This window comes from Cryptomeria japonica, chromosome 10, assembly GCF_030272615.1.
Source record: "Cryptomeria japonica chromosome 10, Sugi_1.0, whole genome shotgun sequence".
NCBI classification, from domain to species: Eukaryota; Viridiplantae; Streptophyta; class Pinopsida; order Cupressales; family Cupressaceae; genus Cryptomeria; species Cryptomeria japonica.
The window spans coordinates 300772762-300844850 of NC_081414.1; the positions used below are offsets into that span (position 1 = coordinate 300772762).

Genomic DNA, 72089 nt, shown 5'->3' on the forward strand with positions numbered 1-72089 from the left:
TTGATAATGAATCAGTCCCATATAAAATTCCTAAAATCCACCCCCAGATCCATCATGTTTTTCATCCACCAAGTAGAGGCTTCCCTAGAAAGTAGTTAAGTTCTCAAAATTGCCTTAAATATTTTGGAGTATTTTTATATTTCAAAATATTCTCCATATCATTGAGCCAAGCCTCTAATCCATCTGCTATTATAGTTCCATCATTTTTTGTTAATTTTATATTTTTCATATCTCAAGAAAGCTCATTAGCTAGTCATTTCCTTTCATCCATTTGTCTCATCACCTCTCATTAATTCACTTGGTTTTCCTATGTATCTATATGTCCTTCAAGACAACTATGTCCTTGGTTCCCTTTCTCACCTCCCTTTTGATCATGATGTCATCTAGATTTTTATTTCAATTCTCCCAATCTTCCCTTAATCTCATTTAAAACTTCAATAATTTGGTCTAATTTAGCTATAGAGTCTCATGTAGCTTGACTTGTTTGATCATAAATTTTTATTAGGTTTATTTGGGTTTGAACCATGATTAGACTAGATAGGTCAGAATATGGAATCATTAACCTATGGTTTTGTGCAAAATTACCAAATTTAAAGAATAAATAATAATTAATATATCTTTAGTGTACATACACAAAGATCTATATTCAAAAATTTATCACAATAGAGAATCACACATTCTTAAATCTAAAGAAAAACATATCTTTTATTCATATAATAATTTATACATAGAGTATCCCTATTTAATTAGGATTCTTTCAAATTTATGATATTAAAATACATACCATTTAGATAAGAAACCTCCCCAAGTTCTTTTCCATTTGAATCAAAGATTAAACTACTTAAGGTAGGAAGTAACCCTCTATTACTAGAATGCACTTAAACCTCCAAGTGTTTCTTTTGTTTGATTACATTGGATTTATCAAGTCACATGTGCTTCTATTTTTTCATCCTTATTTATCACAAATTTAGTGCCAAGATCAATCTCAAAGAGTCATACTTGTTCTCTAGTTAGTTGGTTTCATGATTTTTTCATATGATTTAGACCTCCATCTATATATTTAGAGAATTTAATCAACTAGATTAGATCAACAAACATAAATTTAGTAGTACTAACACCCCACAAAAAAGATTCATAGGCCCTAGTGATTGAACATTAGTCTAATTTTCATGTAACAAACTTACATTCATAGAGTAAAACTTTAGCTAAATAAACTACTTTCTTTTAATACATAAACAAGAGTATTTCATTCTCATAGAAACAAATATAAATATAAAAAAAATCATATAAGAAAACCAATTACATTACTCAAATTAAATTGTTTCACTAAACACTTCAAATCTAAATAATTTTGAGATATGCAAAAGTAATTATTTGCTTCCACTATTCACTGTAATAATATTTTTTCAAGATTCTATTAAATTCATATACTACCTCAAGAAACCAAGAGATGAAGAGAAAAGGAGGCATAGTCTCTACCAAAGACAAATGAAACTGCATTGGAGAATGAATTGGAGATTTAAGAGGTAACTTTAGAGGGAGGTGACCAAGATGAGGATTTAGAGGAGGAAGAACCTTAAAATTCACCTTTAAGAAGTCCTCATGGAAAAGGAAAAAATAGAAAGTTATAAGTCATTTGATTTTTGTTAAAAAAATTATTTGTTAAAAATTACGAGCACAAGACTTGTCAATTGGTTGAGTTGAAGGAGGGAAAATCATAGAAAGGCCGATGATGGGGAGATTACAACCTTGGAGAAGAACATGACTCAAAATTTGATTCAGTTAGAGGGGTAATCATATACTATCCTTGGAATTTTACAAAACAACAATTCTCAAAATGTGATCCATATCGATCTCTATAACATGAATATGACACCTAGAAAAATGATCTAGAAAAATGTGTAGTTCTACAACCTTGGTCACTCCAATATCTATTTTCTATCAATGCTTAAGGATTGACAATTTTTAGAAATACCTTGGAGAGTTGCTGACTTATGGGCAATTGCATTCTCCTCAATTATTCTTTTCAGTGCACTAACTTGAAAATGTTCATAATGCATGCTCCTTGATGTTCTAGGATAGTGACTAATTATTGGATGTGAAATAATGTTAAAATGAATGCCTATAAGAAAGCCATAATGAATCATCACATAAGCATGTACTAAGTCAAATCCTTACAACTATTGCAAAAGGATGGGAGTTGATCTTTTGAATTCTAGGTTAGGTCTACACCATGTGAGATCAGTCCATCGAATCAAGGCTAATAATGTTACAATGTTCGAGAATTGTAGATAAGGTCGAATAAATTAGAATGTATTAAAACAAGAATAAATGAAAATAGAAAAGAATTAAGAAAGAAACCTAAATTAACAAAAATAATAATATAAAATTATAAAATTCATGAATTTTTTAAGGAGAGAGAAATGTTAATTTAAGATATAAATAAAAGACAAACATAACATTTTAGATTGCCATAAAAAGAATCACAAATTTAAAATTTATTCTCAATGACTTCACCGTTTTGGTTTGGCAATTTTCTAATTTGACTGGGAATTTCTTCACATTCGCAGGATTCTGAGATGTGGGAAAGAACAATTTATCGGGTGCAGTAAAAGTGACAAAGGTGGTGGCGGCAGAGTTTCCGGTGCTGAATGGGCTCGGCGTGTCAATGGCGGTGCTGCAATTCTTTAATTTATTTAATATATTATATTATTTTTATTTATTAATTTACTATTATAAATATTAGAACTATATTATTCATTTATTGCATCAGATAACTAAAATAATATTCTTAATTTATTATTTTTTATATTATATTTATGTTTATTTGTTTATATAAAGCTTTAAAAGATTTAAATAAAAAGTCTAAATAATTTGTTAAATAGTTTTTTAGATAATTTGTTAAATATTTGTTTGGTGGATGTGTAAAATAAATGATAAGAAAATTTAAACACTAATACCTAAAAACTTGTCTAAAAATTGTGCATCTTAGCAAAACTAATGGCAATCCATTGCAATAGTACTAGCCTAATGAAGAGTACTAATAATATTTTAATTTTAAGATTATTTGAAACATAATCTTATTATTAAGATAAATTCCCTTCTCTAGCCAACTCATCTTGATGTTGAATCATAGAATACTAGCTTATATATATTTAATAATATATATAGAATAAGCTGAGAGGTATCCTTCTAGAGGCGCCTATTTTTTTATTGATTTATCAACATTAAAGTGCAATAGGCACCTCAAGAAGGATACCTTTCGGCTTATTCTATATATATTATTAAATATATATAAGCTAGTAGCAGTTGCAGCATGAATTGAAAGACATGACATAAATTAATTTCAATATATATATTGTTGTATAGTTTAGGATTCTATTTGGTTCAATTCTAGATTTATAATTATAGTTAGGATTGGAATCAAAATAGTAGGCCTAATTCAATAAGGATTAGGGTTCATTATGGTTTACTATTAGGGTTAGGATTTGATTTGGTTTAAAATAGTAGGCCTAATTCAATAAGGAATAGGGTTCATTTTGTCTTGCTATTAGGGCTAGGGTTATGGTTGTAGTTAGGGTTTACATCATTGTTTAGGTTAGGTTAATGGTCAGGGTTTGGATTTACATCATGTTTAGTGTTACGATTAGCGTTAAGATTGTGATTAGGCTAGTATTTAGGGTTATGGCTAGATTATGTGTAGGGTTATGGTTTATATCGTAGGGCTATGATTAGGGTTAGGATTATAGTTAGGGTTTACATCATTGTTAGGGTTAGGTTAATGATTAGGGTTTGGATTTACTTCATGATTAAGATTAGGGATAAGGTTAAGATCATGGTTAGGCTTTGGATTTATCATTATGGTGAGGATTATGTCTAGGGTTAAGGTTAGAGTTAGGATTATAGTTAGGGTTTACATCATTGTTAGGGTTAGGTTAATGGTTAGGGTTTAGATTTACATCATTGTAAGGGTTAAGGTTCTAGTTAGGCTTAATTTATAGGTATATGGTTAGGATTATCTCTATGATTAGAGTTTATATCATAAGATTAGGGTTATGATTGTGGTTAGGGTTAGGGTTAAGGATTAGGTTTAGGATTATAGTTAGGGTTTACATCATTTTTATGGTTAGGTTAATGGTTAGGGTTTGTATTTACATCATGTTTAGTGTTACAATTAATGTTAAAATTGTGGTTAGGCTTAGGATTTAGGGTTATGGTTAAGATTATATGTAGGATTAGGACCTTTATATCATAGGGCAAGGGTGGTTATGGTTATGGGTTAGGGTTAGGATTATAGGTAGGGTTTACATCATTATTAGGGTGAGTTTAATGGTTAGGGTTTGGATTTACATCATGATTATGGTTAGGGTTAAGATTGTGGTTAGGATTAGGATTTACATTTATGGTTAGTTTTTATGTTTAGGGTTGTTGTTTATACATCACCGTGTTAGGGTGAGGGTGAGCACAGTGGTTAGGGTTATGGTTAAGTTTAAGATTATGGTTAGACTTAACATTTATAATTATGGTTAGGGTTATGTCTAGGGTTAGGATTTATATCATAGGATTAGGGTTAGGGTTAGCATTATAGATAGATTTTACATCATTGTTAGGGTTAGGTTAATGGTTAGAGTAAGGGTTAGGGTTAGGGTTAGGGTTAAGATTGTGTTTAGGCTTAGGATTTATGGTTATGGTTAGGATTATGTGTAGGGTTAGGATGTATATCATAGGGTTATACTAAGGGTTAAAGGTTAGGGTTAGGGTTAGGGTTATAGTTATGGTTTGTATCACTTTTAGGGTTAGGTTAATGGTTAGGGTTATGGTTGTAGTAAGGGTTTCTATCATTGTTAGAGTTAAGTTAATGGTTAGGCTTAGGATTTAGTATTATTGTTATGATTATTTCTAGGTTTAGAGTTTATATCATGGGATTAGGATTAGGGTTAGGATTAGGATTTAAGATTATGGTTAGTTTTACATTTAGGGTTAGGGTTTATATCACAACATTAGGGTTAGGATTAGCATTAGGGTTAGGGTTATGGTTAAGTTTATAATTGTGGTTCAAAGGATTAATATTTAGGATTATGGTAAGGGTTATGTCTATGGTTAGGGTTTATATCATAGGGTTAAGGGTTAGGGTTAGGATCATAGATAGATATTACATCAATCTTAGGTTTACGTTAATGGTTAGGGTTAGGGTTGGGGTCAAGATTATGTTTAGGTTTATGATGTATGGTTATGCTTAGGATTATGTGTAGGGTTAGGGTTATAGTTGTGTTTTGCATCACTTTTAGGATTAGGTTAATGGTTAGGGTTTGCATTTACATCATGGTTAGGGTTAAGGCTAGGGTTAGGGTTAAGATTGTGGTTGTGCTTAGGATTTAGGGTTTATATCATAGGGTTAGGGTTAGGATTAGGATTATGTTTATGGTTTATATCATTGTTAGGGTTAAGTTAATGGGTATAGTTTGGATTTACAACATGGTTAGGGTTTGGCTAATGGTTATGGTTTGCATCACTTTTAGGGTTAGGTTAATGCTTAGCGTTAGGATTGTAGTAATGGTTTACATCATTGTTAGGGTTACGTTAATGGTTAGGTTTTGGATTTAGGGTTTAAGGTTAAAGTTAGGGTTAGGGTTACGATTATTGTTAGGGTCAGGATTTAATGTTATTATTATTATTATTTATAGGGTTAGGGTTTATATCATGGACTTAGGATTAGGGTTGGGATTAGGATTTACAATTATGGTTAATTTTATTTTTAGGGGTACGGTTTATATCACAATGTTAGGGTTAGGGTTTATATTAGAGGGTGAGAGTTAGGGTTAAGGGTTAGGGTTGGGATTATAGTTAGGGTTTACATCATTGTTAAGGTTAGGCTAATGGTTAGGGTTTAGATTTATATCATGGTTAGGATTAAGGTTAGGGAAAGGGTTAAGATTATGGTTAGGCTTAAGATTTAGGGTCACATTTAAGATTTTTTCTAGGGTTATGATTTATATTTATTGTTATGGTTATGGTTTGGATTTATATTTATGGTTTACATCACTTTTAGGGTTAGGTTAATGGTTAAGATTAGGATTGTAGTACGGGTTTACGTCATTGTTAGGGTTAGGCTAATGGTTAGGGTTTATATCATAGGGTTAGGGTTAGGATTAGGATTATGTTTATGGTTTATATCATTGTTAGGGTTAAGTTAATGGGTACAGTTTGGATTTACAACTTGGTTAGGATTAGGGTTTGGCTAATGGTTATGGTTTGCATCTCTTTAAGGGTCAGGTTAATGGTTAGGTTTTGGATTTAGGGTTTAAGGATAGAGTTAGGGTTAGGGGTTAGGATTTAGGGTTTTATATTAGAGGGTTAGAGTTAGGGTTTTGGATTAGAGGGTTAGAGTTAGGGTTAAGGGTTAGGGTTAGAATTGTAGGTAGGGTTTACATCATTTTTAGGGTTAGGCTAATGGTTAAGGTTTGGATTTATATCATGGTTAGGGTTAAGGTTAGGGATAAGGTTAAGATTATGGTTAGGCTTAGGATTAGGGTTACATTTAGGATTATCTCAAGGGTTATGGTTTGTATCATAGGTTAAGTGTTAGTGTTAAGGGTTAGGGTTAGGATTGTAGTAAGGGTGAAGTTAGGGTTATACTTAAGTTTAGGGTCAAGTTATGGTTTAGAGTTCAATCAAGTCTAGATTAGAGATATTGTCAAGGTGAGGGTTTTATTATGGTAAGGTTTTCATTATAGTTAGGGTTTGTATTTTTTTAATGTTATTAAATGAATCAATAATTAGCTTTAGAATAAATTTAAAACTAAAACAATGATTATAGTATTCTTTTAATGTTTATCAAAGCCTAATGGTAATCAAACCAAAATATTAATGAAGGGTTTAACCTTTATGATATAATTTTAAAAATTTAAAAATTATATTGTTAGAGTTAACTTTAAGGTTAGGTTAGGGTTGGCATTAAATTAGAGAGATTAGGTTTAGGGGTTAAGGTTATAGTGAATTAGAGTTTAGTTTGAAGGTAAGGCTAGTAGGTAACTATTGTAGGATAATGCATTCATAACACTTATAATCATTTTTTATAAAATATTAAAAGAATATTTATTATTATGTACTTTTCTTATGAATATTTTGTTTCCTTATTTGTAAATTTTAAAATAAAACTTAAACTAATACTCTATAGGCATTAGTAAAAGTTAATTGATAATAAATTTTTAGATTATGCTTTTAGTTGTCAAATTGAAAAAAGAAAAGAAATTAATCTAAATATATTAACAAAATTTCTATTCTACCCTTTTCGTTTTTGCATGAAAAAAATTCAAATTTTAAAATTCAAATAATGGTAATCAAACCAAAAAATTAATTAAGGGTTTAAACTTTTATGATATAATTTGGAAAATTTAAAAACTATATGATTAGAGTTAACTTTAAGATTAGGTTAGGGTTTGCATTTATTTAGAGAGATTAGGTTTAAGGGTTAAGTTTATAGTTAATTAGACTTTAGTTTTAAGGTAAGGCTATAAATAGGTAACTATTGTAGGATAATGCATTCATAACACTTATTGTCATTTTTTATAAAATATTAAAAAATTCTTTAATATTATGTAATTTTCTTATGAATATTGTTTTTCCTTATTTGAATTTTTTTATGAAATAATTACTGTGAAGCTTTGTTCTAATGAAATAAATACATTTTAAAATAGCTTCAAAGTTTATTATAATTTAAATATAGACATTTTAAAATAGTTCAAAGTTTCTTATAATTAAAATTATCTTACTCATAACCTTTAATTAATTTAGACATATAACATTTTTATTCTACCTTTTCTTTTTGCATGCAAATCATTTTAGATTTTAAAATTGAAATAAATTCATTGTTTTTAATTGTTAAATGAATCAATAATTAGTTGTAAAATAGATTTACAACTCTCACTGGCATCTTGCATTCCTTCTGCAATGCATTGATCTCCTCATTTGCAATTCAAATGAGTTTATTAAAATTGAAAAAAGTTATTCATAAAGATAATGAAAACATACTATGTAACATATACAAAAATATAAAATGCAAAACCCTAAATTAAATACAACAAAATCAAACATTATATAAAAACCCTAAATCTTTTGAAAGTGAATAAATGTCAACCTAGAAAAATTCACAAATGAATAAATGTTAAAGAATCCCTCTACAACCCCAATCCAGATCAACCCTCCTTTACCTGTGACTTAGTTAAAATGACGCATTGAAAATAGGATATCTATTTTTTTGGTTTTTAATTTCTTACTTTTCTTTTTATCATTCTTAAGTAAATTAAAATTCTTTAAAACTACTCATTATTTTCATTCAATCTTTTTGGTAAATTTGGACTCACCTTCATGGATTGAAACAGATATTAAAGTAAAATGATGCATTGAAAATAGATATCTATTTTTTAGTTTTTTTAATTTCTTACTTTTTCTTTTTATCATTCTTAAACAAAGTTTCAATCACAATCTATTGAAAGAATTAATTTTTAAACAAAGTTTCAATCACAATCTATGACAAAAAGACATTGTTGAAGTGCTCCTCGATTTAAAAACTACCATTAAAACTACAAAGATGAACCGGATTCAGCAATTTGTTTTTCAGTGTGTGCACCATAACTTTTTTTTTTCACTATAATTATCAGAACAAGGTTTTTTACAGATACTTTTTTTGCAAATCTATTTATGGTATAAAAATATGTGCTTTTGTCCACAAAGAAACATCATCGTACATGCAGGTAAACACCTTACAAATCTATGGCAAAATAGATAGCGGAGCAAAAACCCTAATCTCTAGGGTTAGGGTTTCAAAATCCACTGCCTTGCAAGTTCGACTGGCTTGGTTGTACATGAAATGCAAGTGGAGGAGTTTGCCCCTCTGAGTTACAATCATTTAGACCATTTTCTTGCCCTTTTGAGTTACAATCATTTAGACTATTTTCTTCACCATTTTCTAGATTTGTAAGCTACGGGGTGGAACAGACAAATATTAGTGTTACAAAGTTTAGCTAGAATTTGTATCCTTTTCATATTATTGATTTTGTACTTCTTCCAAAGATATCATCTGACTGTAAAAATCTAAAGTCTTTAACCAAATGAATGAATTTGTAGGTAATACCCACCCATTCCTTGAGAATAAAACACTTATGTTGTAATCCAATTACCTGTACACAACCAAGATCAAAGTAAACACATAGGAGATGAAGACTCAGTATGTGTAGATTTCTGGATTCAGTTTTGCAACATTTTATAATATCAATATTTTGGATCATATTTTCACGATCCTATAAGATAAAATTGGTTTCATTTATTTTCATCTTCACAATTTTAGATCTTATATTACAATCCATCAGTAACATGAAACTGATTTTATTTTGTTTTCATATCGAAAACATTGATGTTGGTAAATATTAAGAATCAAAACCAGAGATCACTGCATACTGAAATTATAAAGTGTGGAAAATTCATGCTGTTAATAGATAACAACTATTTTAAGAAGAAAATTAAATGCTCGTGTCAATGTTACCTTGTTTTCTGTCTTTGGGCATTCATGTTTTAAGGCTTCTATCTGTTTTGAAACACCAAGTAAAAGAGGTAAACTGATCAGTATATAGTATTTTTTGTTCAATTCATATACACATATTAATATGTTTGCCTTTCTCTCTCAAACTTTCTTTTCTTCAAGCACAAGATTTTCTTCAAGATAACCCAGTTGTTTTGGTGTAAATGTCTCCACATCTTCACCCATCGCACAACTACACAGAAGAATCAATCCAGATAGCTTTCCAAAAGTTGAATATTAATATGTTGATGATTCTGCAAATAAAATAGATTCAACAAACCTACAATATGAAATCTATAAAACAATATTACATACCTCTATCTCACAATGAAACTGCACAATTGATCCCTTCATAGAATGGAGCACTACCATTTTTGCAATTTTTAATTATCAAATGGAGTGAAACTGTCTCATAACCATTTTGAAAACCAAATCTATTAATCTATTAATTATTTTACTTTCTATAATAGTTAATTATATTTTAAACCTTAAATAATTGAAAACCAAATGACCATCAAAATTATTGAAAACCCTCAAATGTTGACGCATAAATTTGCTGCCATTGTAGAAGCCTCTCGACTTAATAATCACAAAAAAATAATGAAATAAATGTTTACATGATCAAATTTAGAAATAATAAACCAATTACCATACATTATATTAATAAGATTTTTATAATTAAATTAAGACAATCTAAAATTGGATCACTAAATTGAAATAAAATAATCAAGAATTTTTTAAGGAATTCAAAACTACTATTTATGATTAAATTTACTATTCTAGGATAAAGCTTGGGGTAAGGATTAGGGTTGATATAATGAAATATTATCTTAATTGAATCCTAATTTTACCTTAATTGTAATAATATTTATAATTAAAAATATATGCCTAATCTTAACTAAACCATAGCCCTGTCTTAACCCTAAAATTATAATAGTAATTTCTTTAGGTTTATTTCACCTTATGCACCTATTTTCACTTAAAGGGTTATTTATCTTTTTATCTCCTTTAAGTTATAATTTTTAATTATTTCTAAGGTTATTTTTTTATAAAGTATACATAAATATAAATATATTATCATACACAAAATTCAATAATAATTCAAATATAGTGGATTAAACTTTTGGATAAAGAATTATTAATCAATTACTATAACTAAATTAACACAATCTGAATTTGGATTACTAAATTGAAATAAAATCATACAAGAACTTTTAAGGAAATCATCACTAATATTGATGATTAAAGTTACTATTCTAAGATAAATTAGGGTTAGTGTTGATATAAGTTTAGTTGAATTCTAACCCTAACTAGATTCTAATTTAACCATTATTGTAATACTAACTATATTTAAAAATATACCTAACATTAATCAAATGCTAAACCTAAGTTAACCCTAAATTATAATCATAATTTTTAAATTATCAAAATTATTAATCAATTATGTATTTTAAGTGTTATATTATTAATATATTATAATTATATTATAATATTATTGTAAAAAATTTCATATATTTATTATTATAATGTATTTTATTAATTTATTATTATTTATATTAGAACTATATTATTAATGTATTGGATCACATAACTAAAATAATATTCTTAATTTATATATTTTTTATATTATATATATGTTTATTTGTTTATATAATTCTTTAAAAGATTTAAATGCAGAGTCTAAATAATTTATTAAATAGTTTTTTAGATAATTTGTTAAAGATTTTTTGGGTGTATATTTAAAATAAATTTGATAAGAAAATTTAAACATGCTAATGCCTAAAAAAATCATTCAAATAGTGGAATGAAATCTGGTAATAAGATGTAAAATTTTCAAGCCAATTAGATTGGAGGAAAATAATTTCTATAATTTAAAAACTTAAAAAATCATGCATCTTAATTTATAAAAATTAAAAAATATATATGAAAACAAAAAAATCATAGTTCTAATTGGTGGAGAAACAATTGAATAATAACAATTAAATAAAAATTGATAGCAATCAATTGCAATAGTACTAGCCTGCAGAAAGTACTAAAAGGATGAAAATGTGGATAATCTTTAAACTGATTTTGTAGGAGTTAGAGAATTTTGCCATCATTTTTGTGGTTATGAATAGAATATTTTATGTATATTCATTCTTTTTCATCATTTATAATTGTCCATTAATTAGCTCTCAAGATAAAAGAGGTTTATCCAATAGTTGTATAGTATTATCTTAAAATGTGAATGTCGTTATTTGTTTCATTTTTCAGTTATAACCGATGGTTAATAGCTCTCAAGATAAAGAGGCTTATTCAATAGTTGTATGGTATTATCTTATAATTATAACATAGTTTATAAATTTGAATGTAGCTTTTATCTATAAATAAATATGTCTAGATTGATAAATATTAATATCAAAATATCAATCATTAATGATCATAAAGATTGTAATATTAATATATATTCTAGATTTGATTGTTATATCTTAAGAATTGGATGTATATATATTCAATCATGTTTATCTATTGTTATTGATATATTCTATGATTATATTTTTCTAATAGTGTATCTATTGTGAATCTATCATTATATATTCATGTTTATTATTGTCATATCTTAAAGGTCTTCAATCAATCAATAATTGAATGGGTATAAAAATAATTGAACAAGTGCATATATGATCATTAAAGTTCTTTTGATTTTAATTGATGAAAAACTAGATCTATGAAGAAAATACTTCCTTTAGAACTTATATGGATCCTTAGGCACTCCCTACCATCTATTGCGTATTCTTGTGGCGAATGAGCTTCAAATTTATGTCTTTTGATAATTGGAATCATCATGTGTTTGTTAAATTATAGAATTAGATTTTATGATGAAGCTTGTTAAATTTAGAAATTCTAGTATGCTCATAAATTTGTGATGAGAAAGCTTGTTAAATTTTAAAATTCTAGTATGCTCATAAATTTGTCACTACACTTTTATGTTTTAGAATCATCAATACAAGTTGATGGTATATGTACAAATTTATCTATACCAGGATCAGTTGATTATGTTTAAAGGAAAGGTAGAATAGGTATATTTTTGTGAATATAATTTTTTTTCTCTTGATAAAAGGTTGAAGCTAGAAAGTCTATTATATATTATAAAAATAGTCATCGTAAAGTTATTTAAAAAATAAATGAAATAGGGGAGGTCATCTAGATGAAACTCGCATAGTAGATCACGATATCATGTGAGAAACACCATAGGTCTATAATACCCAGATTATATCAAAAACAAAAATGGCAAAGGCAAAACATGAAGAATGGAGAAAAAAATTACTTTGGGTGATGGAGCAAATATTTCCTCGCCTCAGCCCACATTGGAGTCCCTTGGATCTTGGATATCAGTGGGTGGTTGTTGTTGAGCACATTCAATAACCTCTAATTGTCACTTCACCTAGTCTAGGCTCAACTCCTCCTCATCTTCACTAAATTTCAAACTCCCCACACCATCCAGCCATTCATCATATTTGTATTTGCACACCCAAGCTTCATCTTCATTCACATCATCACCTATGGCTCTCTCTGTCGAACCCTTCTTAGAGAGCCTCTTTACTCTCTTAAGAAAAGCCAATCCCCTTTAAATCATAATTATCTTGCCTCAAAACTCTATTGATTTAATATAGTGATAATTGGAAGCCTTGGAACCTCCCTTGTTCCAGATTTGACAACAAAATATTGTCCTGGGAACAAGATTGAGTCTTTCGTCTATCGACAACAAAACTCTATCCAAATCACCTAAAAAGGTGTCTTTGAAAATATGATGACACAATTATTTTGCTACCACTTTCCTTTCCCCCATGGTAAACATGAAGAAATTTTGGAACCAAAATAGATTTTACTACATGCAAAATCAACCTATGTGAGTAATTAAGCACCTCCCCTAGACATTTTTGAGTTATCTATCCTAGGAAAACCATTTGTCATTTACTAGCCAATAGTCTGATTGAAAAATCCATGACGACAAAGAGAAAATCTCAAAGAATGGAGAAAATTAAGGAGAATACTTGTAAAAACAAAGGATAAGAATATAAAAGTCAAACTTCCAACAAACTATGTATATTAAAACCCAAATTTTTCTAGCTTCTTGTGAAAATTCTATCATTAATGCTATCACTAAATCTACACACTACAATATCCTTTCAAAACTCTAATTTAATTTACCATATTTATCTTTTCCTTTAAAAAATATCTTGATCCAAACACCATTGTTGAAGGAGAAAAACTGACGCACACCAACAAATCTGCATTTATGGAAGTGTGAGAAATGTCATGAGCTATGCAACTTTGTCCAGTTTGATACATTAGAATTAATATCTCATCACCATCAATTGTCATCCATTTACCTCCTCTAAAATTGATTCAAAAAAAAAAGTAGCAAACATACCACAGTGGATATGACTATATAGCCAATACTCCACATAATTGAATGTCTATACTACATCCCCACCAAAGGGTAGAGTTGTCAACTATAGTTGTGTCAACCTAGAAATCTAACGTCACCCTCGGGAAGTTTTTTCACAACACTCAAATTCAAATTCTCTTGACTTACTATTCATTGGCCAACCTCTCCTTTTAAACATAAATTCATCCTCCTCATATTTTCTATCTCTAGAACCTCATTGACTCAATAAGAGAATAATTTAGATTAGATTATTCACTTTATAGACTTCTTTCAAACCTTCAATTGCTTTGTTGGCTAATATGTCCACTTCTTTATTGTCTTCTTGATAAATGTAATTAACTATATATGCCTCAAAGTGTTTTAGTAGAGATAAAACTATCTCTAACAATGCTTTCAATTTTCAATTGAATATAGAACCTAACCTCATAGTGTTAATCACCAAAGTTGAATCCCCTTAAATCTCTACTTTGTTAATATCCATTTCTTTACACAAAAGAAGCCCAAGTTTTATAGCATTGAATTCTACAATGTTATTAGTATTCTCCTATAGAGGACTAGATAGACAATAGTTTCTCAATTCCAGTTCCTAATAATGTAGCTCGCTCTTGATGGCTCTGGATTTCCCCGAGAAGCCCCATCAAAATTAAGTTTATACCATCCTTCCTTTTAAGGTTGCCATTTAACCTATAATCTATTAGAAAAGGATCCTCCATCTTTACTTCCACTTGAATTGTAAGAAAAATACATGATTTGAAATGTAATAGAGATCTTAATGTCGTCATGATATGTTTTCGAAATAACATCTTAAGATGCACAATCCAACACTTTATCATAAAGAAGACATTTTGAAGTGAATTTTGTTGGTGTGGAATTTTCAAGGTGCATTATTCAAAGGAAGGAGATGGGAAATAAAATAACAAGCCCATAAATAAGACTACGTGAAAGTATTCACCTAATACCTAGAACAAAGATGTCATGAACAAGAATTGGCAAGATATAATAGGAAGAAAATAGGGATGTATCTTTACAATTTACAATTAATCAACCCACTTAAATTAATCAAATAATAAATTATAAAATGTAATAGAAATTTAGATGGAATTTTCTCCATGTTGAAGAGGGATGCATGCTTATATTTTAAGAATATAATTTTTTTGGATTTTTTTATTGCAACTCTCTCTCTCTCTCTCTCTCTCTCTCTCTCTCTCTCTCTCTCTCTCTCTCTAGTCTTCTTAGGTGATTAAATATTTTTATGATATCTCTCTTACTCTCTTCATCTCTTTAGGTCTTTTCAGTCTCTTCCCTTAAGACTCTCTCTCTCTCTCTCTCTCTCTCTCTCTCTCTAGTCTTCTTAGGTGATTAAATATTTTTAGGATATCTCTCTTACTATCTTCATCTCTTTAGATCTTTTCAATCTCTCTCTCTCTCTCTCTCTCTCTCTCTCTCTCTCTCTCTCTCTCTCTCTCTCTCTCTCTCTCTCTCTCTCTCTCTCTCTCCCATTAAGTATTTATAGTCAAATTTATACAATTCTAAATTGTTCTCTTTTCTAAATTTTATTTGGTCTGTAGCTAGCACTCAATAAGCACAAGCTCAAGTAGAAGCTCAAGTTGTAGAAGTCAGAGAAGGGTCAACCCAATCTCAAGAAAATATGCATCTTTACTTTCATATCTCTCTCTAGATATCTCTCTCTCTCCCTCTCTCCCCTTTAGTCTTTATAATTAAATTTATATAATTTTAAATTGATCTCTTTTGTTTTTTTTTGTAGCTTGTTCTCAACAAGAAGAAGCTCTAGTAGAATCTCAAGCAAATGTTGGAGAAAGGTCAGCCCAAGTTCAAGCAATGGATGTCAGAGAAGGGTTGAGATTTCTTCCTTTTACTAGTATGGATGAGAATATGAATCTAGCTCAATGTGTAAAGAGATAAATTAACTTTATAAAGTTACATCATTTACTTGAAATGGATGTGGAGAAATTGAGATATTATGTTGAACAACCTACACATACTAAGTGGAGGAAACTATATAGAAAGTCAAAGGAAATAATTGCTCAATTTGAAAATCTTAATACATTTGAAAAATCCCAACTATTATCGATTCAACTTCTTAATAATGAGTTAAAAGAGCCATTAAAATTGTTGGGTGTAGATACAACATTGAAAAATAAGAAATTTTCTCAGCTACAAAAAGATATTGTTCAAAATGCTAAGGAAGGTTTGGGTTCCATTGGAAAACGGTTTAGATCTGTGGATAGGGCCATTTCAATAAGAGTGCTATTGACATCTATTTTAAATAAAAACATGTCCCAAAAAAGAAAAATCTCTTCACTTTCATCTCAGATTGGGTATAGTCTAGGAACACATTACCACATTGTGTGAAAAGGAGAATCAATTTTGATGATAGTACATTGGAAGATTAATGGGCAATAATGTGTAGAGCTCCTCATTCTAACAATATTGAAGATAGAATTAGGAACCTAATCACAATATTTTGTAATGATCATACTTATCCTTCATCAAATAGTAGAGATGTTATCAAACATGGGACTGCGTCCAATGAATATGTGCTACACACAAAATATTGGTTGGACACAATGCAACATGCATTGTATTTGTCATTTTGAATACAAGCTCCATTTGAGGTAGAGATCTAGACCTTAAATAGTGCATCATTATTACCAAGAAATGTTGCCTTCGAGAGGATATCCATCCTATAAACATACAAAAATCACCACCATGGAAATGAGAACCTACAAAAACCAACAAGTGTCAAAGATAATTAACAAAGAGCTTTAGCTAATGCAATGGGTGCTAGTACCCCATTTGCATGGGTCTGATCTTGATTTAGCTATATCTCCCCTTACTCAATATCACGTCTTTTGTTTTCTAATGCATCTACAAGTCCATTAGCTTCTCTAAGGTAGTGTTTGATGGTGAAATCCTCAAACTTTTGGAGAATTTGGCATGTTTCCTGGAGCACATACTAAACTTTCCAACTTGGGGCTTCAAAAATATTTAAAGTTGATATTACATTCATTGGATCCCCTTTAATAATCATTTTTTTAATCCCTAACTAACAATACAAGCATATACCATGAACTAATGTAGAGGTTTCTGTAATATTATTTGTCCCATCTGGAATTCTAGCCGCTCCTGCATCCAAAATTTCACCTCTAAATTTTTTAATAACAAATGCAATCCTAGAGAGACCTAGGTTCCCTTTAGCTACTCCATTAAAATTAAGTTTCAAATGAATATAATTTAGAGGATCCCATTTGACATCATTAATGCTCCTCTTCCCTACTAATTTTTTAAGGAGGTTTCCCTTAAAAGGGAGTTTGATCCTTTTCCATTCTTTGAGGATTGAGTCATCCCAGGAGGTAAAGAATGATTCCAAGCTCTTATGTTTTATAGTGCAAGCATTAACTACTTCCGAGATGGAACTCTCTATGTTGTTGATCACATGGCTAATTGAGTTACTCTCCTTTTTGAAGATCCCACGGTTCCTTTCCTACCAAATGTTCCAAATGATTATAGTCAAGGATGCTTGCCATAATACAACAAAAAAAGAGTCATTCAACAAATTTGGCCAAGATTCAAAAGTCAAATTGAGGTTAGATTGGAAAAGAACAAACCAATTAAGTTCATTGCATAGCCAAATCCAACATTCATAAGAAAAATCACAATTGAGGAGCAAGTGATTAGTGGATTCTATTTCCTTATCACAAAAAAAAAAAATTATAAACAAAAGAAAAGCCTAGGCAATTGAGTCTTTCACTAGTGATAATTCTCCCTTTGAGTGCTAACCAAGCAAAATCTCTAGCTTTTGGAATACATACATTTATCCAACAAAATGAAAAGAAACACTTTCTAGCGTAAGAATAGACGTGTTTACTGAGAACTTCATATCCTTCCTTTACTAAAGAAAAATCTTATTTGGATTGAGTCCAGAGGAGCTTATCCTAATCTAAGCTAATGTCAATAGTCATGTAGTTAAAAGCCTTAGCTAGTATTTCTTTCTGGTTTTGTGGGGAATCTAGTAGGGAGAAGCCTTTCCATATTATTATGAGAGTATCATTATGATTAGCAATATTGAGGTAATTGAAAAATTTTAGTCCTCACAAATTCTTTAAAAGAATCTTAATCTCTAATAAGTTTTTTGTGTACTCCACGGGGGTTCCCATTCCAAGAGTCCTCCCAAAACAAGTCTTTTTTACCATCATGAATTACCCATGAAAGGTGTGGGAAGTGGAGATTTCAAAACCTAACTAGGAAACCCCACATCTGAGAGCCTTGTGGGATGTCTGAAGTTGTGAAAATCCTTTATGATTCCAAAGAATCAAGGTATTTCGACAAGATGATAAAGGCCCATTTAGATTTGTTATTAGTCTCCAAATCAATTTTACTCCACAAAAAATGTTTCTTAAGTGAAGGTTGTGGATGTCTTCTCCTCCTCCCCCTCTAGGAATATAGCATTTGTCACATGCAAGTAGGTGAGTAGATTATCTTTCTTCTCCATAGGACCCTTCCAAAGAAAATTTTTGATGGTATATTTGATAATTTTTAAGACACTTTTTAAAATAGGAAACACTTATATAATATAATTTGAGATTGTGGCCAACACCGATTTAATCATGAGGATGTGACCAACTAGTGAGAACCAGAAATTTTTCCATGATGAGATTTCATTATGGATAGAGGAGGAGATACCTAAAAAAATTTCTCTTATTCCTCCCCACAAACAAAGGGTTACCTAATATTATTTGCATGGGAGAGAATCAAATTTGAAGCCTAGGAAATTAGTTATCTTGGCCAAAAGAAAAGAGGAGCAGTTTAAGAAAAAAAACTTAGATTGGAAGCATTGATCTTCTGACCTAAGATGGTACAATAATTATCCACAACTTTCTTGATAATTTTAGCTTCCCTTAATGAAGCCTCCCCAAAAATTAATGTATAATCTTTAAATAATATATGTGTAGAAGCAATCTGCATATGAGGCAAGGTACTTCCTTTCCATAAACTCTTTAGATGGTATGTTGATATTGGTCTTCTAAGAACTTCTACAAAAATAATAAACATGAAAGGGGAAAGAGGATCTCCTTGTTGAACACCCTTAGTGGAAGAGAAAAAGACACATGGACTTCCATTTATAATTACTAAAAAAATTGCTCGTGAAATACACAAGAGAATCCGTTTGGTCCAAAGTTTTGAGAACACAAAGCTTAACATCACCTACTCCAAAAATTGCCAGGTAACACTATCATATGCTTTCATCACATCTAATTTAAGAATCATTAATTTAGATTTGACTTGATTCATAAAATGAAGGAGTTCATAGGTAATAAGGGCCCCCTCAAAATTTTCTTTACCTAGGACAAAAGCCCCTTGATCCTTTGATATGAATTTAGGAATTAGATTTACTAGTCTCAGAGAAATAGCCTTCATAAATATTTTATAATTAGTATTACAGAGAGAAATGGGCCTAAAATATGCAAAGGAAACTAGGGAGTGTAATTTGGGAATGAGAGAAATGAGAGTAGTGTTAAATTTCTTTATGATACTCCCATTATTCCTAGACTCCTCCATTGCTTTCCAAATATCCCAACCCACAAAATGCAAACATTTCTGGAAAAAACATTGCTGAAAAGCTATTTGGCCATGTGCATCAGTTGAGGGCATAGAGAAGACTACTATTTTGATTTCCTCTAAAGTGAAGGGCTTGAGAAGTTATTGATTGTCCTGTTATGTAATCAACTTAGGAATGAACTCTAATAATTCTTGATAATTATCTAGTTGATTGTTCAAGGTGAGGCTAAGAAGAGGTTAGAGAAAAAGTGAACAACTTCACTTCTATCTTATCTATATCAAGAAAGGCCTCACCTAAAGAGTTTTTAATTTGGAATATAGTATTACTAGCTCTTCTCATGTTAGCCAAAGAGTGAAAAAAATGTATTCCTATCTCCTTCTTTAAGCCAAAGCTCCCTAGATTTCTACCTCTAATAAATTTCTTCCTTCTCAAGGATTTCCTCAAGCTGCAATTGAAGATTCCTTTGATGGGTATAGGAGGAATCATTAATACCATTATTGATAATTTCCCCATTGACTTCCTTTAGTTGCTCCTCAATGTCATCTTTAGATAGAAAAAAAAAATTGAACACCCTCTTGTTCCACAGTCTTATAGCTAGCTTGACATGCTAAAACTTTTTAATGAGATGAAATATCCTAGATCCTTGAAAAAATGGAACTTTCCCACCATCTTTGAAGAAAGGGGGGGAAGGAAGGGTTTTGAAACCACATTTTCTGAAATTTAAATTATGACTTAGGTTTTCTACAATGATCTAATCAAAGTCCAAATCGAGTTGAATAGAAAAATTATCAGACCCAAAGAGAGGCAAAATGTGAGATGAACAAGGGCCAAATTTGAATAGTCATACTATGTTAGAAAAGAACCTACCTAATCTCTCAGATATACGAAAAAATTTACTCCTATGTTTGTTTCCATTGATAGGTACCCAATCTTTTAAGCCATTGTTTGAGACAAAAGTACTAAAATATTGCATGACTATCAAAGGAGTGACTTTTTTTATCCCTTATCAAGAGAATATCATTGAAATCCTCTTGAAAAATGAATGGCTTCTTAGGGAAGGAGGAAAGGACTGCTAATAATCACTCCCATACCTTCTATTTTCTCATCATAGAGCTTGGACCATAAAAATTTAATAGATAGAAGGAATAGTTGTAGAATGTGACTTTTATGTGAATAAAATTTGTCTTGCCCTACAAATTTAGGAAATTGAATTTTATTTGCATTTCACAAAATAGCTAACCCTCCTGAAGCATCTAAAGAAGGGGAGGCCACATAGCCCCATTGTTTCCATGAATAAAAGGTCTATAATTTCTCATCTTCTAAAAATTTAGTTTCTTGTAGTAGAAGTAGATCTGCCCCACAATTGAGACTTGATGAGGAGATGCTTGTTAAGGAAATTTGAGCCCCTAGCATTCCATGAGATTATATTCATTGGTTTCATGGAGAATGACATGTTCTCTATGGTCTCATATTGTCATCCAAAGTTGTTTGGATGCCCGCTCTTATCTCATTCTCTGTATTTAGCAGATTTATCCTATTACACTTTTTACCTTTTGATTTCTTCATAGAAGATATTTTAGAAACCACTAAGTATGTTTGGTGGATAGAAGGCTTGAAATGGGGGTAATCACAAAATCATCTAGACAAATCTCTAGAAAAATCTCCTCTATATCTTCTATTTCTGCCTCAAGAGGATTACTATTTGCTATGGGGATCCCCAACTTGCATATTAATAGGCTTAAATTCATCATTAAAAATAGCACTATCATCTTGAAAATCAATTGAACCAAAAACCTCTAAGTCCATAGATGAGTCCTCCTCTTAAGCTACTTCATTTACAATTATAGTTTCCTCTTCCATGCATACTTTGAAAATAATTTCTTGAATTAAGGCATCTAAATATCATGCAAAGAAGGGACCTCTAAAGACTTCAAATTCCCAAGCTAAGATATTAGGTCTAGAATAAGCCAACTCAATAGCAAAAATGACTAGCTTACTTCCCAAGAGGGGAGGACCAAATGGCAATTTACTTATTTCCTTGTGAATCCTAGATAGGGACAGTGAGTTCTTATATCTCTTTAATACATATATCTTATCTATAACTTCTAAAACTCCTCTACATGTTATTAAATCTATCTCTTATCTATTGTGGTGAATAGATCTTTCTTATCTACTTATATCTGCCACAATGGATGTGACTAAACAAACTATTTTCTAAAGCTCATATTTCAAAATGTTATTTTTTGTTTACAAAGGTATATTTCATGATCAATGCTCGATATACCATTTTCTGCCAACACACATCATTCCCAAGAAAAGACATAGAGATCATGCACTTGGTCAAACATTAAGCATGTCATGGTCCCTCTCTCTATAAAGGAGAATGTTGAGGTGGAGACTCTAGGGTCCATCAACTCCCTTTCACAAACCTTGTTATATCACACAAATCCTTCAACATAGGGTGTTGATGGTAGGAATAAAATTTATTTGACACAAATATCAATGAGAATGGATATTGTGATATAAAATAAAGTACGTAAAGTCTTGATAAGAGAAATTTGGTATTTTTCCTAACAATTATCCACAACTATATGAATTATCTATTGGAAGGCTATTGAAGTCTATTGGTTGGGAATACTAAACGGGTTCTACGATTGATCTTTCTAATTTTTATATTTTGCATGGATTTTGTGTAATGGTTTCCTCTACATGCAAAAAAACTTCCTAAAGGTCCTTTCTTCTAACTTACTTAATCACACCTAAAATTGTCATGTCTAATTAAATAGATATTTTTATTTATTTAATTATCTAAGCCCAATTCTTCTATTAATTAAATGAATCTTTATTTATTTAATTAATTCATATATCCTCTTCTAGCCTTACTTCTCATTTGAATAAATACCTTTATTTATTTAAATTATCCCTTTTCCTAAATTAAATAAATATCTTATTTATTTAATTGATCCCACTTCATCTATTAATTAAATAAATATTTATTTAATTAATTTATTAGCCTTTTCTACTTATGACACATATCATTCATCTCTTAATTCATACACTACCTACCCTCTCATTATTTTATTATTTCTTTTACCTACCCTCTAATCATAGCCGACCATTTATCTTTTACACCTCTCAATCTTATCCCTCCATTTCATATAGTGTCTTTTATATAAGAGGATACTTCCTTCATTATCAACCCTAATCAATCTATGCATCCTAACTACTTGATTACTCGACTACACTACGCCTTTGCACTTTTACATGCGATCCTACTTGCAACAACATTTCCATTCTTTGTTGAGCTCTTGTGCACATATAAAATCTGAGAGCAAATATATCAAGCAAGATCAATGGAGATAGGAAGAATGGAGATCAAAACCCTATTGGACATATGATGGTATAATCTTTGTGATTTCATTTGATTTGCATTGTCTTAGGTAATCTTCATATGTTATGGTGGATCTTTGTTGTTGTTAGGCTAGGGTTTTGTGGTTGAATTCATTTAGTCTTTCAACATTGTTGTTATCTATTTTCACCATAAACATTTTGGCATGCCTCGTGGAACATGGATTTTTGTTAGATCTGTGTTTTTTGCATATTTTTCTAACCCTGTATTGCTGTTTTGTAAAACAATTTGGAGAATAACCTTGTGCAGCTAGGGTTTTGGACACAAAATCAAGATCTTGGAGAGATTTGATCATATCTCACAAACAACTTGAAAATTTTGCACAAAATGTTTTTTGTAGGTTGAAGACAGTATCAGAAACTCTCAAAAAAAAATCAGATCTATTGGAGCATATTTTAAGTTTCTATGAATTTTTTATGAATTTTCATAAACAATTAATTTTGAGAGAAAATGAGTGAATTTTTTGGATTTTCTTACATTTTTGGAAATATCTCATATTTATACAGAGGATCTGTTCTTTTTGATTTTAAATTTGATGCAAAATATTTCCTAAAAAATTGGATCTTTAAAAGTTAGGGTTTTTCCTTATTTTGATCATATCTCACAAACGGCTTTGAATGTTGGTATCACATTTTTTGTGCAGTTCAAGAAAACTATCAAAAGGATTCGGTAAAAATTTTAGATTTTTTGGATGAAATTTTTATTTTATATGAATTTTTTATGATTTTTCATAAAAAATTAATTTTGAGAGCAAATTAGCGAATTTTTTGGATTTTCTTACATTTTTGGAAATTACTCATAATTATACAGAGGATTTGTTCTTTTTGATTTTAAATTTGATGCAAAATAATTCATCAGAAATTGGATCTTTGAAAATTAGGGTTTTGCATTATTTTACTCATATCTCACAAACTGCTTGGATTTGTTGCCGAAATTTTTTTATTATAGTTTGGAAGACCATTGGGACTCTCCAGTAAAAATTTCAGATTTTTTGGATTGATTTTGCATTTTATATGAATTTTTTATGATTTTTCATAAAAAATTAATTTTTGGAGCAAATTAGCACATTTTTTGGATTTTCTTACATTTCTAGAAATCTCTTGAAATTTTAAAAGTGTTATTTTTTTTATGATGAATCAGATCTTTGAATTGGTCAACAAAATGCATTGTTGAAGGCCCCTATTTCACAAAGTCTTTTGGATCTTAAATTTACCTACCTTGTGTGCTTGCAGGAAGGGGTGATCATTTGAAACAATCCAAACTACTAACAAATATTTGTTGTAGGACCTTGGTAAGGGTTTTTGATCTTTATTGTGTGACTTTTTTTCATAGATTATCAAACACTTCAATTGGTGCACTAAAATTGAACTAGTGTCTTTTGTGTCTTGAGCAATAGGCTCTTTTTGTTTCATCTTTAGAGGGTCTGTCTCCCCATGTGGTCATTAGGACTACTAGTCAGGAGAGAATGACCCAAGTGGTAGTGAGGAAAACCCACCTCTTCTGAACCACTATAAACAACTATATTCATGGTGAAAACTATGGATAACGTGTGTTGATTAGTTCATACCGACACTATGTCTCCCCATAAACCCGTTTGATCAAATTTATTTGATCAATTGTAGGGCATAACCCCTACCGACTGGGAGCCTTCTATATTTATAGAGTTGAAAGTGCCGCATGTATGGCCACTTGAGTGTATGCCCTTACTAGCACCTTTTTGTTTTAGAAGAAGCCAAAATCCTTCTAGTTATTGGGGCAGGAGGTCAGACCTCTAGAGTGGCCCACACACATATGGTTCTTAGTAGAGATACAAAGTTTGCCACGAGGAGTTTTTGTGGGGACTGATGCTTGGCTGCCCCAAGAAGTGAGTGTCAAGGGTGGAGCTAGTGGGGTCAAGCATCTAAGTGTCCGCTCTGAATAGCGTAGCCTCATGTGGGAATCAACAACTATTGTCCTGGCCAACCATAAGAATTGTGCTTGTCTTATTTTGAACAACCAAACATTCAAGACCAAACATTAAAACATTATGTCTTTTATGTCTTCAAGTGTATGCAAAACATTCTTACATCAAACAACACACTTTTCTTGGAGTCATTTTGAGTCTAAACACTTGCAAACATTGAGTCCTCATCATCATTATGTCCTCTTGTCACGAAAAACAGTAAAAAAATTCAGATTTGGTCACAACAACAACTTCACAAATTGGAAAAATTTACAGTCCAAAAAACAAGAGCAATCCGTTTCCAAATTCTTGAGCTTCCTAAGCCATCTCTTCAAGTTTTCATCTAGAATTCAACCTACCTTTGGGTCTCACAAAGTTCAGCATTGCTTTACACATTGCATTACATACATATTTGTCTAAACTTGAGTCAAAAGGTCACTTGCTTATCCTCATCATACTTGGTCAACACATTACATACAACAAAATTTTTCTAAGTGGTCCCTCATCAAGGTCTATCACCTTTGGGTCTCATTTGGTCTTACTTATAGTCAAGGTCAACTTACCTCATCAAGAGAAACTATCATCTCTTTGGAAGCCACACTTACTCTACTACATACATACTTGGTCTTACACTTTGGACATTGCAAGTATACTTCAGATTCATTTACATCCAAACTCTTGGTCTTCCATACTCTTTCCATTTTCATCTAGTCTCACACATCTTGGTCAATACCTAGTTCATGGTTGAAACTTGTTCCCAAAAATCTAGGAGAGAACTAAAGAGGCTCAAGAATCTGCAAACATGAGTTCCTATGAGTATGACAATGATGTCTTTTTCAATTCTGATCATACTACATTACTTGACATGGATGCCTATAGAAACATTCCAAATGTTGAGCACATTGACACTATAAACAACAAGGATACACACAATGACAATATGGACAACATTTCAATACATTCAGCAGAAGTGGAAGACTCCATTATGGATCCTCATTTCAATAGATTGGTTGAGGAAATAATGAGGAGAGATAGACAATATTTCTTACAAGTGATGGCACATAGTGGAGCCAAGATTCCTCATGATTTTGACATGTCTCAAATAATGGAAAATCGGCCTTTGCAACAAACTCACCTCAATATGAATCAAAGGAGGCCTAATGGTGGAGGCAATAGAGGACCACATCTTGTGCCTAAATCACCATCATCTTTGTTTCAAAAACTAGAGGTCCCACATACACATGGTCAAGCATATGATACTCACCTTCATAGACCATTATGGAAGTCTTATGCAGAAAAATATGCTCAATCACATACCAATGCTAAGGATCAACCACCAAGGCAATTGGATATTCAAAGGCATGCTCAAAATTTTAACACAAGGAAACCCCGCATCAAATTTGGGGGCAACACATTAGAACAAACTCATGACATGCCTGTAGAGTATGGTATACACGGACAAAATAGATATTCTATTCCTCACCATGAATCCATACCAAGTGGTCCATATACACAACATCACTATAGACCTCCTCCATATGAACATGTGTATGATCAATATCATCCATATATGCAACATGCTCCTCCTCCACCCTGTGGTTCAGGCATGGGATATGGTCTAAGAAGTCAGTCTCCACCAAAGAACAATTTGGAACAACAAATTAAGGACTTACAAAAGAAAATGGAGGACATAAATACACTGAAGCCAACTTACACAATGAGAGACATATGTCCTTATCCATTTGACAAAAGCATTCCAATGTCTCCATTTCCTACACATTTCGTGATGCCTAAGTTCGATAAGTACAAAGGAAAAGGGGATCATAAGGCACATATAAGACAATTTTTCACAGCTTGCATTGAGGTAGCAGCAGAAGAGACATATTTGATGAGATTATTCCCACAAAGCTTAGGAGATCAAGCTATGGAATGGTTCTCCCAACTTCCACCTAGAATTAAGTCTTGGGGTGATCTAGCAGAGGCATTTATCCAACATTTCTCATACAACATAGAGACAGACATATCAGTCACTACTTTGTACAACACCAAATAAAAGGATGGAGAATCTTTTTCATCATTTTTACAAAGATGGAGGAATCTAGCCAGTAGATGCTCTTGTGAAATTCCACAAAAATAAATGGTAGAGATGTTCACCTAGAATGTCAACAAAGATATTGGTTATGACCTAAGAAAAGCTTGTTTGTCCACCTTCAAGGACGTCATTGAAAAAGGCTTAGCAACAAAAAAGGTCCTAATTGAACAAGGAGTCATTACAATATTCAAGGAAAACAAAGATGACTTTAAAGGAAAAGATAAGCCAATATTTTGGAATAAAAACAAGAACACAGTCAATGATGGTGTTGTTGATGCCAATACGGTACGACCAAAAATTGTTTTTTCTGGAACAAGCTCTACAAACAATCAAGTCAATACTCAAACAACTTCAAAGTCACGAAGGAAGTACACTCCATTGGGAGAACCACTAGAGTCAATTTTCAAGAAGCTAGTGGCAAACAAAATAATAACAATTCCATATTTGCCTCCATATGAGCCAAAGGTCAAACCAAATTGGTGGAATGATGATGAGTATTGTGAACTTCATAAGAGTAAGGGTCATAAGATAGGAAATTGCCATCAGCTGAAGAACATCATACAAGATCTTATTGATAGAGGTGACATTGAGATCGAGGGACACTCATCCAATCAAGAACATGAAATGTTTAAGGAACCATTCCCAAAACATGACAAGGGAAAAGCTAAAGCTATAGATGACCAAACCAACTATACCAGAGCATCCTATAACTATGATTCAACTATCAATCACATTTCGATGGACAATTATGTCTCTACCATTATCATCAAGGATAAAACACCTGAGAATTATACTCAAAGACCCAAGATTGTCCTAAAAGGCATTGGATCTTCTTCCGAACCTACCTTTGAATGTAATATTACAACTCATCGAGGTAAATTCACCTTGCAAGGTGCTCCAGCTAAAAACATTGCTTCTTCATCAACCAAACCTAAGTATGACCTTGTAGAACAGTTAGGGAAGACACCCGCACTCATATCCATCCTTGAGCTCTTACGCATATCCCCCACACATAAAGCCATTCTTGACAAAATATTGAGAGACACCTCTGTCCCTACTGATCTAAACATGGACTATTTTCTAGCCATGGTGGGATACCTTTCCATTCCACACTCCCTTACATTCACAAAAGTTGATGATGCCTCCATGAGCCAACCACATAATGCACCTTTACACATTGAAGCCTTCATACACAAACATTGAATAAAATGAGTCCTGATAGATGGAGGAGCAGGTCTAAACATTTGTACATTGAGCACTATTAAACAATTGGGATATTCTGAAAAATCTATGAATTCTACAAACAAAATCACCATCAAGGCATATGATGATGAAGAGCATTCATCCAAAGGCACAGTCACCTTACCTCTTAGGGTTGGGCCAGTTACAAAGGATGTGGTTTGTCAAGTCCTAGACTTGGATCTCACATACAACATATTGCTAGGACGTCCATGGATTCATGAGATGAGTGTAGTCCCATCTACATATCATCGATGTATCAAGTTTCCACACAATGGAGTTGAAGTGACCATCAAAGCTGATCCAAATCCATTTATATATTGCAATAACCTATGACATAGATCAGAAATAACAATACCAGTCAATCGAGAAGTTGTTCCATCTTCAACATATGTGGATCCAGAATCTTTGAAAGCTTCTACATCAAAACAAATAGAGCTCAAAGAAAAGTTCAAGATTAAAGATATGGGATGTGGTGAGTATATTTTTCATGTTGATCAACTCCCACTATCTCCTAAGGTATTCAGTCAACAAGAACAATATATAAATAATTTGCAAGGAATTGGGTGTGAACCACCTAGTGTTGTGGCTACTAAGTCTGAATGCAAATCTCCTTTAGTGGTGCAAGAAACTCTTGATATCAATAGTCCTAAGAGTGGTTCCAACGAATAATCTATTGAGTGTATCGCCAGCCCTCTTGAGAACTCACATAGCTTTACCATTTCATCCACTCATTCCATTTCCACTCCACTTCCAAACTTGGATCAACAAGAATTACAAAAGCCCTTACTCATTGGGGATCAAAAATCAAGCTTTGAAAAGAAAAATATAGAAGTCAAAAATAAAGAAAAGTCTTTTAGTCCAAATCAAAATCAAAAGCTATTGGACTCTACAAGAATCAAAGTCAAGGATAAAAATCCTATGAAGCAAAAAGAGAAAGAGTTGATCTCCCCTAATATCAAAATAACTAGAGGCAAAAGTTCTAAAATTTCAAGTCAAAAAACATACTTGTTGATCCTGAGTCTCCATCATGCTATCCTACTTTCACTTCTTTTCACAATCATAAACCTTCATAACTCATCCACTTGTTCCACACATCCTTTCCCTTTTGGCGATACATCATGGACCTTTAATGGAGCTTCCTCAAAGGACTTTGTTATCAAGGATGCCCAAACTTCTTTAGGTGACACACATATGGGCCTGTGTAGTCCACACACTAGTAATTCTATCTCAATTTCTTCTCAAGGAAGACAGTCACTTGAGCTACATATCATTCAATCAAGGAATGTTGCAGCTATAATCATAAGGTCAAGCCTCGCACATTTGAGGTGGGTGACTTAGTTCTCAGAGAAAATCCTAAAAATCAACAAGACAGAGAGAAGAAGGGCAAGTTCAAACCAAACTGGATTGGTCCTTACATCATCACAGCAGCATATGCATCTGGTGCATATCAGCTCTCAACCATAGAGGGTGAACCTTTGGAGGATCCTATCAACAGCATGCATCTTCACAGGTTTTACACATAGCTCTTAAGAGTATTCTAATATCAAAACTACAAAAAAAATCATAAAATTAAAAAATATCGTTACTTGGTGAAAACTTGGCAAACAGGTGCCTTGTGACACAAAAAAATTGAAAAATCAAAAAAGTAAAAAAAAATCGTCCAACGGTGAAAATTGGGTCACCAGCGCCATGTGTAGAGACATTGCTCCTCCCTCCTTTAGGATTCCATTTCATCCTTTCACTTTACACACACTCACATCCTATCCATTCATAATAAACTTACCCATTCCCATCATGGCTTGTTATTGATCTACCTAAGATTGGTTAGCCATTCATAATAAACATTCCTTTTCACCCATTTCCGTCCATAATAAATCAGCTCCTATCTGTGGCTAGGGCAAATCCTACATCTAGTGATGGGTCTGGAACTGAGAGCATCACCTGTTCTGAGGAGTATAGTTTCCTCCAGTTTTCTTCAGTCTATCTGCACACAATCCACAATAAAGCAACACTTCCATCGCCAATCTACAATAAATTATCATTTTCATGGATTCAGTCAGGTTCAGATGAGACACAACAGCAATAATGGACTTCAACAAATCAAATCTTTCAACAGACTCAAACAATATTATGGATCAGTGCTATCTATCCTTTTTGTGAAAGTAAACATTGTGACCACAATCAAATAGACTTATACAAGTGACAAAAGACACTAAACTTGAGGACTACAGTGAATGTTGGTGTCGAGTCTTGGTGTTATTTTGATTTTATCTTTTGGTGAGATGTCTTTTAGATTTTCCGGGATGTCTCTGACTAGAGATTTTATCTCTAGGATGTCTTTGACTAGAAAGGTGAGGATGGGCTATCATCGCCTATTTTTCTTTGTTGTCTGTAGATTGTCTCTTAGTAAGGCTATGACTTGTCCAAGGATATGAGGACACTGTGAGTCTAGTATGAACTAGGGCATTCATTGTTTGTGACTGTCTCATCTCCATGCAAATGGGTACAATGACTTTCTAGGTCAAACATATGCCTCGATTGTCATAACCTACTTGCCATAATAAAGTTCAATGATGATAATGCACAAAAAGCTCTTTCATTTTCATATCTTCTATCTTCCATCCCCCTTTCTTGATTGACCTCCATCATCCTTCCTGAGTTCGTGTAGCCTACTATCACATGACTGAGTATAATGACACGCCAAAAATATTTACATTTCATGTAGTTGCACCTGCATTATCACATGTTAACATTTCATACATACATATAGATATCACAATTGCATCACATCCTACACAACACATGTTAGTACATCTTACATTCTCATCATATAAATAGTTATTTGCCTTATCATATCCATTTGCATTTCATACATTCACATTCACATTGGCATAACATATTAAAATATAAAAGAACAAAAATATTGCATTTCATCATGTACATATTTGCATCCATATCATAATCATCATCATAAAACATATCATAAGCATCACATAGAAACATCACATAGGTACACATGCATATAGCTGCCACAAAATCATAAGTGTCATGATACAATGATGTCAAAATACATATGGCTACATAACCAACCCTCATGTCACCCTATCTAGACATAGGAACCCACTGATCACTCCTGCCAACACTGCTGGTAGTGCTAATCCTGTCTATGTCATGGTATCCCAAGCCACATGTTTAGCCCTCATCTCCAGTCCTGAATCTTGAAACACTCATCTCAGTGCATCCCTATCTTCATCTCGATCGTAAGGAACTAACTCCCCATCGATTGGTATTCTCAAAATCCTATATACATCCTCCAAGGTGACTGTCATCTCACCCATCAGCAAATCGAAAGTACAAGTCTCTGAGTGCCATCTCTCAGCCAATGCAGTTAGCAAACCCATGTTCACCTGAAACTCAAGCACATACATAATATATCTTAGTCCCATAACCTCAATGGCAGCCCTGTCCTCGAATGTCAGCTCTGGTCGTAACCTCTAAGTCGATGGGAATCTCTCCTGTGACTCTAGCATAGGCAAGTACTCCTGCAGTCAAGCAAATCAACTGTGTCAGTCAAAGTGGCATTCCCTATTCATCACAAAATGTTGCTTTTTATCTTAAGTGCTTATGATACTATATCCTAGTGACACTCATTGTTCATCACAAAGTGTTACTTCTATCCTAGTGACACTCACTGTTCATCACAAAGTGTTTCTTCTATCCTAGTGACACTCACTGTTCATCACAAAGTGTTGCTTCTATCCTAGTGACACTCACTGTTCATCACAAAGTGTTACTTCTAGCCTAGTGGTACTCCCTGTTCATCACAAAGTACTACATGTTTTGCACTCCCTGTTCATCACAAAGTACTGCTCATATATTAGTACTCCCTGTTCATCACAAAGTACTGTGTCTTGGTACTCACTGTTCATCACAAAGTGCCTCGATCTATCCTAGTCTTCCCTAGAGGACCTGCTTGAGTGTATCCTCTCGGCAGTTTATCCAATCGACAGTGTATGATCATCACAGAACTGTTGATTTGGCCTTGAAGATATAAATGTGCTTTCATTACATAAACGCGCTTACATATTGCATAGATACGCCTGGCACCAGCACAGATGCATCTCAGCATTTTTTGACCTTGTTTGACATACCTAACATTCATTAAATGTGCTACCTAACATGCATTTATGACAACATTTATTGTGACAAAGTACAAGGAGGTTTTTGCGATACTTACCGACTCTCCTGCCTCTGTTGGCCTTTGAAATCAGCAAACACGATCGAATCTGTGAACCAATGCCATCGCTGCTAACTGTTGTTGCTCTATTCTCTCTCTGTAGTCTAATCTCTTGGATGTGTGGATGACAATGAGGATGTTTTTCCCTCATAATCTATCTTATAGACTACCCTAGCCCTAGTCTCCCATGTCAATCTTCATTATCCCGTGACTCTGTCACTCTATCCAATCAGTTCATTCTAGCCTTTCTTTCTTATCGAGAGATTGTCTGTGATCTTTTCAGACATTTTCATCCAATCTCTCGAGGGGGCATATCATTCCCATCTTGGGGCAACTTTGTATCAGTTTATATTATCTTCTTTGAAACAACGTGACAAGCTGCATTGTCTCAAAGAGGGGCAAAATGTAGACACCTAAAATTGTCATGTCTAATTAAATAGATATTTTTATTTATTTAATTATCTAAGCCCAATTCTTCTATTAATTAAATGAATCTTTATTTATTTAATTAATTCATTTATCCTCTTCTAGCCTTATTTCTCATTTGAATAAATACCTTTATTTATTTAAATTATCCCTTTTCCTAAATTAAATAAATATCTTATTTATTTAATTGATCCCACTTCATCTATTAATTAAATAAATATTTATTTAATTAATTTATTATCCTTTTCTACTTATGACACATCATTCATCTCTTAATTCATACACTACCTACCCTCTCATTATTTTATTATTTCTTTTACCTACCCTCTAATCATAGCCAACCATTTATCTTTTACACCTCTCAATCTTATCCCTCCATTTCATATAGTGTCTTTTAATAAGAGGATACTTCCTTCATTATCAACCCTAATCAATCTATGCATACTAACTACTTGATTACTCGACTACACTATGTCTTTGCACTTTTACATGTGATCTTACTTGCAACCACATTTTCATTCTTTGTTGAGCTCTTGTGCACATATAAAATCTGAGAGCAAATATATCAAGCAAGATCAATGGAGATAGGAAGAATGGAGATCAAAACCCTATTGGACATGTGATGGTATAATCTTTGTGATTTCATTTGATTTGCATTGTCTTAGGTAATCTTCATATGTTACATGGTGGATCTTTGTTGTTGTTAGGCTAGGGTTTTGTGGTTGAATTCATTTAGTCTTTCAACATTGTTGTTATCCATTTTCACCATAAACATTACCATATCATTTTTGTAAAATTTTTGCCACTTTACCCATATCGGAATTCAACTTTACTATTCTTGATATTTGTTTCATATTTTTCTTTTAACTCTTCCTTTTGAAAGTGAATGTACATATTGACCAACAAAATATTTTATAAAACTTTTCTTTGAAAGTTGATATGACTCTAAGATTCTACTCTATTTGATAGATTTTTAAAACACCTAGTCTTTTGATGGGCCATGGAGATTTACCTCACTACCAACCTAAGGATTCAATTCCATATAGAACTTTTATATATTGATTTTTTCACTCTTTTTTTTTCTTCTAATCTAAATATAATTGGGTAGCCACCTTTACTTAAAAAGGGCTATGAATTGGGTTGGAGGCTTGGCTCGATTGGTGTGAGCTTCCTATGGTAGCCATGAGGTCATGAGGTCAAGTCTACCCTTAGCCCATGTGGTATCCAAGGGCATATCATGCCAATATCACTTATCATATTAAAAATCTTGCCTAGTGAACTAAAGTTTATAGTAGGGCTACCTAATTCTTGAGTCTGAAAAATTGATGATGAATTAGTGCCATATCAAATTCCTAGAATCCATCCCCAGCAATCCTATTTTTCATCCACCAAGTGGATGCTTCGCATCATTAAGCCATGCTTTCTAGGGAAGACTCCACATCTTTGAGCCATGCATCTAATCTATCTCTTCTTACAATGCCATTAAATTTTGGTAATTTGATCTTTTTCATATCTAAAGAAATCTTATTAGCTAGTTGTTTTCTTGCATTCATTTGTTTCATCATCTCTCAATGATTCACTTGATTTTCTGAGGACTCCATGTATCCTTCATGCTCACTATGTCCTTGATTTCGTTTCTCACCTCCTTTTTTATCATGAGATCATGTGACTTCTTGTTCTAAAAACCCCATATTCCATTAGTCTCATTTATGACTAAAATAATTTAGTCTAATTTAGCTATAGAGTCTCATGTAGCTTGATTAGATCCATCCTGACTAATTCTTTGTTTTATTTGGGTTTGAACCATGATTAAACCTCATAAGTCAAAACGTAGACTAATTAACCTATGGTTTGGTGTAAAATTAATAAATTTAAAGAATTAATAATAATTAATATATCTTTATCTTACATACACAATGATCTATATTCAATGTTTTTATTACAATAGAAAACCACGCATTGCTAAATGTAAGTGAATGCATAGTTTTTATTCATATAATAATGGATAGAGTATTTTTATTTAATTAGGATTGTTTCAAATTTATAATATGTTGATACATAATATTCAAAAGAAGGAACCTCCTCAAGTTATTTTCCATTTGAATCAAATATTAAACTACTTAAGGTGGGGTGTACAGAAAAGTAATCCTTGTATAATTAAAATGCACCACAACTAAAATGCACTTAGATTTTCAAGTGTTCCTTTTTCTTTATTACATTGGGGGTATCAAGTCCCATGCTTCTATTTTTTATCCTTATTTATCCCAAATTCATTGCCAAGGAAAATGTAAAAGAGCCAGGCTTGTTCTCTAGAGTTGGTTGGTTTCGTGGTTTTTCCTTATTATTTAGACCCCCATCTCTATATTTAGATGATAGAATCAATTAGGTTAGATCAACAAACATAAATCTAGTGAGGCCCTCTCCTGCTTTATCTAATTAGAACAACAAAAAATCTAGTACTATTTACTTCCTACAAAGTATGTTCATAGGCCCTAATGTTTGAACCTCGGTCTACTTTTCATGTAACAAACTTACATTCATAGAATAAAACTTCAACTAAATAAACTACATTTTTTTACATATATATAAACAATACTATGTCATTCTCATAAATATAAATATTTTCAACAACATTTTATGAATATTTAAACACTTAAACAAAGATCATATAAGAGAACCAATCACATTACTCAAGTTAAGTAACTTCACTAAATATTTTAAATCAAAATAATTTTGAGACATGAAAAAGTACTTATTCGCTTCAACTATTCATAGTAGCAATACTTTTTGAAGATTCTATTCAATTCCTATACTAACTCAAGCAACCAAGAGATGAATAGAAAAAGGAGGCATAGTCTCTACCAAAGACAAACAAAACTGCATTTGAGAATGAACTAGAATTTCAAGAGGTACCTTTAGAGGGAAGGGAGGTAATCTAGATGAGGATTTAGATGCAGGAGAACGACCTTAAAATTCACCGAGTTAAGAAATCCTCTTGGCAAAAGGAATAAACAGAATGTTATAAGTCACTTGATTTTTGTTAAAAAAAAATATTTGTTAACAATTATGAGCCCAACACTATTGAAGTAGTTGAGTTGAAGGAGGGAAATTCATAGCAAGGTTAATGATGAGAAGATTGCAACCTTCGTGAAGAACATAAATCAAACTTTGATTTAGTTACAGGTGTAATCGTAGGCTATCCTTGGACTTTTATAAAAAGACAATTCTCAAAATGGTGACCTTGTTCTCTAGATAAATCTTGTACAACATGAATATGGCACATGACCTACAAAAAATATGTAGTTCTACAGCCTTGGTCACTCCAATCTCTATTTTCTTTTGGTGCTTAAGGATTGATACTTTTTAGAAATACCTTGGAAAGATTGTTAACTTATGAGGAATGACATTCTCCTCAATTGGATCCCTTTACAATTAAATTTGTAGATATCAAACAAGCATGGAATCATTTAGGATACAAAATCTAATGAAATAATTATTCCTTTCAATGCAACAAGTTAAAATATTCATAGTGAATTCTCCTTGATGTTCTAGGATGGTGACTAATTATTGGATGTGAATTATTGCTTAAATGAATAGCAATAAGCAAAACACAATGAATCATCACATAAACATGTACTAAGTCAACTCCTTAGATCTATTGTAAAAGGATGGGATTAGATCTTTTAAATGTTAGATTAGGTCTACACCATGTGACATCACTCCTTTGCATTATGAAATTGACTTAGGATGGGGGAATGTAGATTTCAAGTATGGATAAGACACACTGAGATCAAGACTAATAATGTTACAATGTTCATGAATTGTAGATAAGGTCCAATATATTAGAATATGTTAAAATAAGAATAAATGAAAATGCACAAGAATTGAGAGAAGCCTAACTTAACAAAAAAAATAATATAAAATTATAAAACTAAAGAGTTATTAAGAAGAGAGAAATGTCAATTTAAGATATAAATAAAATACAAACATAACATGTTAAAATGTCATAAAAGACAATCACAAATTAACAATTTAATGTTAAAAATATTTTAAAAAATCGATTTAAATGTAAATAAAAGACAAACATAACATGTTAGATTGCCATGAGAGAAGACAATCACAAAATTACAATTTAATGTTAAAAATATATATACAACATCAGAAGACGTCAAATTGCTTAAATTAACGATGAATTTGACAACTGACATCATTTATTTCCTCTTAAAATGATCTACTCAAAACGTGTCTGTCGAGTCACACAAAACCTCAATCTTGCAGGAGACGGATTGTAAAAATAATTTGCAAAATATCTTGATTTGTAACTTTGCAAGGCGGTATAAATCAGAAAAATTATCTAACTACGATTGAGCGAAAGAAAATAGTAATCAAGAAATTAAAATTAAAATTAATCGACACAATCAAGAATTTTTTTGTGTAGATCGCTCTAACATAATCGAGATTGAGGTGGCCAATTTTCGTGGGAAAATCCGATATACATTTCCAAACTTTTTGAAGTTTAGCTTGGGCTCAGGAGAGGAGATAGAAAACAAAGCCGGCTTCACCATTGAACTCCACGCAATCTTCTGCAACGTAACCTCTGATCGTCCTATAAATAAACTCCTCGCAACTTCCCCTCACACCCAAACATTCAGAATTCCCCCTTTCTGCAGTTTTTGCATTCGGAAAGAGATGGAATTCAATGGAGCATGCTTGATGGCAATTTTAGTGGTATTCAGTAGTGTTGGCGTAATCTACGCATCCGATCCTGATATTCTCACTGACTTCACCATTCCGGTTTGGCAGTTTTCTAATTTGACTGGGAGTTTCTTCACATTCACAGGATTCTGAGATGTGGGAGAGAACAATTTAACTGGGCCAGTAAAAGTGACAAAGGCGGTGGCGGCAGAGTTTCCGGCGCTGAATGGGCTGGGTGTATCAATGGCGGTACTGCAGTTCCTGGTGGGCGGAGTAAACCCTCATCACACTCACCCCTGCGCTTCTGAACTTCTGTATCTTGTGGACGGATCTCTCCTCGTTGGAGTGGTTGACACCACGGGAAAAATGTTCACGCAGAACCTCACTAAAGGGGATTTATTTGTGTTTCCCAAGGGACTCCTCTATTACCAACTAAACATGGATGCTGCCTACGAGGCCTTGGCTATTTCTGCCTTTGGGAGTGCCAATGCAGGCACCGTGTCAGTCCCTTCTACTCTTTTCACAACTGGTATCCCCGACGATGTTCTGGCCAAATCATTCAAGACAAACAAACAGACTATCGAGCTGCTCAAGGGTGGCCTTAAAAGTACCTGATTGCTTGGTTTCTTTCACCCATCATCCTTGACCGCCTACATAATAATGTTCTCGCTTTTCTTTCCACTTTCTTAGCCTGAACATCTTTATTTTTTCAGTTTGTTTGCTTTTCATTTGTGCTTTCCACTACAATAAATGCCTTGATTTGTTGTTACTAAAAGGTGAAAATAAAAGTTCATATTTAAATCTCTTTTGAACAATGATCATGGTCTCTCTCTCTAGATATATATACATATTAACATTTTAAGAATAAAAATATATATATAATAAGTTGTTGAATAATAGTTTGAAATATTTTTTTAAAACGTATGAGATTGTAATGGTAGTGTAGAATCATGTATTTGTAATAATTTTCTATTTTGGATTAATAATGATAAGGAAGATGGCATGTTTTTATATAATAATCAATGTATCATATGTCTTAATGAGTGTCATATGTCTTTATGTTTAGTATTTGGAGAGATAATGGGAATGAATATCAATATTGCTTACCCTTGATTTTCATATATATTCAAATGGATTGTCCTTAGTGAGTGTTCAATATCATTTACCACAGTTCGCAATTCTAGATTTTCTTATGTATATGGCTTCTAGATTGAAGTTTCTTTGGAAGCACAAGTCTTGAAAGAGGTAGGTGATTATGGGTTTGCCTTCATATTTGTGCACATTGCATTTTAAATTGAAAATATTTCTTTCTTTGTTAACAATGAAGAGATCCTCTAAATTATCACCACTCTCACTTTTTTCTTTTGAAATAATTGGTTATACATTCTTTAAATTAGAATCTCAATTAATTGAATATAATTGCATTCCCTATTATCTTTATTATATTTCTACTTTATGCCTTGTAACTACAAATAACAAATGGAAATAATAGAGTCGTTATGACATGTATCTTATGATTTGTTTTGTATGATTATTTTCTCTTTTTGATTTAATATGATTTGACGTGAATAAAAAATGACTATGTAAAATACTAGAAAATTGACAATATTCGGTATAAATAGACAAAAATAGATTGGAAAGCTAACACTAAAGGATAGATCTAAAAATAAAATATGAAAAGGAACCTAGCACTAAAATCTGAGCCTAAATATATTAGACAAATGTGTTAGGTTCCCTAGTCCTGGGGTGCTTTTGTCAGTTAAAACTTTGGATTCTAAATCACGATTCTCTATATATCACTCACCCTAACATTTAGCCATAAAATGCTAGACACATGCAAATTGGCATAGTCTAGGGGTTTTTGCCTATTCAAAATCTAGAGTTATATGTCTCAATTTTCTCTATACAAATCCACAACTTTTTGATGCTAGATATGTAACCTACATATAGAGAAGAGGGGGAAATGGATGTGTTGTATAGGGGCTATGAGGTAGGAAATAGGTATAGGCATCAAAGCACAATAGTTAGGGAACCACAAACCTAACAATGCAATGAAAATAAAGTCCTATCACACTCAATAGAAGAATTGAAGACAAGATGTAAATTAAAAATGCAAACCAACAAAAGCATCTCCTTCAATTGGCCTCAATTGTTTTTCTTTCTCCTTCAAATTTGTGGATGTCACCTACAAATACAAGTGATTAAAAGAAAGTTGGGCTGCACAAAGATGTATTCAAAAGTGACAGCGTAAGGATACTCAAAATATGGTTGTTAAAAATGAGCAATGAGAGCTCAATTTAGAGAAAAATTGGGATTGATTGAATGGCTAAGATTGAAAAGATTTTTGGTTAGATGGATGGACCTGATTGAGTGCACAACAGAGCTTCCATTTAGGGAAGGATGAAGATAGAAGAAAGCAAATAGGAAGATATTATGAGAATAAATAATAAAACCTTCAATTATCTTCTCATAAATACCAAATTAGCAGGTTGAAGAGATAAGGGAGATAAAAATTAGAAAGCAGAAGAGATAATTGGAAATTAAAATTTGAAAGTGGAAGAGCTAAGTATATTAACTACACATGGTAATTAAATAAATTAAAATTTTATTTAATTAGAATAATTTAGCGAAAGCGATTAAATAACTAAAAAGAATTATTTAATCATGGGAGAATAATTAGCTTAGAATTAAAGGAATAAATAACTAAGTGAATTATTTAATTGAAGAGGAATGTTTAGGATTATTCAATTAAGATCAAGATTAATTGATTGGTTAGAGATAATGATGAATATTAATTAAATAATGAAGATGATTTAATTAATAGTTTAGAAGAACAATAATTAAATAATTAAGAATTACTTAATTATAGGAAATTAGCAGAAAAATATTAGTACTAATTAAATAATTAAAATTATTTAATCAATTTAGACAAAAAAGGTTAGTGAAAAGTGTTGTCAAAGACAAGCCAATTGTCAGTGTCTATACGGGCCTTCCTAAGTAAAATCGTGTTAACCTCTACTACAACAAATGATTGTTAGAAGAGAGCTTACTCTTGGTAAGGTAGAGGCTAAATTTTAAATGAAATATTGAATTGATAAGATTATACCTTGGGATTAATAATGGTGGTTATGCAATGCTCTTTCAATAAGTCATCTAAGTGTTTATGCAATAACATGAATGAATTATAACAAAATCCATTATGAAAACATATTTGAAGATAAGTTTTGTAGCTTGGTTCTCCTTGTACATAGATGTGCTCTTGAATGTAACTTTTGTAATGTGAATCAATATTTTTGAATGATGAATGATTTCATTATATAGGCTTCTTGAGGCATTTTCATAGTTAGATTGACTTGTAATGGTCATAGCAAAATATCTAATCGGATCACAAATGGCACAAACTAATACCTCGAATATGTTTGAATTTGGGCCCCTTTTGGAGGGACTATGGCAATAGGTGTTGTGGTGCACTAGGAATATGGTGCAATACACCCTAGTCCACCTATGAAAGTACAAAATAATAGTAGTTGTAGAGTGTACATGCTTGGAACATTGGATCAGATCACCTCATGAGAATATGATGATAGTTTCGATGAGATAAAGACAAAATTGGCTAAAAATAAGCTAGAAGGAGGCACACTAAATCAAGGGCCCAAAAAGGAATGTAATATTCTAGAACGGTTACAATTTACAATACTATAGTAGTTCCTTTCAAAGAGGTGGATAAGAAAGATCATATAATTAATGATCTTTCTTGCACTTATCAATACCAAAATTAGGGCTCTTTGTAGAAAATGATACCTAAAATATCTTTTTCTAGTCATTTATCCATTATCATTCCATGAAACTTATTTTTGTGCCTATTTGAACATTAAATTACCATTATCACCAATTTGAGGCATCCAAGGAATTCCTTTAATAGTCAACTGCTCATCATGCTCATAACTTCCCTTTGGTCAAGGGGTGGTGGTTTTAGTAGAACACGGAACACCTTCAAGGGTTGTGGTGGTTCAAAGAACCACTGGAACCATTGACAATCTTTACTTAGCTCAAAAATACTTCTTTTTGTTGAGACATGGACCAGCTAGGACTTGAACCTAGGACCTTCCATATGCTGCTAGAGTGCTCTACCACTAAGCTATTGGCCCCTCTTGGACTGGTCCATCGTTGGTCTAGTTGTGGCTTATTTCCAACACCAATACCCCCCCCCCTCTCTCTTAAGCCACACCTCTCGTGTGCTTGGGACTCCTAGCCTGGGCCTGGCTCTGATACCATGTTGAGACATGGACCAACTAGGGATTGAACCTAGGACCTTCCATATACTGATGGAGTGCTCTACCACTAAGCTACTGGCCCCTCTTGGACTAGTCCATCGTCGGTCTGAGTGTGGCTTATTTCTAACACCAACACTTTTCTACTTGGGTTCCCCTTTTGGCTCTTTATTTCTTTTCTTTTCCTATCATTCAAGGAACCTTTCCATAATGGTCTAATTTCCTTACATTCAAGTCCCTTCATCATGGTTGTTATAAGCTCACATAAAGCAATAATGTTAAGAAAGATATGTTGGCTAATTTTTAGCATCATAAAGAAGATGAATCTAATTATGGCAATTTTGTAATTAAGATAGCTTATTTTAGATTTACAATTAAGTTTCATATTTTCATATTGTACTAGTCCAAGCTTTATATCTCATCCATTGAAGTCATATCCTGATTATGAGGATATAAATTAAAATTTCCCAATAGAAATATATTGGAAGACAACAAACAAGCATACAATTCATTCAATAATAAAATTCTAATGCAATCATTATACATTTTAATGCATTGTGTTGAAATCATCCTATTGAATGATCTTTGATATTCTAGGATTTTGACTAATTACTGGATTTAAATACATGATTAAATGAAAGTATTAAAACACCAAGACATAATGAATCATTACATAAACATGTACCAAGTCAACTCTCAACATCCATGAGTAAAAAGTGGAAGTTGATCTTTTGAATTTTAGGTTAGATTCGTGTCATCCCCCACATCATGGAATTTATATAGGATATATGAATGTAGATTTTAGGGTATAGATCAAACATATAGAGATCAAGGTAAATAATGTTATGGAAGTATAAGAATTTTAGATAAGATCAAATGCATCGGACTATGTGAAAGTGGGAGTAGATGAGGATGGATAAAGGTTGGAGAAGGAGCCAAAATAAGCATGACTATGTCACATGTTGCTATGTAATCATATCAAGACATTCTCTCAAGATGTGCCCAAAACTATATGAAAAATGACATGGGTATGAAAATTTAATCATTATTGTATACACATAAAAATTAGCTATGAGCAATTAAGTAAATATTTTATATTTATTTAATAATTATTCTTCTATTAAATATTTATTTAATTCATTTTCGTGTCTTTCTATTAATTAATATTTTATTAATTAATTCATCTATCTTATTCCTCTAATTAATTAAATATCTAATATTTAATTATTCCTCTAACCAAGTTAATTAAATATCTAATATTTAATTATCTCCTCAAAATAATTAAATATCTAATATTTAATAGTTATTCTCCTATCCTATAGTCTCAAATATTAAATAATTCTAAATTATTTAATCCCTTATCCAACTCACCTTCCATCTCCACTTCATCTTCCCTTTGCCAACTCATCAAATATGTGGCTAAGGAAATTAATATTTCTTAATATTAATTCATCATTTATCTTCAACTTCCAAATTTAATTAAATTTGTGCACGTACACATATTTCATAACCATTTCCTATATTTTCTCCAACATCCCCTACATCTTAGGAAGGACTTGAGTCCACTTGTCCTATCATGCCTAAATCTTCTCTAACCATCCCTAGATTCTCTCAGTCAGCAACCTAGCCAAGGTGAGATGAGTGACACTTGTCTTCTCCTTCCCCCTTTCTCTCAACCTTCACCTTTTCTCATATCCATCCAAATCTATAGATCTGATCATGACCATTGATCTAAGCCACATCATCTCATCCTCTCAAAGTCTATAAAATCAAGAGCTCTAGTCGAGAGAGAGATAGTCTTCAAATCAATCTTATGCATCTGTGAGTTTTTGAAGCAAATAGCAAATAGCAATTATCATATAATATCATATATCATTTTAGCATAATCATGTAGTATTGCATATCACAATATTAGTTAACTACAAGTTATTAGTGTTGAGAAAAATGGTGTCTCAACCTTGCATTTATGCGAGGTTACTATTTATAGTAAGTTTTCATTTGAGCACGAAATGGTACGAAACTCTCTCTGAAGCTTCAAGCTAGCTAGATAAGCATTCCGGTAAAGTTTCGTCGCAAGGTCATAGCTAGTTTTGAAGATATTAAAGTTTTCGTCTTGGAGGGGTGCAATAAAATATTTAAACTTAATTTTGGAGAATTTAGAGGCTCTGAAATGCCATAAAAAGTGGTCATAACTGGCGAAGCCGGTTACGAGGTGATAGAGCACTTCGCGAGCTTTCAGGCGCTTCAAACGGTTCGTCAATCGGACACCCGGTTCTCAAGTTATAGCCTCCGGAAGTTTGTACTCCTGAAATAGGAAAAATAATTTGTATCGGATACACAAATGAGCTGTAAAAGGGAGCGACACATGTTGATGTCTGCTTTAACATGTCATAGGGCGTCTAGAAAGGAGATAAGGTCGGCTACACCTTATTGGGTGGTTTTAGCCCATGGTTTTGTAATACCGTTTGACAGTTTCTTGTATTGTATCTCCTATTTATGAGGTGTGTGAGATAGAGGTTGGGTGTAAGAGTCTTATGGCTATTGAGTTGCCTCTGAATCTCTGATTAGTGGTACTCCTGCGAAGAGCTTGCTCTGCGAGTATGTTGTAATCTATTTTTGATTGCTAAATAAAATATTGAGCTGCTTTTGAAGGGTGGGGTTTTTCTCCCGAAAGGGTTTTCCCCACGTAAATCACTGTGTTGTGGTATGATTGCTATTATATCTATTTCTATTTTCTATAATTGTTGTAATGATCTGAAAAAGTTTTGCATTACCCTCCTCTCAAGGTTAGTGTAGGAAGTTGTTTCCGCTACTTAACTTCCTTACAAGTGGTATCAGAGCTTGATCACCTTTGGTTTCAATTGTGGGCAGTTGGGTTTTTTGAACTAATCCAGATTTGAGTGGGAGATTGTGCAGAAGACACTTTTTGATCTTGTTGCAGGAAATTTCAGATGGCGAGTTCGTCAGGGAGAATAGAGGTGGAGAAATTTAATGGAAGTAATTTTGAGATGTGGAAGTTGAAGATGGAAGATTTGCTAATAGATCGAGATCTTTGGGATGTTGTTGATGCGAATGTCCAAAGGCCCTCAGATCCTACTGCGATAGCTCAGTATGATGTTATGGACCAAAAAGCCAAGGGTCTAATCAGACTGTGCTTGGCAGACTCTGTTCTAATCAATGTCCATGAAGAAAACTCTGCAAAGAAGCTATGGACTAAGCTTGGTGAGATGTATCAAGTGAAATCTTTATTAAATCAAATTTTCTTAAGAAAGAAATTGTATTCCTTGAAGATGGAAGAGGGTGGACGAATTGCAGACCACCTGGAAGCATTCAATATGTTGGTGGCTCAATTAGTATCTGTCGGTGTTAAGATGGACGAGGAGGAGAAATGTCAAATCTTACTTTGCTCTTTGCCTGATTCATGGGATTCTCTTGTTATGGCTATTGGTAGTACTTCTGTTGTTTTAAAATCTGAAGACGTGGTGGGTGCCCTACTCGGTGAAGAGATGCGAAGGAAGGTATCCATCAGTTCAAAGGAAGCCCTAACCGTTCGTGGAAGACCTAAGGAGAAAGGCAAGAAGAATGAGAAGCGCGGCAAGTCCAAATCCAAAGGGAGATCAAAATCTCCTGGAAAGTCCAAAGTCATTTGCTAGAATTGCGGTAAACCGGGTCACATCCATAAGGACTGCAAAGAAGAAAAGAAGAAGAAAAAGAAAAAGTTCGATTCTGATTCTGAGTCCGACAAGGAAGATGGCGATGCATTTATTACGGCTTTGGCGACTCATGCAGGTAATGATGCCTGGCTAATTGACTCAGGTGCATCTTTTCATATGACTTCCAATAGAAATTGGTTTTCTGAATATGAAGGATTTAATGGAGGTAAGGTGTACTTGGGTGATGATTCACCTCTAGACATTGTTGGTCGAGGTAAAGTTAGAATCAGGTTTTCTGATGGTAGAATAAAAAGGATTAATGGTGTGCTGCATATCCCTGGATTAAAATGAAACCTGTTATCTGTGAGAAAACTAATAGATGCAGGTGTGCAGGTAGTCTTTTCTGAAACAGGATGTAAGATGATTAAGGGTGCTATGGTACTTGCTAGAGGTGTCAGGTTTGGCACTTTGTATAAGCTTGAAGCATACACTATTGAGTGTAATAGCACTTCTGTAAAAAGTAAATCTGTGGATACTTCACTGGAAGATTTGAAGGTTTCACCTTCAGCAGATGGAAATGGTTTTTGGGTACCTAAGGGTGCTCTTTCGTCTGAAGCAAAGTTACCTGCAGAGAAGACTATGTTATGGCACCAGAGACTTGGCCACATTGGAGAAAAGGGTCTAAGGACCTTGAAAAATAAAAACCTTGTTGAAGGTTTGAATGATTGTAATCTTGACTTTGATTTCTGTGAGCATTGCATTTATGGAAAACAAAACCGCATTCAGTTTTACTCGAGTTCTCATAAAACTTGTGGTGTTTTGGATCTTATTCATTCTGATGTGTTTGGTCCAGTAGATGTCTCTTCGATTGGAAAATCCACATATTATGTTTCATTTATTGATGATTTTAGTAGAAGGACATGGGTATATTTTCTAAAGAGTAAATCTGAAGTTTTTAGTCGTTTTAAAGAATTTAAAGCAATGGTTGAGTTGCAGACTGTAAAGAAAATAAAATGTTTGAGAACTGATAATGGCGGTGAGTTTTGCTCTAATGATTTTGATAGATTTTGTAAAGACTGTGGAATTAACAAGCAGAAGACAACTCCGTATTCTCCACAATAGAATGGAGTTGCAGAAAGAATGAACAGGACACTGATGGAGAAGGCTAGAAGTATGTTGAGTGGTGCTGGTCTCGAACAAAAGTTTTGGGCTCAAGCTGTTGCCACTGCTTGTTACCTGATTAACAGGTCTCCTACATCAGCTCTTGTTGATAAAATGCCTATGGAAGCATGGTCAGGTCACAAGCCTTCATTGAGACATCTTAGAGTTTTTGGTTGTGAGGCATATGCACATGTGCCAAAGGAGAACCGAACAAAGTTGGAGAACAAGGCTGTGAAATGTATCTTCATCGGGTATAGTTAAGGTGTGAAAGGATACAAGCTTTGGGACCCTGTTGCACAAAAGGTAATTCACAGTAGAAGTGTTATTTTTAGAGAAATTAAATCTCCTTCTGTTACATTGCAGCCAGAACAGACTAAAAAAGAAGATGTGATTCAACTTCCTTCTACACTTGAAAGAGTTGAATCGAGACCCCTAGATAGGCAAGAATTTGAGGAGAGCTCATCTAGCTCTGAATCTTCAGAAGAGGAGGAAGAACCTCCAACTCAGCTTGTTCGAAAGTCTACAAGACACAAACAACCACCTGAAAGGTATTCACCTGATGATTGGAGATGTATTTTTTCTCTGAATACTAGTGTGGATGAACCGAAATCTGTAGAAGAGGCATTAGGTATGAATGATGCAGAATCCTGGAAGATTGCTATGGAGGAAGAAATGGCAGCTTTGAAAAAGAACGATACATGGGATCTTGTACCATTGCCTGAAGGACGAAAACCTGTTGGTTGTAAATGGGTGTTCAAGAAAAAGATTGGTTCAGATGGAAGCATTGAGAAGTATAAAGCAAGATTGGTTGCAAAAGGCTACTCTCAGGTTGAGGGTGTTGATTACGGTGAGATATTTTCTCCTGTTGCAAAAATGACGTCCATTAGATTTTTGCTTTCTATTGCTACTGCTTATGATTTAAAGGTTGAGCAAATGGATGTGAAAACTGCTTTCCTTCATGGTGATTTGGAGGAAGATATTTATATGACACAGCCGGAGCACTATGTGGTGAAAGGCAAAAGTAATTTGGTCTGTAAATTGAAGAAATCTTTGTATGGCCTCAAACAAAGTCCTAGGATGTGGTACCAGAAATTTGATACATATGTGTTGAGTTTGGGATTTGAACGTTCTAAATCAGATCACTGTGTTTATTATAAATCTTATGGTGATCATTTCTTATTCATTGCATTGTATGTTGATGATATGTTATTCATTGGTAAAGGGAAAGGTATGATTTCAGAACTGAAGTCTCAGCTCACTGCTAAATTTGAAATGAAAGATCTTGGTGCAGCAAAGCACATTCTTGGGATGGAAATTAGAAAAGATAGGGTGAACAGAAAGCTTTGGCTAGGCCAGAGTAAGTATGTGAATTCAGTGTTACAGAGGTTCAACATATAGAATTGTAGACCATTGAGTGTTCCTTTTACAGTTGGAATGAAACTATCTATTCCAGATTGTCCTACATCCCCATTGGAGATGGAAGACATGAGCAGAGTGCCTTACCAGAGTGCGGTTGGAAGCTTGATGTATGCTATGGTCTGTACTAAACCAGATATTTCCCAAGCAGTGGGAGTACTTTCTAGATATATGTCTAATCCTGGTAGAGTTCATTGGGATGCAGTCAAAAGAGTCTTCAGATATTTGAAGGGTACTTCAGAGTATTGTTTGTGTTATCATGGTAATTCAGTTGGAGACATGACTTCCCTTGATATCCATGGTTATGTGGATTCAGATTGGCCAGGTGATATTGATAGCAGAAGATCCACCAGTGCTTATGTGTTTACTTTGTTTGGTGGTGCAATTAGTTGGATGAGTAAGCGACAGGCTGTGGTTGCTTTATCCACTACTGAAGCAGAGTATATGGCAGCTACTCATGCTTGTAAAGAGGCCATTTGGCTTAAGAGACTGTGTTCAGATATTGGAATAAAACAAGGTATAGTGACAATTTACTGTGACAGTCAGAGTGCAATCAGCCTAGCTAAGAACCCGACATTTCATGCCCGGACCAAACATATTGATGTTCAGTATCATTTTGTTAGAGATATGGTCGAAGATGGTAGGGTGAAGCTGGTTATGGTGGAAACTTTGATGAATGTTGTAGATGCTTTAACTAAGGCTGTGAGCACAGAGAAGTTCAGATGGTGTTCAGAGTCTATGGGCCTTGTGGCCCCTAGCAATTGATTCATTGTGTTGACATTCCCTTCCGCTCCTGCAAGGTGTTCGACAAGTGGGAGATTTGTTGAGAAAAATGGTGTCTCAACCTTGCATTTATGCGAGGTTACTATTTATAGTAATTTTTCATTTGAGCACGAAATGGTGCGAAACTCTCCCTAAAGCTTTTGGTTGGCTAGATAAGCACTCCGGTAAAGTTTCGTCGCAAGGTCACAGCTAGTTTTGAAGATATTAAAGTTTTCGTCTTGGAGGGGTGCAATAAAATATTTAAACTTTATTTTGGGGAATTTAGAAGCTCTGAAATGCCCTGAAAAGTGGTGTAATCGGCGAAGTGGGTTACGACGTGATAGAGAACTTTGTGAGCTTTTCGACGATTCAAACGGTTTGTCAATCAGACACCCGGTTCTCAAGTTATGGCCTCCGGAAGTTTGTACTCTTGAAATAGGAAAAATAATTTGTATCGGATATATAAATGAGCTGTAAAAGGGAGCAACACATGTTGATGTGTGCTTTAACATGTCATAGGGCGTCTAGAAAGGAGATAAGGTCGGCTACACCTTATTGGGTGGTTTTAGCCCATGGTTTTGTAATACCGTTTGACGGTTTCTTGTATTGTATCTCCTATTTATGAGGTGTGTGAGATAGAGGTTGGGTGTAAGAGTCTTATGGCTATTGAGTTGCCTCTGAATCTCTGATTAGTGGTACTCCTGCGAAGAGCTTGCTCTAGAGTATGTTGTAATCTGTTTTTGATTGTTGAATAAAATATTGAGCTGCTTTTGGAGGGTGGGGTTTTTCTCCCGAAAGGGTTTTCCCCACGTAAATCACTGTGTTGTGGTATGATTGCTATTATATCTATTTCTATTTTCTGTAACTGTTGTAATGATCTGAAAAAGTTTTGCATTACCCTCCTCTCAAGGTTAGTGTAGGAAGTTGTTTCTCCTACTTAACTTCCTTACAAGTGGTATCAGAGCCTGATCACCTTTGGTTTCAATTGTGTACAGTTGGGTTTTTTGAACTAATCCAGATTTGAGTGGGAGCTTGTGCAGAAGACACTTTTTGATCTTGTTGCAAGAAATTTCAGATGGCGAGTTCGTCGGGGAGAATAGAGGTGGAGAAATTTAATGGAAGTAATTTTGGGATGTGGAAGTTGAAGATAGAAGATTTGCTAATAGATCGAGATCTTTGGGATGCTGTTGATGCGAATGTCCAAAGGCCCTCAGATCCTACTGCAGCAGCTCAGTATGATGTTATGGACCGAAAAGCCAAGGGTCTAATCAGACTGTGCCTGGCAGACTCTGTTCTAAACAATGTCCATGAAGAAAACTCTGCAAAGAAGCTATGGACTAAGCTTGGTGAGATGTATCAAGTGAAATCTTTATTAAATCAAATTTTCTTAAGAAAGAAATTGTATTCCTTGAAGATGGAAGAGGGTGGATGAATTGCAGACCACCTGGAAGCATTCAATATGTTGGTGGCTCAATTAGTATCTGTCGGTGTTAAGATGGACGAGGAGGAGAAATGTCAGATCTTGCTTTGCTCTTTGCCTAATTCGTGGGATTCTCTTGTTATGGCTATTGGTAGTACTTCTGTTGTTTTGAAATCTGAAGACGTGGTGGGTGCCCTACTCGGTGAAGAGTTGCGAAGGAAGGTATCCATCAGTTCAAAGGAAGCCCTAACCGTTCGTGGAAGACCTAAGGAGAAAGGCAAGAAGAATGAGAAGCACGGCAAGTCCAAATCCAAAGGGAGATCAAAATCTCCTGGAAAGTCCAAAGTCATTTGCTGGAATTGCGGTAAACCAGGTCACATCCGTAAGGACTACAAAGAAGAAAAGAAGAAGAAAAAGAAAAAGTTCGATTCTGATTCTGAGTCCAACAAGGAAGATGGCGATGCATTTATTGCGGCTTTGGCGACTCATGCAGGTAATGATGCCTGGCTAATTGACTCAGGTGCATCTTTTCATATGACTTCCAATAGAAATTGGTTTTCTAAATATGAAGGATTTAATGGAGGTAAGGTGTACTTGGGTGATGATTCACCTCTAGACATTGTTGGTCGAGGTAAAGTTAGAATCAGGTTTTCTGATGGTAGAATAAAAAGGATTAATGGTGTGCTGCATATCCCTGGATTAAAATGAAACTTGTTATCTGTGAGCAAACTAATAGATGCAGGTGTGCAGGTAGTCTTTTCTGAAACAGGATGTAAGATGATTAAGGGTGCTATGGTACTTGCTAGAGGTGTCAGGTTTGGCACTTTGTATAAGCTTGAAGCATACACTGTTGAGTGTAATAGCACTTCTGTAAAAAGTAAATCTATGGATACTTCACTGGAAGATTTGAAGGTTTCACCTTCAGCAAATGGAAATGGTTTTTGGGTACCTAAGGGTGCTCTTTCGTCTGAAGCAAAGTTACCTGCAGAGAAGACTATGTTATGGCACTAGAGACTTGGCCACATTGGAGAAAAGGGTCTAAGGACCTTGAAAAATAAAAACCTTGTTGAAGGTTTGAATGATTGTAATCTTGACTTTGATTTCTGTGAGCATTGCATTTATGGAAAACAAAACCGCGTTCAGTTTTACTCGAGTTCTCATAAAACTTGTGGTGTTTTGGATCTTATTCATTCTGATGTGTTTGGTCCAGTAGATGTCTCTTCGATTGGAAAATCCACATATTATGTTTCATTTATTGATGATTTTAGTAGAAGGACATGGGTATATTTTCTAAAGAGTAAATCTGAAGTTTTTAGTCGTTTTAAAGAATTTAAAGCAATGGTTGAGTTGCAGGCTGGAAAGAAAATAAAATGTTTGAGAAATGATAATGGCGGTGAGTTTTGCTCTAATGATTTTGATAGATTTTGTAAAGACTGTGGAATTAACAGGCAGAAGACAACTCCGTATTCTCCACAGCAGAATGGAGTTGTAGAAAGAATGAATAGGACACTGATGGAGAAGGCTAGAAGTATGTTGAGTGGTGCTGGTCTCGAACAAAAGTTTTGGGCTCAAGCTGTTGCCACTGCTTGCTACCTGATTAACAGGTCTCCTACATCAGCTCTTGTTGATAAAACGCCTATGGAAGCATGGTCAGGTCACAAGCCTTCATTGAGACATCTTAGAGTTTTTGGTTGCGAGGCATATGCACATGTGCCAAAGGAGAAGCGAACAAAGTTGGAGAACAAGGCTATGAAATGTATCTTCATCGGGTATAGTTATGGTGTGAAAGGATACAAGCTTTGGGACCCTGTTGCACAAAAGGTAATTCACAATAGAAGTGTTATTTTTAGAGAAATTAAATCTCCTTCTGTTACATTGCAGCCAGAACAAACTAAAAAAGAAGATGTGATTCAACTTCCTTCTACACCTGAAAGAGTTGAATCGAGACCCCTAGATAGGCAAGAATTTGAGGAGAGCTCGTCTAGCTCTGAATCTTCAGAAGAGGAGGAAGAACCTCCAACTCAGCTTGTTCAAAGGTCTACAAGACATAGACAACCACCTGAAAGGTATTCACCTGATGATTGGAGATGTATTTTTGCTCTGAATACTAGTGTGGATGAACCAAAATCTGTAGAAGAGGCATTAGGTATGAATGATGCAGAATCCTGGAAGATTGTTATGGAGGAAGAAATGGCAGCTTTGAAAAAGAACGATACATGGGATCTTGTACCATTGCCTGAAGGACGAAAACCTGTTGGTTGTAAATGGGTGTTCAAGAAAAAGATTGGTTCAGATGGAAGCATTGAGAAGTATAAAGCAAGATTGGTTGCAAAAGGCTACTCTCAGGTTGAGGGTGTTGATTACGGTGAGATATTTTCTCCTGTTGCAAAAATGACGTCCATTAGATTTTTGCTTTCTATTGCTACTGCTTATGATTTAGAGGTTGAGCAAATGGATGTGAAAACTGCTTTCCTTCATGGTGATTTGGAGGAAGATATTTATATGACACAGCCGGAGCACTATGTGGTGAAAGGCAAAAGTAATTTGGTCTGTAAATTGAAGAAATCTTTGTATGGCCTCAAACAAAGTCCTAGGATGTGGTACCAGAAATTTGATACATATGTGTTGAGTTTGGGATTTGAACGTTCTGAATCAGATCACTGTGTTTATTATAAATCTTATGGTGATCATTTCTTATTCATTGCATTGTATGTTGATGATATGTTATTCATTGGTAAAGGGAAAGGTATGATTTAAGAACTGAAGTCTCAGCTCGCTGCTAAATTTGAAATGAAAGATCTTGGTGCAGCAAAGCACATTCTTGGGATGGAAATTAGAAGAGACAGGGTGAACAGAAAGCTATGGCTAGGCCAGAGTAAGTATGTGAATTCAGTGTTACAGAGGTTCAACATGCAGAATTGTAGACCATTGAGTGTTCCTTTTACAGTTGGAATGAAACTATCTATTTCAGATTGTCCTACATCCCCATTAGAGATGGAAGACATGAGCAGAGTACCTTACCAGAATGCGGTTGGAAGCTTGATGTATGCTATGGTCTGTACTAGACCAGATATTGCCCAAGCAGTGAGAGTACTTTCTAGATATATGTCTAATCCTGGTAGAGTTCATTGGGATGCAGTCAAAAGAGTCTTCAGATATTTGAAGGGTACTTCAGAGTATTGTTTGTGTTATCATGGTAATTCAGTTGGAGACATGACTTCCCTTGATATCCATGGTTATGTGGATTCAGATTGGGTAGGTGATATTGATAGCAGAAGATCCACCAGTGCTTATGTGTTTACTTTGTTTGGTGGTGCAATTAGTTGGATGAGTAAGCGATAGGCTGTGGTTGCTTTATCCACTACTGAAGCAAAGTATATGGCAGCTACTCATGCTTGTAAAAAGGCCATTTGGCTTAAGAGACTGTGTTCAGATATTGGAATAAAACAAGGTACAGTGACAATTTACTGTGATAGTCAGAGTGCAATCAGCCTAGCTAAGAACCCGACATTTCATGCCCGGACCAAACATATTGATGTTCAGTATCATTTTGTTAGAGATATGGTCGAAGATGGTAGGGTGAAGCTGGTTAAGGTGGAAACTTTGATGAATGTTGCAGATGCTTTAACTAAGGTTGTGAGCACAGAGAAGTTCAGATGGTGTTCAGAGTCTATGGGCCTTGTGGCCCCTAGCAATTGATTCATTGTGTTGACATTCCCTTCCGCTCCTGCAAGGTGTTCGACAAGTGGGAGATTTGTTGAGAAAAATGGTGTCTCAACCTTGCATTTATGCGAGGTTACTATTTATAGTAAGTTTTCATTTGAGCATGAAATGGTGCGAAACTCTCCCTGAAGCTTTTGGTTGGCTAGATAAGCATTCCGGTAAAGTTTCATCGCAAGGTCACAGCTAGTTTTGAAGATATTAAAGTTTTCGTCTTGGAGGGGTGCAATAAAATATTTAAACTTAATTTTGGGGATTTTAGAGGCTCCGAAACGCCCTGAAAAGTGGCCGTAACCGGCAAAGCCGGTTACGAGGTGATAGAGCACTTCGCGAGCTTTCCAGCGCTTCAAACGGTTCGTCAATCAGACACTCGGTTCTCAAGTTATGGCCTCCAGAAGTTTGTACTTCTGAAATAGGAAAAATAATTTGTATCAGATACATAAATGAGCTGTAAAAGGGAGCGACACATGTTGATGTGTGCTTTAACATGTCATAGGGCGTCTAGAAAGGAGATAAGGTTGGCTACACCTTATTGGGTGGTTTTAGCCCATGGTTTTGTAATACCGTTTGACGGTTTCTTGTATTGTATCTCCTATTTATGAGGCGTGTGAGATAGAGGTTGGGTGTAAGAGTCTTATGGCTATTGAGTTGCCTCTGAATCTCTGATTAGTGGTACTCCTGCGAAGAGCTTGCTCTACGAGTATGTTGTAATCTATTTTTGATTGCTGAATAAAATATTGAGCTGCTTTTGGAGGGTGGGGTTTTTCTCCCGAAAGGGTTTTCCTCACGTAAATCACTATGTTGTGGTATGATTGCTATTATATCTATTTCTATTTTTTGTAACTGTTGTAATGATCTGAAAAAGTTTTGCATTACCCTCCTCTCAAGGTTAGTGTAGGAAGTTGTTTCCGCTACTTAACTTCCTTACAATTAGTCCATTCCTCATATGCCATCTTGGAAGCCATCAGTGCATTGTCTGAGAGCACACCATCTGCAACCAAGAACAGTGGAGTTAGGACACAATGAGACATAAATCATGAAGGTAAGATAATGTTTTATTTTAATATGTATTTCATGTAGTTTCATTGGTTGAATTTGTATTTCCTATATGCATTTCCATTTGAATTTATGAAACTAACTTATTGCAAATAACATTCTGAGGATGAAATTCAAGCTCGCACATTTTGGCGCCCATTGTGGGGCTCATAAACCTTGCATATACTTTTAAAAATCTCACAAATAGTTACATTAATACATTTGTAATGCAGATTCATGCATGTGTGAATTCTGACAACACTTTTATTCTGCAAGTTAGCACATTTGCCTTTTATGTTAGCACATTTGCAACATAGGTTAGCGCATGAGAATTCTAGGTTAGCACTTTTTTCTTAGAATTTGCACATTTTCATTATAGGTTCGCGCATTTGTTCCCTTGGTTAGCGCATATGTCAAAGAAATCACGCTTTTGTATCCACAAAGTAGCGCTTTTGTAGTCTAGGTTAGCGCTTATGATCTGCAGGTTAGAGCTTTTGAGTAAAAAGATAGCGCATATGTTAGATTAGTGCTTCTGTTCATAAAACTAGCAATATTTTCTTGCAAGTCCAAATGTCCAAGAAATTAGATTTTTCATATTACTAACGTGCATGTGCAGGATGGCATTTAAGGCAAATTTTATGCATTTCATCATCTAGTTAATTAAAAGTCTTCATTTGGGAAGTAATATATCATATCTTGTTTATCTAGTTTAACTAAGAAGATGAATTGACAGCATGCAACTTGCATCTTTAGTATTTTCTCTAAAAATAGTTGCATATAGACTTTTAAAAAAGGCTAAAATGAACACCATGCTTGTTGGAGCAACATCTCCAAATAGGACTTAGCCAATAAATTGTTTTGAAAAGGTTAAAAAGAAATTTTGTATTCTGTGTCTCGAAAGTGGTAGGTATATGCTCTCCCCTTAATTGGGTGACCAAAAAGCCAAACCCACTCTTTTACACTTTCTTTACTTTCAAGCAATTAAATCCTTTAGAGGGCCTACCTTCCTAAGCTGCCTTCAGGGGGCCAGTGAGAAGGGAACAACCTAAAGTGGAAATGGGCTAATACCGAGTCCTTCCAATCCACTATAAATAAATCGTGTTTGTAATGAAAGTCCTGAACAACATGTGTTGATAAGTTCATACCGACACTATGTTTCCCCATAAACCCTATGGAGCATAACCTCTATAGGCTAGGAACCTTCTGTATTTATAGAGTTGAAAGTGTCACATGTATGGCCACATGACTGGAAGCCTTTACTAAAAACCACTTGTACTAGTTGCCAAAATCCTTCTAGTTGTTGGCGTAGGAGGTCGGACCTCTAAAGCGGCTCACATACATACGGTTCCTAGTAGAGATATAAAGTTTGTCAAGGGAGTTTTCATGGAAACTAGTGTTTGGCTACCCCAAAGAAGTGAGTGCTGAGGGTGGAGCCAGTGGGGTCAAGCATTTAAATATCCGCTTTGAATAGCGCAGCCTCAAGGGGAAACCCCACGTGAGATTCAACAACTATTATCTCAATCTATCATAGGGATTGTACTTTCTTGTGCATTTTTGTTTATTAAATATTGTGTCTTCTATGTCTAAAAAATTTGAAGAAAATTATCATCTACAAGAGAGCAAAAATCCAACAAATTATTGAAAAAGTTTGATCAAAAGGGTAATACAAACAGCTTTCCAACACTTGAAACACCAGATCAAAATCAAAGTGTCAAAATGTCAGTATCAAAATTATTCTTAAAGTAAGTTTGTCTCTAAACCATCACGTATTTTCAAACTAGCTCAAACCACTAGGTTACTAATCCAGTAGGTTATACTCAAAAAGTTTTATAAATATCAACATTTAACAAGCTATCGATTGAACCATCTTAAGTGCAAAAAATCAACATCTTTGTCAAGTTTCTCATCAGGATAATCAAATCTTCCATCACGAAGCTTGATCAAATCTATACTAGGTTCCTAATCTTGGATATATCTTTCCTATTTTGAACCTAGGTCATATCAAAACCAAAATTGCACCAACATTAGAATCAAACAAACTTGTAAATTGTCAAATGCTTATATGACTCTTAAGTATCACCTTAAGAAAAGAAAACCTAGTTACAAAGCTACTCAGAAAAGGATAAGATTTTTGTATATCAATTGCAAGATCTTATTGAAACATAGGACATTCCTACACCATTTTCGTCACTACTTACGTGGTTGTGGTACAGAATTTGAGAGTGAAACTTTAGAAAGACGTGCTTTTCAACAAAGAGATGCTTTATCCCAACGAACAAACAATAGTGGTAAGATCAACAAAGCATATCTTCCTAAACCAATAATCGCCTATTGACTTTGTCCTTTGGAAATTTCAACAACTTTGAAATAATCACATGCTAGTTTGGACTAGAGCCCAACACGAACAACTTAGAAAACAACAAAAAATGGAGAAAGAAGATACTCCTATATTTCAAACTTTTGGATTTACCATTGTTGACGAAGAAGTAATCAATAGCACCATTAGAGACCTTGACCAAGATTTTAAATTTGATAGGCTAATGGAAAAATTGTTGGCAAAACAAAAGGAAAAATATCTCTTAATGTTGGCAAAATCTGGAGCTAAACTACCACAAGACTTTAACATAGAAAGCTTGAAGCAAGATGTGGAGGCAAGTAACACCCAAAACACAGATGAGCCAAATAACAAAGATGTGAACAAAGAAAGCAATGAAAAGAGCGTAGTGATAAGAGAACTCATGAAGAAACAAGGAGAAACTATGTGGATAATCCATTATCGAACCTTACTCAACAAATACAAAGTCTACAACAACAAATACAAGACATGCAAAATGGGACAAGCTCCAAGAAATATTCATTAGAAGATATATGCCCATATCCTTTTGATAAAAATCTAAGTATGATACCATTTCCGCAACATTGCGAGATTCCTAAATATGACAAATACGATGGAAAGTCTGATCCTCAAGATCACATTAGGGAGTTTTGTACTATCAGCATGGAATTTTCTCATGATGAAACTTACCTTATGCATCTTTTTCCTAGGCGTTTAAATGGACAATCAATGGATTGGTTTTCAAGATTACCATCTGGAATCAAATCCTTTGAAGAACTTGTGAATAGGTTTATTTCACAATACTCCTACAATATAAGGAATAAAATAACAATGTTGGATATTTGCAATGTTAAACAAAAGAATGGTGAATCCTTTATGATTTTCTTGCAACGATGGAAATGCATGTTTAATAGGTACCCCCGAGATGTACCTAATCAAGAAAAAATGGACATATTCATTGATAATCTTATCAATGAAATGAGTTATAGACTAAGGATGCAATGTCCTCCCTCTTTTGCCAAAATGATCAAGAATGGTCTAAAAATAGAAAACGCAATGGTAAAGAAAGGAGAGCTAAAACTTTACAATAATTCATACAACAACAACAACAACAATGACAAACCCAAGTTCGTGTCAAAGAATAGGAATGTCATCAATGAAGGGAATGATGATAATAGTACTACAAAACAACAACAACCAATTTTCAATCTATCAAGTCAAATCCCAAGCAATAACAATCCAGAAAACAATAAAGCTAAGTCCTTTTTCTCCAATCCATGGAGGAAATTCACAAACATTGGAGAATCTTTGGAATCGGCTCTAAAAACTTTGTTTGCTAACAAATTGATTGTTTTGCCAGAAGCAAGAAGTTGTGAACCACCAATCATGCCCAATTGGTGGAATGACAATCATTTTTGCAATTATCATCGGAAAAGAGGACACCTAACAAATGATTGTCAAAGATTTAAACACCTTACCCAAGATCTAATTGATAATGGAACCATCATAGTGGATAGCAATAAGACAAACGAATCACACTTGGCTTTCAAAACTCCACTTCTGAATTATGACAAAGGTGAATCATCCCAATTAAAAGATGACAAAGGAAAAGCCAAGGTGAATTACACTTATACATATGAAGATGTGGTGAATGTGATCATTGTTAACGAAAATTCATCTTCAGAACCAATCAATGTTGTCACAAGAAGCAAAGCAAAGGTTACCTTTCTAGGTATAGCAAAAGACTCAACATCTAATCCACAACAATACAATTTAGTAGAGCAATTACAATGAATACCCACTCAAATATCAATTTTGGAACTTCTTAAGGTTTCACCTATGCATAAGGAAATTTTGGAGAAAGCTTTAGTGGAAATAACAGTTTCAAAAGATTTGGATGTAGATCAGTTCCAAAACATGGTAGGACACCTTATAGCTCCTCATTGATTGTCATTTTTAGAAAATGATGATGCGTCCTTACAACATCCTCGCAATGCTCCCTTACATGTTGAAGTCTCCATAAATAAAATTCATGTCAAACGTGTGCTCATAGATGGAGAAGCTAGCTTAAACATTTGTGCATTAAGTTTGATAAAAGCTTTGGGATATTTAGAGAATGCAGTAGACTCGAAAAATAAAATAACCATCAAGGCTTATGATGAAGCAGAACGTTCTTCTAAAGGAACTGTTGTGCTACCAATAAGGATAGGACATGTGGAAAAGGATACATTGTGTCAAGTTTTAGATTTAAACCTCTCTTACAACATTCTTCTAGGAAGACCATGGATTCACAAGATGCAAGCAGTTCCTTCTACATATCATCAATGTGTGAAATTTCTTCATGAAGGAAAAGAGATCACTATAATTACAGATTCCAGTCAGTATTGCAATAATTTAAAGCCAACACAAGATACAAGAGTTCCACATAACAGAGAATCAGTATATCCCACCAAAGAAATTTAAGCAAAGTTATGGGAAACTTTTGAAGAAAAGATCAAGCTAAATGATGAAGGAATGGGAAAGTATTCTTTGCAAAAAATTTCACTTTCCCCTAAGTCATATGGGAAACCTACAGATAGTCAATCAAAGACATCAGAAAAAACAAAACATATGTTTAAAGGAACCTTTTTAGTGCTGGAACTCTTGAAGAAGAAAATGAAGACAAAGACATTCTTGGTTGGTTGTACAAGGATGAAGGTAAAACTATAGCAACAGCAGAAAAAGTCAATATTCCCATAAAACAATATGGCAAAGGATATGAAATCATGCAAAAGATGGGATATGAAGGAAAAGGACCAATTGGTAAGCAACATCAAGGTATTTTAGAACCTATTTGTCCACACTCACAATCCACAGAAGATAAATTTGGGCTTGGATATCTAAAATCCAATCAAAAGCAACATAATCATCAAACAACAAAAATGGAGAAAGAAATCAATTTCTAAAGAAGAAAATTGGCAAGAGAAGCTACATCAAGCGACCGAAACAGTAACCAATAAACAAAAGAAGCAAGAAGAACATGAAAAGAAAGAAGAAGAGACTACCATCAAAGGTGAAGAGAAATGTTGTTGACAAGTTTTGAAAATACAAACAAAGGCAAAATCTGAACAAGATATTCTAGAAGCAGTAAAAATGGAGATGGCAGAAATCAGAGAACTTTTTGCACCATACGACATTCTAGTATGGTATAGTGGAATAATCTTAGATCAGAATTCAAAAATAGATTCCAATGAATATGAATGGGGTTTAGATACCTTATCCACTACATCAAGTAAGGAACACAATGAAGATCAAGTAGCTATCATGAAAGAAGACTTGTCTATTGCAAAACAAAAGATGAAGTTAGAAAGAAGACAAGAAAAACTCAGAATTCAAAGAAAAGAGGTGTATGCAAAAAGAAAAGGGGATAACAAAGATAGAGAAGCAATGCCACAAGATGCGCAAACATGGATCAGATATGGAAGAACCATAGAAGAACTAAGAGATAGTCAAGTTGGACTAACTATTAGTCTAGAAGAAGTTGAGTTTGAAAGGAGACAAAATCTATTAAAAGAATCCACTTTTGCATGTGCACAAATATGTCAACTTCTAAATACAAATGAGGTCAATCAAGAAGGAATTTGTAGTATCAAAGATGTGCGTGTGGATATAATCCATTCGTTTAAGGGACAAACGTCAGTTGAAGAACCACTTGAGTGTGAACTACAAAATGCTAATATTAATTTTGTTAAGACTAATTCAGAAACACTTGAGAAAGGCAATTCTCAAAAACATTTAATCTATGACAATACCTATTTTATGCCAAGTTATGACCATTATGTCATGAACATTGAAACACCTAATTATGACAGTGATTATGATTTACCCCTTCTGCATCCTGAACTAATTGATTGGGATAATTTAGACAACCCCGAACTGAATGTCTTTTCTAATGATCATGACTTAGCTGTGTACCTTAACATTGTTGAACCCATCCATCCTAAGATGTCTTCCATTGTAAAATCAAGTGATGTTTCTCTTAATCAGGAGAATGCCAAACTTTCGAGTTGTAAAAGTGAAATAAAACAAGGAAAGAGACCTATTGTTGAAAACCATTTCATGGCAACATTAGATCAATCAAAAGAGAAAACAAAGGGTGTATCTGATGGTGAAAACCTCCTTGAGGCACCAAAAGATGGAAAGTTTGACATTCTTCCTGCATATTTTCAAGAGAGATCTGCTATCCTGATAGAACCAACAAAAGCAGTAAACATTGATACAACAAAAGATCCTAAAATACTTCATTTTGTTGCCTCATTATCAGAAGGAGAGAGGATAGAATACATGGAATTCTTTAAGCAAAGACAAATAAATTTTGCTTGGTCTTATGCAAATATGCCAGGACTTAACCCAGATCTTATCATGCATCATCTTAATGTGGATTTAAAAGCAAAACCTATTAAGCAGAAGCTAATAAAGATGCATCTGCATATTGCTCTCCTTGTCAAAACCAAGCTCAAGAAACTATTAGAAGTGGGTTTCATAAGACCAGTTGCTTATCCAGAATGGGTTTTAAGTATTGTACCAGTATCAAAGCCAGATAAGGGCATAAGAGTCTTTACAGATTTTAGAGATCTGAATAAAGCATGTCCAAAAGATGATTTCCCGCTACCAAACATTGATATCATAGTAGACTTATCAGTAGGACACGAGATGTTTTCATTAATGGATGGCTTCTCAGGCTATAATCAAATAAGAATCGCACCTAAAGATCAAGAGAAAATAGCTTTCACCTATGCGTGGGGAACATATTGTTGGAATTTTATGCCATTTGGGCTTAAGAATGCAAGAGCAACTTATCAAAGGGATAATATGACAACAATCTTCCATGATATGATGCATACATTCATGGAAGATTATGTCGATGACATACTTGCAAAATCTCACACAAGAAAAGAACATTTGAACATTCTAAGCAAGATTTTTGACAGGTTGGAAAGATATCAATTGAGATTAAATCCAAAGAAATGTGCATTTGGGGTTACCTCTGGAAAGCTCCTTGGGTACATTATATCAGCTCGTGGCATTGAAGTAGATCTTGGAAAAGTTAAAGCTATCATGGAGATAGAGTCACCCAAGAACATAAGTCAATTGTGATCTTTACAAGGAAGGTTGCAATCAATCAGGAGATTTGTTTCTCAATTGGTCAATAGATGTCTTCCATTTACCCATCTTCTACATAAAAATATTCCATTCAGATGGGATATAAAATGTGAATAAGCTTTCTTGCAGATAAAAGAATATCTTATGAGTCCTTTAGTACTAATATCACCAACTAAAGGGAAACCATTGTTACTCTATGTCTCAGCAACAAGTGTATCATTAGGCACTCTCCTAGCTCAACATGATGATGAAGGAAAAGAAAGAGCAGTTTATTATATCAGTAAAACATTTGTTGGCTATGAGTTAAATTATTCCTCAATTGAAAAGATATGTCTAGCAGTTGTATTTGCCACTCAGAAGCTACGACATCATATGTTGATTCATTCTGTAAAACTAATAGCAAAGATAAATCCTCTCAAATATTTGTTGAGCAAGTCAACATTGACAGGGAGACTAGCAAAATGGGTTATGATACTAAGTGAATTTGACATAGAATATGTTGATCGCAAAGCTATCAAAGGACAAGTCATCGCTGATCAATTGGCTAATGCACCTCTACAAAATAACATGCCTTTGCACATCGAGTTTCCCGGTGTAGATATCTTGACAATAGGTACAAACTTTTGGGAATTGTACTTTGATGGTTCTTATACTCAATATGGATTAGGTGCAAAAATCTTTTTCATCACACCTCAAGGACACACAATTGCGAAATCGTATAGACTGCGATTCCCATGCACCAATAATACTGCACAGTATGAAGCATTAGCTATAGGGCTTAAAATGGCCATTGAATGGAATGTCAAAGAACTACATGTCTATGGTGATTCACAACTTGTCATTACTCAAATAAATGATGAATATCAAACAAAGGATGATAAGCTTATGCAATACAAATAGCTGATAGAGGAATTTAAAGGACACTTTAAAGAAATCACAATCACCCAAATTCCCAGACATGAGAATAAAGCAACAGATGCAATGGCTACAATAGCATCTCTCTTGCAAAATAAAGAGAATCAACAGCGTTATGAATTTCTCATGGAAGATATCTTAACCCCTAGCATTCAATCCCAGCATACCTATCTAATTTGCCATATATCAGAAACCAGTCAATCCTTATACGGTCAAACCTACCAATATTTGAAAGATCATATCCTTCCTCTTGAATTATCTCGTAATCAATGAAGAAACTTTATCCGTCAGTCCTCTCGCTATACTATTATTGTTGATATCCTATATAGGCATGGTCTAGATGGTACATTGTTGAGATGTCTTGAAAAAGATGAACTTGAGAGAGTTCTTAATGACATTCATGCGAGTATTTGTGGTACACACTCAAGTGGTTTAACATTGGCTAAGAAACTTATTTGTATGGGTTACTTTTGGCCTACTATGGAAAGAGATTCATTCACCTATGCTAGAAAATGTAAACAATGTCAGATCCATGGAAATCTAATTCATGCACCAGCACAAGAGTTATATCCTATGACGGGATCATGGCCATTTTCACTGTGGGGCTTTGATTTGGTAGGAAAGATCAATCCCTCATCTTCTAACGGACATAAGTTTATTGTGATTTCTACTGAATATTTTACTAAGTGGATTGAAGTGGTGCCTTTAACAACAGTGACAGGAAAACAAATATCATCATTCGTCTTGAATTACATAATCTATCGCTATGGAGTTCCTATGACCATTATCACTGATAATGGAAGACCATTCAAAAATCAAGATGTAAAAGAGCTATGTGAATAGTTTCATATTCAACATAGGTTCTCTACTCCATATTACCCACAAGGTAATGGTCAAGCTGAGGCATCAAACAAAACTATCTTGAAAATCTTGAAGAAAACAGTCAATGAAGCTAGAAAAGACTGGCACATTCAGCTAAATCCTTCTCTTTGGGCATATTGGCACTAATACATTTGGGGTCAAATTCCAACGGAGGTTTCCGATGAACAAGGAGCATTGTGTGAAAATTTGATTTTTTTTAAAAAATATGCCCGTGTTCGTCGAAATTACAACGACATCGGGCATTTTATTAAAAAAAAAAACACAACGCATTTTCATTTTGATCGAAGCAATTCAAAGCAAGTGGCGACTGTCTTGCCTCCCTACCCCCACCCCCACCCACCCCCCCCCCCCCCACCGAAGCGATCTCTGCACAAGAAAGGTAAGGGAAACTAATTTTTTTCCACAATCATATTGAGACTGGTTTTTTTTTGCGAATTAATCCATTTTGCAAATTAATCACATGTCGTGTGTATGCTACCCCATTTTGCAATTTTTGTTATTGGAGCATTTGCAACTAATTTCTAACAAAAAAACCCCTTCAATTATGCTTTGATGGATGTCCATACCTTGTTCCAAAGCTCCTATTTTGGCACACGCAGGGAGGATGCTGGCAAACGTTGCAGAGAAACTTTTTTAACAAAATACAATAGTTATGGATCATGAAACCCTTGACCCAATAGACACTACACATGCAAAGCTCGAAATGAGTTAATAAAATGTTTTTGAACCAAATGCTTAACAATATTTAGACACAACAGTAACGAGGATTTTTACAAAAACAACCCTTAATCATACAATAAATATACATACCAATTTGTATATTTATCAGACATGGGCTACCAGTTACATAGTTGAAAATATAACAATCAATGGGAAACAGGGTAACAAACTTTTACTTTTCAAACCTTGAAAAAAAATGAGAATGATGAAAAGATACACATAAATATCCATTGTAACTGAAACCAATGCCTTTCATTCACTATTCAACGAGTCATCGACTTCCTTACCAAACTATCATGGAATGTCCAAATTTCTTCCTCATCCAAGAAGCACGAACCCTAACTATCGTGTGTCATAGCTAGACCTCAAGATATTGTAAATGAGTTTCGATGGGATGATAAAAAAAGGTTTAAGTATAATATATTCCCATTTTCTAGTGACATAAAGTGACCCATTCTTTTAATGCCTTTAGAAAGTGTTTCAAGCCCAAAGTCTTTTAGACACTATATTCAATGTCGTTAGAAAACTACTAGCCAACAATTCTCTTAGCCAATGATCAAAACCATATAACATATGCTCACATATTCAAATAGTATCACCAAATTTGATATTCTATGCAATATAAACATAGACTAGAGTAAACATATGAATGATGAGTCTTACTAATAAGACCCTTTTCCAAGTACATATTAAATTTTATCTTTGTTAGCCTATATCATATGGTAATGTATCCTTTTTCAAACCATGTAATTGTATTTGCATATGATCACTATATTTTTCTATAGCAACCAAAGTCAATGAAGATACATGCATGCTAAGAGATGATTGTTCACTGATGTCATTGTAATGTGAATCCTGTAGTGTTCTTTTTCATTGTTCTACTGTGCTTCTCAAGCTGCACCAACATAGTTTTATTTAATGGCTTTGTTTTGATAGTGATTTCTCCATGGCTTCCACTGTCTTTTTCTTGGCACATTCAATGCATTGTCATCTATCACTACTATTTATTGTCCTTTATACCTTTATTGAGGTTGTTCTCATACATGTCATTCACTTTGTCTATGAGTATATCTCAACCAATTCACTGTTGTAAGTAGAAATAAAAGATTAGTCTCATCTCTTTTACTATTTTAGACCTTCATAGTAATATTTGCAATATATCATTTCCTTCCAATTATATGGAATAATGATTTTATTTTTATGGAATGTGATGAAGGCTTGAGTGTGTCTTCTTGAACAAAAAGAGGAGTTAGAGAAAGTAGATTCACATAAGGATAGGTGGATTTTCCTAAAGATGAAGGGATAAGACTTAACAAAAAGAGGACTTAGGATGATGACAAGGAGGATTCATTTAAGGATATGGCATATTCACCTAAGGGATAGTGTATTCTCCCAAGAATATGGAAAAATTATTGATTGGTGGAATGACATACTAGATCAAGGAATGATACAATGGCAGATTCACCTAAATATAGGGTAAATTCAGCTAAAAGGGTACCCATGAGATTGTGGTACTGAGTACCTATCTATGGATGGTGTATTTGGATACAAGTATGATGAAACCATGCTTGTGTATGATGAAACAAAGTCTAGATCTCTATTATAGGTCCAACATAATCTCTATTATTTGAGACACCATTTTATTAGCATATCCAATTAAGGTAATTTATGGGTTTAATTATGGATCATGTTGTCTATTTCCATGCACTATTGAACTTATTTGGATGTATTGTGATTATTTTAATTTTGAAGTTATAAATAAATTATGTTTGTACCTTAGAAAGGGTAATTCCAATTGATGTTTGGGCAGTTTATTTGAAAACTTGTGGTGATTATTACCCTATGTTATGTAATGGAGTTATTTTTACACTAAGTAATTAACTAGAAAAATGAATTTGTATTGTTGTACAAGTATGATGAAACCATGCTTGTGTGTCTACATGTTTGTGCATCCTATTGAGAACCAACCTCACTATTGAGGAACTCAATAAATGTGGTGTTAAGTAGAAGAATGGAAAACTCAAGAAGCTATGGTGACATATTGTGGCATTAGTAGGGATTATCTCTATTGACCACGCCTTTCAAAGATAGTATCCCCTAGTTCTCCTCATAGAATGGACCATTGGATGGCTCATAGTGGTATCCTATCCTACATTTATCTTGATGGATTTACCTATAGTTGGTATGTGGTTCTTGGTATGGGTTTCCTCTTACCCTATTATCTTATTTATATCTTTGTTCCAACATGTGGAGATTGATTTTTGTCATGCTATGATGATTTTCATATTTGCATGTGTTTTGACATTATGCAAATAGATATGATGTCACACCATACTTATGTTTGATATAGTGTAGGTGATGGTTACATGTTGTTCATGGTAGCGATTTGGGTTCAAAGACACAATTCCACACACACACAAATATTTGAAGATACATTTTATATTATTCCTTCTTAATGGCAATTAGTGTTGGAAGATTTGCACACATGTAGAGAGGAACTCATGTTAGATACAATAGGTTGTGTTTGATAACATATGAATGTGCCTCATGATGTATACATATAGCTTTGGTGTGTGACATGCATGCACATTTTTCCATAAGACACATTGCTATGTGGCATGTGCGCTATGCATGTCTTCTTTGTGAGGCACGTTGCTATGTGCAATGTGGCCCTAGGTGTGTCTTCTCTATGAGGTGTATTGCCATGATATGTTAGGATTTGTAGTGTGCAGGCCACAAATGCATGCATGAGGGACTATTATTATAGTCATGTTTTTTGGGCATGTAGCCTAGGCATGTCTTCTCCATTAGGTACATGGCCATGCCATGTGGGAGTTTTTGTGTTCATGCCACAAATGCAAATATGAGGGACAATTATTGGAGTCATGATGAATCTTCACTCTATTTAGCCACAATTTCTAGTCGTATAGTTATGTAATGTGCACTTTTAAGGATTGTGAAGTTTCCTTCAATTATTGATGATCTCTCATCTTTGTTGCATGGGCCAACAATTTTATTTTATCTTGTTTGAATTAGTTTAATCACTATTGTGAGTTTTCTCTATTGTGTAGTTATTGTGGCTATGTTTGATTTGCTATTGGAATTGAACACATTTATTTCACTTATTATTGGTACTATTTTTTCTTTCTTTCAATATTTATGAACTTTGGTAGTTTAGTGAAACTCTTACTATTTTTAAATGTTGCCTTCTTTGTTTTGATGTGATTCCTCACCAAGATCAACGTAGATAACCTTGGATGAGTGTATATAAGGAATAAAACATTGGGAAAATTTGAGGATAGGGGTAAGTGTTTGTTGTATGGGTAGCTACGATCCACTTGTACATTCTTAGTGATTATTGATGGCTATGTCTTGGAGTTGGCTAATCCCATTAAACAAACAAGGGGGAAGTAATACATAGTCATATGGATCCTCCCTAGTTGTGTGTGGATTCAAGACCATCATTTCATATGGTTCTTGGTTACTTTGTGTGACCATGGCATCCTCTTAGACCAATATGTGAGCCTTGTATTGTTATCCCTGCAATGTGGATGAATAAGTGTATGTTAAAATAAATGCTTTGCTTAGAATACTCAAAAATGTCTCTCAGAAAGTCTACAACAGGCAAAATTTTAGTAAGAATTTGCAGACACAATGCTCAGAAATTCACACAATCAGCTACATTAAATACGTTCTCTATTAAGTTCAATGTTTTAAGATGAAAAAGAAGAGTTAAATGGTTTTGGTTCGATTTGCAATTTTTGTGAAGCTTTTGCACTAAAGTTTCCATAGCCTAATTATTTTGCCTGTGAAGAAAGACCATGTTAGATAATATCAGTGAAGAACAAAATAAGGAGACAATTGCTAGATTATGGTCTAACTTGAAAAGAAAAGGTGATGGGAAATGTTATTGTCCCTCCAAAATTTGTAAGGGCTTAAAGACTAGAAGAGTTCTAATCAAAATAGCCAAGAAACATTGTAGGCAGCATGGTCACATTGAAGGGGGACATGATTATCATCCACTGGTAAGTTGTTCATTATATCGTTTTAACAATTTATATACATAAGAAATCACTTGATAATGAGATCATGATCATGGTTTATTTATGTATATCAATTTTATATAGGTGGAGCACCCTAGAGCACATGGAATGGATCAACAAAACCCTAAGAATATCATTTTCGAAGTGGAGGAACATGGAGGTGTGAATATCGAAGCTGAAGATAATGATCCCATGGAAGATGATGATCATGCACCAGAAAACACAATTGAAGATGATGGTACAAATACATTGATCCATGACACATTTAGTACTGGCATAGCTAATCATGATGATCAAGATGACCTTGATGTTCATGATTTACCTCTTCTTGAGAAGGCATATGAGCCCCTTTACAAAGGCTCCCAAACAACTCTTCTCTCTGTTGTATTGTTGTTGGTGAACTTGAAGGTCATAAATGGTTTATCCAACATAACAATCTCACGTATGTTAAGGTGTGTCATACATGTCATTACAGTTAATAAATGGTGAATCATGTACCATTAATATTCTTTATATTAACACCTCAAAAAAAAAATTTGCTATAGATTGATAGGTGAGATTTTCTTACCACCATCAAATATTCTACCTCGCTCATACCGAGAATTATCTGCCATTATGAAAGATATTGGAATGGAGTATCAAACAATAGATGGTTGTCCCAATGATCATATTTTATATCATAAACAACATGAATTTGGAACAGAATGCCCTGAATGTCATATCAGTAGATATTGAATAGATCAAATAACAAAAAAGGTGCCTCGCAAGGTTCTTCGTTATATTCCCATTATTCCACGTATGCAACGATTATTCAGGTGCACTAGCTTGGCACAATTTATGGATTACCATGCATGCAATAGAAGTCAAGATGACATTATTCGAATGCCTGTAGATGGTTCAGCATTTATGGACATAGAGGAAAAATGGCCACACTTTAAAGAAGAACCTCGTAATCTCAGGCTTTCATTGGCAACGGACGGTGTCAATCCATTTGGAGAGTTGAGATCTATTTACTCGATGTGGCCTATTTTTGTTATCAACAATAATATTCCTCCATGGATGTCAATAAATAGGGAGCACATAATGTTGGCAATGATTGTTCCAGGTATTTTATCATTTAATAGTCATCTACATTTAATTATAAATATTGCAGTAAAATGGTCATAATAATTATGTAATGTTTTTGTTCATTCCACTAGGCAAGTACCAAGTTAAAGATATGAATGTATATATTGAGCCTCTTATCGACGAGTTGCTGGAGTTATGGAATGGTGTGACCATGTATGACATCTCTAGACCAATAGGACAAAGACAATTTCAATTCCATGTAATGCTTGTATGGACAATACATGATGCCCCAGGGCTAACACATTTTTGTGGTACGTTATAGTGTTCAAGTTGCGCATGATAATTATAATTATAAAAATTAACAAATTTAATAGAATTATACATTATCTTGTAGGTCTTCAAACAAAGGGAAAATTTTCATGTCCATTTTGTGGTCCAAAGATGAAATCCCTCCATTCAAAAAGTTTAGGAAAGCAGGTGTTTGATGAGTATAGGCACTTCCTTCACAAAAATCATAAGTACCGGAATACTGAAAAACATATTTTCAATGGGAAAGAAGAGACTACATCAAAGCCACGAAGAATGACTCCTCACTTATGGAAGTCGGAATATAATAGAATTAATCGTCAACGTAATGTCATTCCATCTAATGGTTTATGTTTGGAATTTGAATTTTTCTATCATGTTTAGTTTACTGATGATGTAATTGATGATACTGAAGTTCATCAAGGCATGGATGGCCACCTTCCAAAGGGACTAAAAATTTATCCCAGACAATTTAGTAGGTTGCCTTACTACGAGTAGCTACAAATTGTCCATTTGTTTGATACAATGCATATTGGAAAGAATATAACAGAGATATTATGGAAAATATTGGATGGAAGGCGTGACAAAGAAAAAATTGTCAAAATTTGTAGTGACATTGTGGAATCCAATCATGCAATGAAAAATGTCATTCAATCAAATAGCAATGGAGATTAGATTAATATAAGTGCCCCTTCCTTGGTTATTAACGGAGCAGCAAAGCAATTCTATAAAAGAAGTCATACGAAAAATTCAATTTCCCATAGGATTTGCTGCGAACATAAACAATCTCATATCAAAGAAGAGTGAATTTGGGCCAGGGATGAAAACGCATGATTGGCATACCTTCATTAAGGTAATTCACGTTCTTGTGTATTTACTATATATTTGTATACTGTGCATGTACTTTTCATTGTATTATGTTAGAAAACAATGAAAAGATCATTTTATAATTGTTGCAGTACGTTCTACCTCTATCTCTCCCAGACCACTTTGACAATAATATCAAGCAAGTCATATATGATCTTGGAAAATACATGAGGTAAGTAGTGATGTTTGTTCAATTTGTTATATAGATATTATATTTGTCATTTGTTTTACTTGTTATGCAATATATTGTATATTATTTTGTAAAGTCTCATTTATATATTTTTGTGTCTTCAATCTCTTTTAGGTGGTTGTCATCTAAAGAAATCCACAAGGAAGATATAAAATATTGGAAGAGAAAAATCCCTCATCTAATGTGTGAAATGCAAAAGTGTCTACCTTCAACTTTTTTCAATGCACAAGAACACTACCTCATACACCAAGTTGAGGAGATCGAATTGTGTGGACCTGTACACACTAGGTCAATGTGGATGGTTGAGAGGCACTTGAAATTTTTGAAGGCTTTGGTTCGACAAAGAGCACATCTTGAGGGTTCTATGGTGGAGGGATATATGGTATACCAAACTATGGTGTACATTACTGAATATCTTCCTAAGTTTGCAGCAAAAATCCACATAGATCGTATTTGGGATCCCAACCCCATTAATAAATTCGAAGGGGAGCACTTGATGGGGAAAGGTAGATTGAAGAAAGTGAGAGGTAATTATAAGATGTTATTGTAG

General features: G+C 33.8%; 1 non-coding gene and 1 pseudogene across 1 annotated transcript; one reads left to right on the forward strand and one right to left on the reverse strand.

The window, feature by feature from the left end:
- The first annotated feature begins 2193 nt into the window (after nt 1-2193).
- LOC131858936 (germin-like protein 9-3) lies at nt 2194-38248 on the forward strand (annotated as a pseudogene).
- Nucleotides 38249-41917: 3669 nt separating this feature from the next.
- Nucleotides 41918-41989, reverse strand: TRNAT-AGU (transfer RNA threonine (anticodon AGU)). Its single transcript has one exon. It is a non-coding gene; the product is annotated as a tRNA-Thr (tRNA).
- Nucleotides 41990-72089: the final 30100 nt, after the last annotated feature.